General features: G+C 44.8%; 1 protein-coding gene across 1 annotated transcript; it reads right to left on the bottom strand.

Annotated features, from left to right (window-relative positions):
* Positions 1-30,344: 30,344 nt before the first annotated feature.
* On the bottom strand, positions 30,345-56,010 carry LY86 (lymphocyte antigen 86). The gene is made up of 5 exons (XM_074146755.1): positions 55,441-56,010; positions 41,482-41,568; positions 39,893-40,021; positions 33,019-33,071; positions 30,345-31,098 (listed from the first exon to the last, which is right to left on the bottom strand). The coding sequence occupies exons 1-5, from the start codon at positions 55,559-55,561 to the stop codon at positions 31,003-31,005; spliced, it is 486 nt and encodes a 161-aa protein (XP_074002856.1). The 5' UTR covers positions 55,562-56,010; the 3' UTR covers positions 30,345-31,002.
* Positions 56,011-71,280: the final 15,270 nt, after the last annotated feature.

Below are 71,280 nucleotides of genomic sequence, written 5' to 3'. Positions count from 1 at the left end.
ACTGGAAAACAATACCCTGGGTCTTCTGTTGCAGCCCACAGCACAGAACAGACATTTTCTTCATGCGCCTTGGTGTTCAATATCCTTCTCCATGAACACTTTTGGTTCCTGTTCCTCAGAGACCTTCCTTGGAGGCCAATTTCGTTATTTGGGTGTCCCACTATTAAAATTTATTTCTAATGCTTAACATACGGTCTTCATCACCATGCACCCCTGGGACCTCATCCCTGCAAAGCACCCTCACATGTCATGGCCTCCATAGCAGCTGGTGGTACTCAACAGCACATCCTCAGGGCCAGCACTCAGCAGCTGTCCCTCTTTTCTGAGTTGTGCCCGAATAGTCTTTCTGACTTCCTCTGGGGGGTTTGAAGATGGGAGATGCTGAAATGGGAGACTGAGAGGAAGGTTATTTCTGGAGGTTTTCCAAAGCTGCTACACTGCCTGTTGAACAGATGCCTTCCTCTCCTATAGATAAGGTAGAAATGCGTTCAGATTCCTTGAAATAATTTACTTGTGTCTTTCCTCAGATAAATAAGATAACCTGAGGGAACCAGTTATGCCATGTTTCTTGGTGTCTAGCTGTGGAAACAGGCACTCGGCCACCTTTGCCCCTTTTACACTACTTCTGACAGGCAATGTGGATCCTGCCTGGACCCAGGATTGGTGCAGGTAGCTCCTGCACGTCGGGGGCCTCCACCTTGATTTTTCATCCAGTCTCTGCTTTCTGGTGCAGACTAAGCCCTGAGCACAGAGGCAAGTACAAGCCTTCCTCAGCACACCATCATTCAGAAATAAATTGAGCCCCTTTTGCTGCCCTGCAGAACTCCCCTGAGGACTCCGAGGGGAAGTAGGACTTCTCCTCCTCGCAGCTTGCTTTCCCTGCCTGCAGCAGCGGTTGCCTCCTCTCGTGGCATTCCCCACAGTGGCCTATGTTTCCCTCTGGAGATGCAGATCAAGAGATCTGTAATGAGATCAAGATGGAGGGGCAGCCCTTTAGCAACCCTTCAGCTTGCTCGAGCAATGGAGGAGGGCTGCCAGTGCACCAGTCAGTGGGATGAGGTCTGGGTAGCCTTGCCTTCTAGCGACGATGGAGCCGATCCTTCCAGGGCAGTGTACTCTCCCTGCAATGACACCAAAAAAGCCTTGGCTCCTTGTAGGCTGCTGGCACACACGGCTTGCTAGAGCACTGGCAAATTTTTAAGGTTTTGTCAGATGGGAACAGTGGAGGAGAAAAGAAAAGTGAAACCAGATGTTTTTCCTTACGGTTGCTTCATATTCATATGGGGGGAGAGAAGAGAGGCCATAAAAATGTCATAACCCTTGATCCCTGAGGCTCAGCGTTATACTCTGCAAAAGCCAGTGCTGTAAATCCGCACCTCTGCCTCGGCAGCCACAGATCCTGATGGGGCGAGACTGTTGCGATAGCTGGGGGGTGGAAGAGCCTTTGCGTTTGTCAGCATAAACTGGAGGAAAAATGCCTTCTGGAAGTTAACACCGATAGGCTACTTTTATGGAATCAGTTATTTTTTCAGATTTCTCTGGGGACGCATCAGTGCCGAGTCCTGATGGCTGACCGGCAGGCTTAGAAATTTGGGATGTGTCTACACTGCAATCAATCTACCCGCAGGCTGTGCCGATGGAGCAGAGTTAACTTTATCCTCCCCAGCCTGGGCTTGCCTGTCAGCACAGCCAGGGCAGCGCAGCGCTGGGGTGAGGACTCACCCCCGAAACTTTCACCAAAGTTTCCTGGTGGGGTTTTTCCAGCTCTCTCTGCACCTCAGGCACCCAGCCTGGGTACTGCCACACTGCAACCGAGTGCCGGCAGCCGTGTAGAAGCAGTTCTGGTCAGAAGGTTCATCTGGCACCAGAGGAGAACTGCTATGAAAAGTCTGATTCCAGTAATTTATTTTTTTTTTCTTTTTTTCTTTTTTTTTTTTTTTTGGTATCGGAAAGGCTGCTTGTTGTAGTCAGAAAACAACCGTGAGGAGTGCCAGGCAGCCCCCTTCCAGGGAAATGTGTGCTTGGGTGAACACAGGGATGGAGGAGAGGAAATAGAAGTTGTGTACACGTGTCTCAAGCCAAACAAGGATTTAGACAGAAAGCAGCTAGGCCTTTTCTGCCCTGTACAACAAGGACTGTGATAACCAGATATTTTTTTCTCAGTATTTCTTGATATTTCCATGCTCGGTTTCTGCCTACATGTCAGCAGCGAGGAAAGGCTTTCCCTAATCTGATGCAGACTGCATGGGTGTGCATCTGCCTTGCAGGGGCTGGAGTGGGAGGTGGCGTCAGCTGCCAGCCCAGATTCTGAATCTGAATTACCCTGCAAAGGTCCAAAGTGACTAGGATTAGCCCTGTTTTGGGGGGATAAGCTGTGTTACTTCCCATAGGATTCAGGTAGTTTGCTGTGCTGGGCAATGTATAGTTACAGTGCTAATAAGTGAACAGGAACAAGAACAGGATGAAAGGTGGGGAGTGCATGGAGAGGGCAGTGGGCTTCAACTCAGAAGATTTCATTTTGGATCTCAATTCAGCCAAAGACTCCTGTGGTTTCTGTGGTCAAATCATGTAAACTGACTTTTGGAGTCTTCTGCCCTTTTGCAAAAGAAGTGAGATGCCCTCGGTAGAATCTACTGGGCCCTGAGATTGCACATTGCTCAGGTATTACAACAGCATGGCCCAATTGGTTAGAATAATTCTTAAAAGTATTTTCATAAGGGGGTTAGTCATCCTGTAAAAGAATTTAATTGAATGACTGCAGTTTTCTTTGACTTTGCAACATGTTTTACTCACAAAGTAACTAAAAGTTTAATCTCTTTGTGAAAGGAATTGCAGACATTTTATCTCACTGCTTGATTTCACTTCTCCATCGTGACGCCAAGTGACGGAAGGTCGGAGACATTTGCAAGCTGCCTGGCATTGTTGTCGCACTACTTGTGTGAATGGTGGCACCTTGGGCATCCTGGTGCACAGCAGCTACCAAAAATAGATTATTCTGTGGGTGACTCTGCTTCCATCAACTTTGTGTTGACTGGGATGTTCTCAGACAGATGCAGTTCTTCTCGTCCTTCATCACTGATCATGTTTTCTAGATCTCTGGTCTATCTCATGCCTCTCCTCTGGACCCTTTCCAGTTGGTTGGTGTTGTGTCCAAAACCGGAGAGCAGTCCAGCTCCAGCCTGGCTAGTTCTGGGTGGAAGGATTATACTTCATCTGTCCTGAGGGCTTTTCTGTTTATACATCCAGCATGTTGTTTGCCTTTTTCTTAATGGCGTTGCACTGTTGACTGACATTCGGCGTATGACCTGATCCTCCCCTGCAGAACCTGTACCGAGACGGTGGCGTCTCCATCCTGGATCTGGGAACTGATGTATTTCTCCTGGAGTATAGTTCCTTGTGCTTGGGCTACTTGAAATGCACTGTCTTTCTCTATGACCATTTCTTCAGTTTTCCTGTGGTTAATGGAAAGAAACTTTTATGATTGATTCAGGCAATCAATGTTCATTTGGGGGAGGCCGGCTTGGGTGATGGTGTTGTGGCAGGTCAGAGCACCGGGAGACAAGAGGCAGATGTTATGGGCAAGACTGAAAGGTAATGGCTGATGTTACAATGCTCAGTTGTGAAAATACTAGTTAGCTCTGTCAAGGGATGGGTGTTGCTGACTGGCTTTAGAAGTAATTACAAAAGATTGCCTGGTTGTGGAAATAAACATAAGAATAGTTTTGCATCTCTCTCTGAGTTAGGGAGTTAGTAATAGCCAGGGGGTGACCATTTCATGCGCATACCTATTATCTCCTGGCATTTTACAAAATGACTGAAAACTTCAGCCAGTTTGTGAAATGGCTGGTTTCACAATGTGAGAACATAACGTGTGTGCCTTAAAAGGCTACTGTAACTGAAACTGAGCAGTAACTCAACAACACTGCTTGGGTGTTCAGTGAGAGATGAAATTTGTCAGAGGAGAGAGGAGCCTCTTGTCAGACATTCTCCTTGTCCCTGTTGCAGCTGAGCACTTTGAAGCCATTAAAAAGGACAGAATGGCCTTTAGACTTCTATTAACCTGGAAACACCCCTAGTACTGTAGGGTTTTTGCTGCTGTCAAAAAACTCTTCCACTTGCACCCAGCTGCTTCTCCCTGCTCCTTTTGCTTTAGTTCAGCACAGCAGAATGTCTCTGGGATTAAAAACTGCTCCTTCTGCCATGCAAGTGCTGGGAGAGGAGAGTGATTGCTGGGCAACTGATGAGCTGGGGTGAAACAGTGTTGGGAAAGAGAGCACAATGTTCTTTTCTTTTTATGGAAAGTGATATATTGCTATAGACCACAGTAATCCAAGGTCTGCTCTTAGCTACTTCACGATTAGCGAACAGGCCCCACTTGTGCTGTACCAACCATTTGTGCAGCTGTGGTAGGCACGAGGATGTCAATTAATCTTGATTTGTGCTATAGGATTACTTCATACAAGAGGAAATTTATCATGGGGTTTGGTTTCAGTGTATGTAGATGGACATCACGCTATCTTTGCAGGGAAGGCACAGGCTTTCCTCTACTGTGCCAGGCGAGTCATTGGTCCTTACCGGAACTTCCCTGGCAAATTCCCTCTCCTCTCAGGAGCCCTAACTCAGTCTAAAAGATGGAGCAATCAGCACACAGTACAAAATGTTTCACAAACTTTGCCAATCTGTCCCTGTGTCACACCCATTTTAGGGAAAAGAAAAATAAGGCTTTTGCTCAGCCATATAAATGGTTGTCATTATTTGCATGGCAGCTCAAACTTGGTGAGATGCAGCATACACACAGAAACAGGTGAAGCCTTGGTTCTGCATCAGAGAGCACAAAGTCTGCATAGATAAAAAACCTCCAAAAGACAGAAAAGATGTAAGCGAGCACACCCTCCAAGAACAGACATGTGTTGTCTTTATTATTCCTTCTACTACCATCCTGAATCAGAAAAAAATGAATTTACCTTCAAAACTGCAAGGCTCAGAGAAATAAATAAACAGCAAACCACAAATGTGGTATTCTTCTCAGTGGCTTCTGTTGCAGGGTGATGTTTGTGCAGAAGAATGAAGCTCTTGTCTCTGAGGTGTGATGAAAAAATACGGAATAACGTGACTTGTGACAAAATCATGAGGCCTGCCAAAGTGTTTCTCGGTCCAGTGCCCAAGTGTACCTCCTTCTCTACCCAACATACCAGCCCCTGCTGCATGAAGCCATCTTCCCCAGGGACCAGGCAGCTCTGAAATGGGTGCAAGGCAGCACGTGCTGGCTGATCGAGTCAGTACAGGTCAAAGCAGGGAAGAGGGAGCAGCACGGCCTTCAGCACTTTAAAAAAAAAAATAAAAAAAAAAAAGCAGTTCAGGGACCTGGAGAACTGGCTGCCTCTGTGAGCCAGGGCTGAAGTCCTTGCTGCTGTGCCTCTGCTGCTATTGCTCCCTGCCTGACCTCGCTCGGCTGCAGCTAGCTCAAGTATGCCAGCCATGCTGATTGTAATGTGGAGATCACTGTGCGTGATCCAGAGGAGAAAATAGCTGGGCAGATGGTGCTATATTAAGGAGAGCGTCTCAGAATCGTCTGCTGGGATTCTCTGGGGGCAAGGGCCCGTCTTGGCCTCGCTTGCTCTCTGCCTTCCCCAGTGCCTCCTCCTCTTCAGCCCCTTTTCTCCCTTATAGACCCTCCTTCGCTGAGGAAGCCATGGGGTGATGCACAGTCCATGGGGTGCCACCTCCAGCTGGAATTTGGGGAAAGATGAAACCTGGGTGTGTGAGGCCTGTGCCCCATCTGTGTTCAAGCAAGCTGGAGGCCCCTTTGTTCCCACGTCCCGGTCCAGCTCTCTGCTCTGCCACAGGTCCCAGGGCAGGACCCAAGCGGCAGTCTTCTGCAGGGATGGGCTGGCACGGGTGAGGGAGGGCCTCCTAATCTTCCTTGTCAGCAATCAGCTTTCTTCTCTTCAGACTCCATGGGGGAAGGACTTGCAGCAGCATGTTTTTCTTCTTCCTCTCCCAGCCTCAGCTCCCTCTCCTTTCCCCCCTCCCACCGCTCCCAGCCAGTACCAGCCCTGCTCCTCATCCCTGCCAGTTGTCTCTGCCTCCCTCCCAGCTCTCCCCTCTGGTTCCCAGCTAAGCTCCAGCAAGCAGGGCAGCGGGCAGGGGCAGGAGGGGAGGACAGTGATAAGACACAGCTGCTGGCTGCTCTTAGCAGCTCTGAGAGTGGCCCCTAGTGACCAGCAGCAGAGCAGGCTGGGCATGGACGGCCACCTGGCAGGATGGAAGACACTGGTGTCCCCTCGGGAGGTCAGCGTGCACTCCCCCAGGGTCACCTTTTGTAAACAAACAGGACCTATCTAGTACGGAAAACAAATGGGAGAAGAAAAACGCTTGGGCTGATGATGCAATTGAGGGGCCTGAAGATTTGTGGCTTTGCACTGTTACCCTTAAACCTTTTTGGCAGCACTAAGACCATTTCGTCGGGCAGGGAGGTCTCAAGGAGGCTGGGCAGAAGTCCCCTTGCCCCATCTCCTCCCCAGCTTTGCTGGAAAACAGAGGCCACGTGTTGCATGAGTTTTCCAGCCCTTTGAAACATCCTAATGGATAGTATAAAGACGGTAGCTGAAAGCACATGGAACGGTCATCCTCCTTTATCAGTGCAGGCATCTGGTGTTTGGGGGGCTCCGAAAAGAACAGAGCTGTCTGGTCAGATGTGATATGAGCTCCAGTGCAGTATGTCTGGGCTGTGTCTGGGATGCCTAGCTGGTCACTACAGAAAACTGGAGTGCAGAGAAGCCCTGGAATTGCTTTGAGTAATGATGTCCAGGATCTTGCACATACAGAGAGCAAACTAGCTCCTTTCACCGATCAGAGTGTGGAATGATCAAAGATGGAAATACTGGGGTTGACCGTGGTGGGTGTTGAAAGGGATGCTGGAAGATAAAGAAGCACAGCAGCCACACGGCAACAGTAATGTGGTCACTCAGAGATGCTGCAAAAAGCATGTGGGACAGTGGCCATCACTTGCTCTTTATAGCACACATCTTCCTTGGTTAGCTCTTCTGTTGTAAGAGTAATTTTACCGTCTGTGAACAGTTTTCATGACACTCCTTTTCCACATAGCCCTTTCACAATGTTTTTTCCATATTAAACTTGACAGGTTTTTAAGTTTAAGATTGCCACAGAAAAATAATTTTGATTTTTTTCTGGCTCTTGAACATTTAAAAAATCTTGTCTGCATCATTATTCCCAAATAATTTTTTCAGTTGTTAAAATATGATGCCTCTGGGTTTAGATTGTGTGCTTCTTGATATCACTGTTACTGAGTGGTATTTTGCTCCAGCATATTGTGGTCCTCTCAGGACCTAAGTTTGCTTCTGAGTCCATGAGGAAAGAGGCAGGCGAGGTCCCTGGCTGCCTGATGTGAAGCGCCGGTGTTTGAGAGAGGGAAATACTAATTCTGTTGTAGAAAGCGGTGTGACATGCCATCTGCACAATGCAGGGCAGTTCTGGTCATTCACGTTCAAAAAAGATTGATTCACGCTGGAACAGGTGCAAAGAAAGGCAGCAGGAGGATTAGGGCATTGGAGAGCTGAGGTTATAAAAGTAGACTAAAAGAGCTTGGCTTATTTAGTCCAGCTCCACAAAGGCTGAGAGAGGGATACGATCGCTCTCTATAAATACATCCTGGAGGTTAATGCTAAGGAGGAAGAGGAGCTATTTCAGTCAAAGGACAATGCTGACACAAAAGTGGGCATCATAAACCCGGCAAGCAGAAACTGAGGTGGCAAGTTAGGTAGATGTTGGGCATTGCTGGCTGGGGGCTTGGGCAGCTTGCCAGAAGGCTGTATTGTTGTAGCTACCTGGGCCACGGGCTGGGCATAGCGGCCATGGGCTCATGGGACCCTGGCAGGAGACATCTGCCTGAGCCTGTTCAGTGGAGTGCTGGGGAGGTGGCACAGCAGACCTGCAGCTCCCACCCTGACTGGACCCTGAGGGCACCGGCAGCCCCGATACCCCTGCCTGGTCCCCTGAGGCTCCCCCATGGCCCAGGACCCCATGTCAGTTCCCGGGGCCATCAGACCCTGCCCCAGTGATGCTGCAGCAGGGCCAGTCTCCAGCTCCCCATAGCCCTGCCCTGCTGTGGACAGGCACCCACTGGCCATGTTAGCTCCTCTGCCAGGGACGAGCAGCACAGGGCCATGCTGATCTTCACGCAGGGCTTTCACCCGCTCTTCAGTTACAATGGCCATAGTAGTCCCAGTTTGCCAGCCTGGAGAGGGAGGAAACACCAATGAGAAGGGGCACGCTGGCGCCTCTTTATTTCATGGCCGGGGGAGGAGATGTTCCCCTGTAATGGCTTTGATGGAGGATTCTGGGGTATGGAAGGAGGTGTCTGCCCCGGCCTGCAGCTGGCTGTGGGGCTGGGGCTCAGGAGCGCAGCCGGCTCTCCGGGGCTGGTACTGCAGCAGTGTGGGGCGTCCCCAGGAGGCCATGGACATTTTGTTCCTGGCGCAGAGTGGGGTTGGCGACTGGAGTTAGCCCATGGCCAAGAAACTCTCTCTGGGTGTGTCTGTCACTTGAATTCACTTGCATCGTGTTGTGCTTTGATTCTCTGACTTGGGCTTCAGATCTCGCTGCCTAAAAACATGGGCAATGCGAACCGATGAGTGAGTTGCTCTCGGTGATGGGAGCAGAGTGGCTGCTGGCTGCCAGTCTGGTTTTATTTCCACCCTGTGCCTCACACCCGCTGAGAGACTTCACCTTCGGATCAGCGGGATGGTGAGGAGCTGCCAGTGAAACTGTGCCTCCTGCCGAAGGGCATTTGGCCAGGGCAGGAGCTCTGCCTTCCTTCCCCAGGGCGATGCTGCTGCTTGCTCTCGGGATGCTCTGCCGGTACAGTGCTCTGAACACACCCCACTTGCAGCATCCAGGCCACCTGCCTGAGGACAGGGTGACAAAAAGCAATGGAGACTGTACCTGCAGGGCTTGCTTTTATTGCTCTTTGCAAAACAAATAACATCGCAGTCACAAATAACCCAGCTCATGTGTTTTGGGGCTTTCCCTCCCCTCTTTCCTATTTTCATTGCTTGAGGCTGAGCGCAGCCCATGGGATGGATATTTCACTCCGGACTTCCATTCAGCTGTTAAGTCAGGACGTTTGCCAGAAATGTAATTCTTTCTTATATCTCCAGGATAATAGCTGGGCACGATGGCGGGTGGCTCATTCAGGAGGAGACATTACAATACTTTTATTCCTGGCATAGGATGGCATGTGGCTGCACCGCCTCTGGGTAGGTGCTCAGCTGCTTGGCTGACACTGCTTCTTTAAGGGGAGATTTTTTTAAATTTATTTATTTATAAATACCTCTTCTCCTGCTTTGCCCAGTGAGTTCTACCGGTTGGGACATCCTGTGTCAGAAAGGGACCCGTCAATGCATGCGTTAGATACCTGCTGCCCTCTAATGGCTGCCTGTCCCTGCGAGCCTTGGGACAGCACGGGTTTTGTGCACTCAGTGAAAGAAATCTGCTTAGCTCAGAGCTTTCCCCGGCGATTTCATAGCATGGGACAAATTTCTGGAGAGAGAGTGTGGAGAGATCTCTTCATTACTCTTCATGCTATAACGTGCCTCTTCCTTTCCCCCACACTCAGTGCAAACCCCATCTTCTGCTCCTTGCTTCTGCCACATCCCATCCCGCTTTGAAACCTATTAGGGAAGTACTTGCCTTTCCTAACGGCTTTAGATGTGGCTTAGAGAGTGGACAAAGAAGAAAAACAACAGCGCAGCCCTTGAACTCCATCAGCTTTCTGCAGACCACAGGAGACCTGCAGAACATGGTCGGAGAGACAGTGCTGTGGACTTGCCAAACGCTTGGAGAGAGTTCAGACAGCTCTATTTGTGAAACCCTTTACTGTGGTAACGGAGACACGTAGTGTCAGCTTCTGCTAGTTCACTACCAGACGTGTAATAATGTCTTCTCTGTTCTGAGAAAGCTATCGGTGCCCTGCCTGCCTTGTTGACTTAGAGGGATTACCTTTCTTACCAAGCAGGGACCATGCAGTTCCCTGCTGAATGACTTGCTGCTGCTTATCTGTGGGCAAGGTACAGCCCTGTTGCTCCTTCAGGAGCATTTCCTGAACCGGCATGGGCTCCCTGGAAAGCCTGGTGTTCATCAAGTGTTGTGGAGTTCTGGTTTTCTCCCCCAAATCCCAAAACCAAATCTTTAAGACTGTCTGGAGGTACACTGCTGTATTGGAGCAGTACAAGGGAAGCAGTAAGATATCTGGAAGGAATTTTGCAGATGAGTTAATGATCAGTGGAGTATGAAGAATGGTACCGACGCAGCCTGCATCTCTTTGCCAAGGAATCTAGCATCCTACTGAGGACTGGAGGCTGTAAGCGACAGGGGAAAACGAAAGATGAATTGCAGTTAAGCAGACAAACAAGCACTCCGAGAGCTCTTGCAGGAAAGTTCCAGGGGCTGGAGCTTAACCTCATTCACAGTTTTCTCTCTCTTTGACTTAACTACTTTTGCTAATTTTGATAACAATCTCAATGAGAACACGGGATCTCGACTTTCATCACAGTTAGCCAGCCTCGGTGAAAGTTTAATGAAAACAGCAAGGCTGCAATCTTTGATGTTCCCTCTTCTATCCAGCCTGGAAAGAACAGTTTTAGTGCTCTATTTATAAAATGTATTTTAAATCTGGGTTTGTACATTTTGGAAGGGGGGGGGAGGGGATGGGGGGTGAAAGCCTGGCTTCATTCAGATCAGTGGGAGTTTTGCCATGATTTGCACGGGCCAGGTTTTCATCCTTGTTTATGTAGTTTTGCAGCCAGGCTGAAGAACTATTAGGATGCCTGGGCCAAAAAAAGAAATCTTGAATCTCAACATTTCTTTTTCAGTGCTGCAAACAGTTGGGGTAAAAATACTGGGAAAGTCCCAAGGAGATTGAACTGGCATAGAAGTCCTGTGTTTAGCTGGCTGTGTTTTAGATGCTTTTTTTGTGCTTCCCATCTCCTCTCTCGCTGCCTGAACTGAGAATGACATGCTGCAGACCAACCTGATCTGCAGAGAGCTGCAATTCTGACACGCAGCCATCTGCAATGCCTTCACCAGCAGGGGAATGCTGGGTAGCTTTTTAAGATCAGATAATAGGTGGGTGCAAGACAACCAGAAGTCTGAACATACTTAGTAAGCAATGTTCCCGACTAATGTAGGCAGCAGTTGGTTTAATAGCAATCCGCATTCGGTAGCCAAGGTGCTATGGGATGTGCTTGGATCAGGTTTGGGCATGCATCAGGTGAAAAAACTGCTCTGTTAGATGGGTTGCTTTTTCTAAGCAACACACTGAACTAGGAGCCATGTGTGAAAAGGATTTCTAGGTCACATCCCTGTGACTGTGAATTTGCACCCGTGGGGTTTTCAGGTGGTCTTTCTATATCTAGTAGCACTCATCAGCTTCTAAATTCCCCAGTCTGTGTCTGTGCAGCAAAGAGCATGTGCAGCTGTTCATTTCATTTGACAACTCCTGCACCTCATATTCCAGAATAACAGTCAACATACTTAAAATTTCTATTTTGGGTAGAACAGTGAAACCAATAAGTTGCAGTGTAGTTTTTAACCCAGAAGCTGCACTGATTGTAAAAATGGCTACATCTGTGCAGCTTCCTAAAACACTGGGATGCAAGGTGCCAGGAAAACTAATCTGAACATTTACATGTCTGCAAGATTTTAAACCAGATGCATGATTTTAAACTCATTTAGTTTAATATTTTACCACCCAAGCATAAAACCTTGTGTAAGGGAAGTTTCATGGGTACCACCAGGGTCTGTGCTGGATTGTTAGAACAGGCAACTCTTTAGGTAGAGCTTTGAGCTAAAAATAAGTCACTCAGTCTAAGTGCCCACATAAGGTTGTGCTATGCTCCGTAGCTTATCTGGTAGCAGTGACTTCAGAGGAACTCCATTGAAGAAGGTAAAAAGAAAATTTGGTTCCAGGCTCTGATCTCAGAACCTCCTGTAGGCCTCAGAAGCTTGTAAAGCAAATGCTGATGCTTGTTTGGTGCAGCCCTGTCCCTTCTTTCCACAGAATTTGCCTCAGAAGAATGAGGATCTGGTCAAGCACAGACTAATCCTGGACCCAAACATGATGGCTGAAGAGTTGCTGGACTGGATCCTACAGGCCTTGTTGAAAACAAAGCAAAAGAAAACAAAAAAGACAAACCCAACAGTTCTGCTGACACAGGTTGGATTTTTGCCTGAGGGAGATCTACCAGGTTTGACACTTGGTGAATGAAAAGTGAAATCGTTGGGGTGACTTTCCCGTTTTCTTCAAATAAACACACCAGCACTCCTATCAAAAGCAACACTCCGAACAGAACCAGTTTGGCTTCCTCTCCCAGGCAGGCCCCACCAGAGAGAATTTTGTCAAATCTTGCCAAGATGCTGGTGGCTGTAACAAGCTGGATATAAACAGGGCAAAGGGACAGCCCGCCGGCCTTCCGGTGCCCCTACCAGTGGCAAGGGGATAGGTGAGGGTTCCCTGCTGTTGTTCAGCTGCTGGTGAACAGAAGAAGCTGTTTTCTATTTGGGCTTGCGCTGGTTGAGCAGCCCCGTCTGCAGCTGTATCGTGTTACCCGCTGTTATGCAACCCCATCCTCTCTTGCAAACAATGACAGAAGCAACCTAAATCATGAAACATAAAGACTATAATTAAAGAGGGGAAAGTGCTTATTTTGCATTCGGATACCCACAGCCAATTCAGATTAGCTGAACTAGCAAATCTCTTGGCACAGGCTTAATGAGGATAACATTTGCGCTGGACTAGATGATGGTCATTTTACCCCACTGTTGGCCAAGACAGTAGGGTAACCTGACTAATGCTGCCACTGAACTGCTCGGGCAGTTCTCTCGCTTCTTAACAGACAGTGAGATTGACGCCGCGAACAGGAGGAGCCTTGCAGTCAAAGGCTCTGCCTTCAGGTTTCAAAAGTATTAGCACTGGTCCAGGATGATGCTTCAGGTCTGTTTCTTGTAATTGGAAGTTTGCAGGACTATATCCGCTGAGACTATGCCCTGTATTTCCCTGCTGGGCTTACCCCCATGATCCTGGTTGGGGGTTTTATGCATCCATGCAGCTTGCTGCTGCAGTTGGCCATGAAAAGCGGAAGCCCCCAGCCAGGAACTCTAAATTTCAAGAGAGTGTATGACTTTGCAAAGCCCCTAAAAGCTTTGGAAAAGAAAGTGTTTCTAAGCCCCCTGCTCCCTCCCTCCCACCTCTTAAAGAAAAAAGAGCCACGGTTTTTAAGATCTGATATTTCTTTCAGATTTTTCTTGCTGGAGGTCTTCCATGGGGAACCCAGATTAGTAGCTTACGCAGGCATTAATGGAACAGCAGCTGTTTAATGTTAAACAAAGAGACATTTTCATCCAACTGATTGCTAGATATTTGAGTTAAATAAGAATTAATTGAGAATAAAGGCCTTGCTTCATTTTTAGCTTGCAACTTTTAATCTGGTGAACATCTCCATGGGACTCAGTTGAGTTTTCTGATTTGTGCCACGGTCATCAGGACTCCAAAAGTTCCAAGTAAGCTGAAAAAAAAAGGTGAATATTTTTATGTTGCGGCTTTGGGGACTATGAAACTATATACCTGCTGGATCTTCAGTTGACCCTAGGGGTACCTAGTGGGGGGAGGAAAAGAGCTTAACTTTAAAATGTAAAATATAGGGAAGATGAGTCAGCACAATTCTGATGCTGGTGGCTCCGCCCACCTGTTTTAATTGTGCATCTTCCCCTTTTTCCTACCGTAATCATTCACTGCATGTAGTTAGAATGATTTTACAGACCACCGAATGCCAGAAATGATGCAAGTTACACTGTCCCAGTATCAGTGACACCCACATCTTGCTAATTTATATTGGATATGAAGATAATTACCCACGACTGTGGGCAAGTAGGTCAACAGTTTACTTTATGGAGAGTCCTGCAAAATACTGATGACAAAACACTGCAGCATCTGTACTGCTGGTTGCATAGTGAACACTCTTCTGTCCCACTGTTGTCCAAAACGTTGCATTATCCCTTTCCACAGCCATCCCACCATAGCCAAAAGCCTATCTATCTGAACAGTCAGGCAGCTCTTCAAAGGGAAAGACATTGCATGATACTGAGTAACAGTTGTGTTTCTCCATATGCATGTATTTTTCACAGTTAATCTCTTATTCCTTTGCCTCAGTCTCAAAGAGGAAAAGTTTAGACATCTTAGCCTTGAAAATAGTCAGACTGTTAGCTGAATTTGAGATGCAACAGGTTATTCCACATTTGCTTCGTTAAGTTTGGGGGCTGTGTTTACCAGGAGGGTGCAGTATCCCATTTATATGCAGTATTGGTCAGATATGAGACACCACTTCTACTGACACAGTGGGCCATTTCTCCAACCCAGATGTACCTATAACCCAGCTTCCTCTCAGAGCTTCACATCCAGAGACATTTTTTAACCTCCTCCAGGTTTTAGCTCTCTCATTTTTGTGTACGTCCTGGGATAAGAACCTCAGCAGCCCTGGGCCAATCTAGCTCTGCTTCTGCTTAGCTTTGCTATAGGCTTTGGGTGGGAACCATGATGATTTTGCATGCTAACGAGTCCTTAATTGCACCTGCATTTAGATGCCTCCTCCCCTTAGCTAAGTTTAGCTGAGCTCACAGCGTGTGGTTCATCATGTGCCTGAATGTACAGCAGGTGACCAGTCTTACATGTTGATAGAGAGGCACTTATTTACAGCTGGGACCATTTCCAAGCTATAAGGCCCAACAGAGCCTGGGCAGGAGGTTTGTCTGTGGAGGCAGGGGGGAGATTTGCAAAGTGGAGCTAATGGAGTTAATTCAGCACTCCCTTGCCTTTAGGGCTGTCCCAAGTTGCTCACCTGCTTTTAGTCAAGTGATGAAGCAGCAGCTGGTGCAATCCACCATTTTCATGGCCTTTATATTTGGCCCTCCAGCAATCAGGAAAGAGAGTTTGGATTTGGCCTTGCTAGTAGCTCTTATTTTCCCCTTAGGAAAGATGGAGGTGGAAAGTGAGGTGTCTGGGAACAGTGCTCCTAGTGCAGGTTCCTGCTCACTCCTTCATGGAGATACAAGCTGACCTGATATTCTCTCTATCTACAGGAGCTCCTCTGACTCTGAAGGTACTGTTGCCAGGCAATTTTTTTTGATAAGTGTGTTGTTTAGTTTTAATTCTCTAAACGTGGGCTTAAGCTCATAGACAACTGGTTTTTGTTTTTGTTTGTTTGTTTTTTTTTTTTTAAAGGTACTTTAGGAATGCTTAGATCTAGGTTGATGCTCAGTATCAGAACTTGGCTCTATGATGCTGTAAGGAGCACAGGGAGAAACAGCTGCCTACGGATTGCAGAAGAAAGGCTCTTTGACAGCCAATGGTGTCACTACTGCAAAGATCCTGGGAAAACTGTTTCCATGGGTCACAGTGCCTTGTTGGATGGAGGAGTGGTTGGGTATTTGATACTTCTTCAGAAGTCACATATTTACAAAGTCAGATCCTGATATCAAACACTTGGTAACTTAAGAAGGGGGAATTGTATGTTACACTGGTGTACTCATTTTTTTCATCCACATATCCCTTCTTCTAGACTACCAGTCTGTTTTCTGCCTTAACTCTGTAATGCCAAAAGCTATTTGTAATAGGCTGTTCTTTTTTTCAGTTTTCAGTGACACTAGTGAAATTCAAAGAGTTAATTTCTTCTACATATGTTAAATACAAAGGTTCTCTTCTGGCTCAAGTGCTGCTTTGCTGAAGTCTGTCTTTTCTTTTCTCTATTTTTTTTGGGATCAAATTTATGGTTGCCTCTCCACAGAGTATGAAAGTTTCTTTTTTATTATTATTTTAAGTAAAAAAAATAACTGCCATGGTGTCCCACTTCCTGGATGACATTGGCAACTTTACGTGTGGCTACTGACATTTCAAGAGAACCATCTTATACAGGCAGTCTGTGTTTGGCTAAATTTAGCAAGCCATGGATCAAGTGGCAAGTATGTTCCACCCTGAAACCTATTTTAGGGAGGAACTCAGCATAGGCACCAAGAGGTTAAAAAGCTGTGTGGGGGAGAAGAGGGGGGAAAAAAAAAGACAAGAAGCAAAATATTTTGCAAGAATCGTTGCTATGTTCTGAGCTTCAGCTCTTGAACACTGCAGCTCTGAATCACGTTCACTGGGGAAACAGCTGCAGCTGTTTAAGATGCTACTGCTCCTCAGCTGTTTGTTACCTTCCCTTTGCAGGCTGGGGTCTGAGCACAAACCTTCCTCAACAGCTTAGGCTTAATATACCGGCTTCTAACCTGAAGCAAATAAGACCCAGGCATGTACCCCTTTCCCCCAACATCGTGGGGAAAGTGCAGCAGTCCCTGTAAGAGGGCTGGCATGGGAATGGGTACTGTAAGCAGCCCCAGCAAGTTTCTGTAATGGGTTTGGAAGGGCTGCATTTTATGTGCACTGTGTGCCTGAGAGTCCTGACTGTACTCTGCTGTCCCAGATCATGAAATATGTTTCTACATATTCGGTTGTGACTGGGTTAGTTAAAATTGTTTTGGAAAATTGACTTGGCTAAATCACAGAGAAACCATGGTGTGGACATGCTGGTCTGTAATTAATTGATGAGCGCTAACCAGATAAAAACCGGTTGTCAGCTCGCGTAAGTGCATTCATATGGGTTTGTGTGTGTTTAGCCAAACAGTTCAAAGCCTTTTTTGATTCTGCTGCTTCTAGACCCTGTTTATTCCCTCCTGTAAAATTTTATGTTAGCAAAAAGGAGGTGTAACACAGTCCCAGAAGAGAGGTGTACCACTGCGTGCCCATCCTCTCCCTACTGCCAGGGCTGCCCTGTGCTGGAAGATGCAAAACAGGCTGCCTCCCTGGGAGCCCTGCCAGCGGCTGACTCAAGGCAAAGTATCTCAGGGACTGGCTGGAATGGATAAGAGCCACACCCGGGCTGGTTAAGCAGCACACCTGGTGCTGTCTGCTCCGGCAGCGATTGGGAAAGACACTGGTGTTTGCTGGCATATCCCCCTGACGGCGTGCCCGTGGCTCGCCTGGGCTTCAGCCGCAAGCAGGCCTGCGAGCTCCCGCAGCTTTGAGGTCTGGCGTTGCCCCAACCTGCACCGGTGGGGAGATGGCACAGTCCCTCTCTGTCCCTGCTGCAGGAGGGAGATGGATGAAACCATCTGGGGTTTCACCAGGCTGGGGGCAGCTGAGTCACAGGCTGGCTCCTCGCTCGCTCTTGGGGCAACTTCTTGATTGAGGATCTGGAGTTATGTCGGGAACAGGAAAGGGAGAGCTAGTTTCTAGTGGGGATGCTGGGCTGGTGATCTGGAAGTACAGGAGATTCCCACCTGTGCTCCTGGCCTCAGCTTCCCCTAGAAACAAAATGGGGACAATTACGCTATCACAAAGTTCAAGCTCTGGCATATTGAACACTTTTTAAGGGAGTATTCATGAGACTAACACTTGTTTTGTGTTTTTATTAGCAACACTGGCACTTATTAAAATGGGAGTAATCTGGGCATCTAACAGGCTCTTCTTTGTGTAGCCTGCTTGCCTATATTCTTTTACTGAGCTCAAGTCAATTGACAAAATAGTTCAGGGTCTTCTGTGTCAGCTGTTAGTGCAATGTGAGGATAAGCATGATTAAGATTTTTTTTAAAGTTTTCATACTGTAGTTGCAGGAAAAAAGAAGGGGGTGTTCCCTTTTTTGTTAGGATGTGTTAAACATCCTTGAAGGTCCTTATTAAATCTTAACACTGACTTTTTTGACCAGCCTGAGAGACATCCTGGAAATGAGGAAACTAATGCAGCTTTCGATGTCCAAAGGAGCTGCTTCTGGTTTAGGAGAGATGCTTTCCTAAGCATCCAGTACTCTTCTTTTTCACAAAAGTCACAAGAGCACTCTGTACTTAGCCCTGAAAACATCTTGATGTCTGCAAAACCAGATTAGGCCATGTTTGTCTTTCTTGGTATTCCTAAAGCTGGAGGAGAAGGGGAAAGAAATCCCACTCCAGACCTGAAAGGAAGCATGCTTAATTCCACCCCCCCACAATAATCAAGTATTTCTCAAGCCCCAAGAAACTCCCCTGAAAAAGAGTGGAACTCCAATTTGATAATGATGTTTTTGCAAGAAAAAAAAACACAACTCAACAAAAGAAGACAGAATTAAACCTCTTGAAAACATCACCTTGACCTTATTTGGGGCAAAACAGGCTGGAGTAGAGGTTTTCGAATCAGACTTGTCCTCCCCAATTTTCAATTCTGCTCACTTTCACAGAAGTAGAATGGGTCATTTCAGCCCCCGCTTGCAGGGTGTAGTGGTGTTGAAGAGCAGAAAAGAATACTTCAAGGCTGCTTGGAAAGAGAAGGAATCTAATTCCCACTTTAATCAGTGAAATGGGGCTCTTTCCTATCGATTTCAGCGGGGGTTGCTGCAGACACTAATAGACTGAGGTGAAATTGCAAATGGACTAAACCTCGCTGAAACTGGTGGTGGAGGAAGAATCTGTGCCCCTGTTTATGGTAGGAGTAGGAAACAGATAAGGTCCCTAATGGAACTTGAGAGGTGGAAATACTGGAGCCTCTGCCCCAAAAGCACGCTCATGATAAGCAGTAGAGGCTTCAGCTGGCTGTTGACTTGTAAAATACAAAAGGATTGAGAAGAGCAGGGGAAAAATAATGATGTCCTTTTACTGGCAGAGGAAGGCTGTCCTAATGTCTAACTGCTGCTGAACACACTATCTAGCTCTCCGCTTTCCTCTGACTCTGAAGCAAGCTACGTGGGGGAGACACAAGCAAGCCCAGCACCCCTCACCCTCCCAACAGTGATTTTTTTTTTTTTTTTTTTTAATCCTTTTTTCAGTAGGATCAGCTTGCTGTGGGATGGCAGGGATGGTCATGCTGGCCTGAAGGATCAGCACAGCTGCAGATGGGGGTTGTAAGGAGGTAATAGCCAGTGATCTAAGGATGATTCTCAGGAAAAAAAAAAATAAAATCTGCTGAGTCTTGTGCTGGCAGCTGAAGCTGTTAATGAGTTGGCTGTGGATATGCTTGCAGAGGATGGGTAGCTATATTAATGCCTGGTATGGACAGGTTTGCCAGTGCACCAGCCTGTTACTGGAGGCTGCTTTGGAGCAGGTACAAACCATGCTGGTCTGTCCCCTCTGCAGGGCAGTAATCTCTGGCAGAGAAGGGGTTGGTGGCCCATGACTGGCACTGCCCTCGAGTTCTGCAGCTGGAATAGACAGAGCTTCTGTCAAGGTTTGAAGAGGCTTTTAAACAGAGTATGAATTTCAAAATGTGGCATGAAAACGTTAGCAAATACATCACTTTGCATTGTTTGATTTCCACTGTGTTCACGGGGTGGGAGAAAAAAAGGAATTTGTGCATTCTTTGCAAGAGATGGAGGTAACACCTCATTCGGTTACCAAATCCGCTTGTAACGGAAACTTGCCGCTCCCTGCATTTTTGGCTGGCTGCTGAGGTCAGATGGGATAACAGGAGCACCGTGCTGGGGTTAGTGTTGCTCCTAGTTATAAGGAGGGAGCTCTGTCTTGTCAACAGAGGCTGAAATCGTCTCTTACTGGGGACACAGATGATACTTATCACTGAAGTGTTAATGACTTAAATATCTCCTCACATGCTGAAGTCCTAGGAAAGTGGCTTTGATAAAAATCAAGATGATTGCGTAACTGGGAACTTTCTATTTTCAAGGCACTTGCACTGTGTTGGTGCATGACATTAGACTTGCTCCAACAAGTAAGGACCCAGTGGGGCAATTCATAAGGCTTATGGCCTGGTCCTTGTCGCCTGTTTGGAGGGCCCTTCATAGCAGGCAGTGGGCCATTCTTAAGCTGCTGGTGATGGCAGAGGTAGCAGCTGAGGCACTGCAGCCTCATCTGTGTTTCATGATGGTCTTTCCTGTATCAGGAGGCCAGGTGTGAGCACTCTCTGTGGGAGAGGAGGGGCTGCCAGCTCCTCAGGGAAGCTGGTAATTGGGTTGGTTTCCAGGCAAATTGGTGCTTGTGGGTAGCTCCTCTAATGAGTCCCAGGAGCTCTTGGAAAATGGTTTGTTCTGGTACCATCAGCCCAGGACTGTCCTCCTGGTGGGAAGCAGGGTGAGTACAAGCTTATGTAAATGCCTGCAGAAAAGGCAGTGTTTCTGAGAGATGTTGAGCTGAGTGCATGTACATAGGCCAGCTCTTCCACCTGTGTGTGGTATGTGATGTTCAGGAAAGATCAGGTGTGTAGTAGTCACATGGTGAGAAGAACTTGTGGCCCGTCTCTAGCTAGAAAGTTGAGCATCGCTGTCCCAGAGCACGTAGCTTGCAAAGCCTCATTTGCTGGTAGTTTCTGCAGTTGTGGTAGAGAACGGCTAAGTTTCAAGGAGGAAAGAAGAGGCCATGAGAACTTTTAAATCACTAAAAAAAGACACAGACACTGCAATCTTTGCTATGACTCATCGGGGCTGTTGTTTGAAAAAGACAGGCTGAGCAGTTGTGGACCTCTTTGCTCAAGGGAGCAGCACTCATTTGTGAACTTGCTGAAGCCCTGAAAGCAGAATTGGTGTAGGTGAGCAGTTCCCATGCTGAGCCTCCGACCACTGGTTTCCCTCCAGCCATGGCCAGATGCAGCTCAGGGAGAGCTAGCAGGTCATGGCTGGCTAGTTTCTTCCCAACCTGTTATTTCCACTGCTGCTAAACGAGTTTGAGAAATAAAAATCCAGCAAATACGTTCTTGTCACCATCTTTCTCCTGAAAACAAACAATGAAATAGTTCCAGAAATATCAGTAATTCCTGGATGATGGGGCTCTGAGTGTTGCAAATGGAAGGTGGGGAGTGTCTGTGAGGAAAGCTGGTGTACACCATTATCAAAGTGTGAGCGGCGATAACTTCAGGACGTTTTGGCAGTGTTTTTCCCACTTTGAATTTTGTTCCAGATTCACAGAGAGTCAAAGTACTATGTGCTATGAACTGCAGCAGCTTGTTCAGCCACCTCCCTTCAGTGAACAAGCCATGCTCCTGTGGGGCCTTGCTGGGACATGAAAGTGCCGACAGATGAGTCCTGGCAAACCTCGCAGCATCGCTGCCTCCTCCCTGGGGATTAGGGACCTGTCGAGTCCCAGCAGGAAGGAGTATGTCCCCTCAGCTCAGCAAATCTTGGTGCAAACTGCTGTGGAGGGTAGGTCTGTGCCGTTTCGATGTCCGGCAGCCTGGGACACTGGGCAGAGGAGTGCTGCTGTCCCTGGCCACCGCTGCTGTTTGCTCAGGGAGCGGGAGTTGGTGCGATAACGTGTCCCTCGTGATAAAGTGCTTTTGTTGTTTGCCTGCTGGGTCAGAGCTAGGTAGGTGTTCTGCATTGCTGTGCGTTAAGGGTGTAGGCTGTTTAAAAGAAATTAAAAAAGGGACTTTGAATGGGCTGGGTCCAGGTGTCAGAGGGTTAAAAGGGAACAGTTCCGGCAATCGCTGGAGGAAGAAAGTTGTATAACATCACCTTACACCGAGTAAACATCTCCATCTTAGCTAGCCAGCCATTTAAAACCTTGATGCGAGAGAGAAATACTCGTGCAATTATAAAGCCATCGTCTTTTTAAGGAGCTTTTTTTTTAGCCAAGTTTTTTTCAATGGTGTACTGCCATCCTCAAGGCAGGAAAAAAGACTACTGGGGCGAGATAGGAGAGGAAAAAGACTAGTGGCAGGGCTCCGTAGTTTAACAGTGCCACCTCCTGGATGGCCGTGCGAGCGAGGCAGGGATGTCCCGGCTTTGCACTGACGTGTCCCGCAGTCATTAGCCGCCGGCAGCAGCCGTGGGGTCCCACACACGGACTTCTCGCCAAGCGCCGGGCGGTGTGGGGCTGCAATGGGGAAAATCAGCTGCAGCTGATATACCTAGTGACTGCAGCAGCCAGGAACGGCCTTTGGTGTGCAAAGGCTGGTCCCAGCGGGAGTTTTCCACTTCATGCAAAACCCAAAAGTCTTCAGTATTTTTATTTTTATTTTCCATCTGCACGGGATGAAAAGAAGTCCTGATCTTGCCTCCTCTCCCAGGGCTCAGAAAATAAAAATTTTGATTCATAGGGGAACAGAACAGATCCTCTTTGGTAAGGTCAGATCAGTTGTCCAAATGCTGCTATTTAAATTTCATAACATGTTAATTAAAGGCAACAGTTAAAAAGGTGTTTTGAAATGGAAAGCCCCTTCCAATAGCACTGGTGTAAAGCTTTCCCCTTAGGAACAGGCTGGGATTTCTTGGTGTGAGGTGGGGTATCCATTGCCCCATCCTCCAGGCCCCTGATCTATTAACACCAATTAGCATGGGACACAGGCTGCTGCACAAGGCAGTGTGGATGCAGCCAGGCAGCCCTTCTGGGGCTGCAGTGGGTGCTGCTGCAAACACCTCCTGAGCCAGTATGATGTGAGGGTGGCATGGCTGGGCTTCTCATCATGGTGTGTTAGCCAGAGAGCAAGAATTTGCCTGAGACTGAGGAGCTGGAGCTTAGAGTACTGCGGAAAAGGCTGTCCCTAGGGAAGCCAGTGGAACAGAATCACTGAATGGTTAGATTTGGAAGGGACCTTAAAGATCATCTAGTTCCAACGCCCCTGCCATGGGCAAGGACACCTTCCACTAGACTAGGTTGCTCAAAGCCCTATCCAACCTGGCCATGAACACTTAGGGTTTCAGCTTTGGAGGAAACCTTGATTTCCCCAAGGACTGGCTTTACAGCCTTATTTTTACTGCTGCATTTGAGTTTCCATGAAGCTGAGCAGGATCTAGGACTGTCTGGCATGTGGGTGGCAGTCCCACAGCAATTTAGGCAGCTCTTAACCTCCTGCTTTGTTTCCCTGATCCTGGCTACTCCTATGAGCTCTGCAGAGATGGTTCAAGAAGTTAAACCAGCAGAAAGCACAAGGCAGAGGTAAGCGGCTTTCTGCTGCTGTGGTTCTGTGAACAGGCATGCAGCAAGGCAAGGTGAACCTAATGTAGGTATGAGGAAGGGGATGGGAATGCTTAGCTGAGGTGGCATGGGCATGAATACAGCTCCAGTGGCCTCTGTGCTCTGCCCTGGATGCTTTGTTTGTGATGGCCCCTAGTGCAGCTGGAGCAGGCCTTCAGCAGCAGGGTGCACTTCCTGAGGGACATCAATCAGCTGCTTCGGTGTACTCTCAAGAGCACTTATTGATGCTCAGGATCTTATAGGCAGCATTTTCCTTCTCTAAGAAAATAATTTATCTGTGCAGAGGTTCCAGTAACAGCATGGTTTTATATTTTGTACCATCTAGAGAGGGGGGGAAAAAAAATAAATCACTTACGTAATACAGTAGACCAGTTTTCTAATCCTCCCTCTGTTGTACCAATTTGGCAAGTTCTTTGGATTTATATCTGTATTTCATGGTGTTCCCCATCCTCCTCGCTTTCATCTCATCCTACGGTGTTTCCTGTGGGTGTAGTTACTATTAAGGAAGCAGGAGTGGCAGGAATGTCTTGAAACAACTGTGATGGAAAAACCTGGTGGTGTGGTAGTGCCTTCTGAGCAGCACTTCAGCCTGTGGTGGGGCAATGCAGAAACATCAGCAATGCTTTTGGTGTGAGGAATGCTGCATCCTGGGACCTCGACCCTTCAGCTGTGCTGAAGGATTTGTGGTATGAGCCAGGACAGAGAATTGGCTAAACCTAAAATAAGTAAATAAAGCTACAGTGCAAGTCCAGTGTGTTGACACAACAGGAATTTCTTCAGCCAATTTTGTTGCTGAAGCCCCCGTATCATCAAGATACAGCTTACTAGGTTTGGACTTTCTTCCAAATAGCTCTTGATGAGTTTTCTTCCTTCCAGTCCTTTCTGCTGTGTCACCCCAGTCTGTGTCTGGAAGGTTCCTTCATTTAATCCATCCTTTAGCCACCACCCTTTCCAGATAAAGTTCTTGCTTGTTCTGCCTGCATCCCCTGACATCGAGCACAAGATCTTCAAATTTGAATATTTCTGTTAGCTCTGTCTCACCTGTGTTTGGGGCTTCATTCTAAGTGGAAGGTAAAACACAGAAAATTTGCATAGAAAATGCCTCTCAATCCTGATGACTATATCAGTAGTGTGAAGGTCTGCACAGAGACATTATTTCAGTCAACCCAACACAGTAAAATTTCCCTCAAGCATTGTCACAGGTCGACTAGGATTATTTATTTTTTTTTGCTACAGAATACTCTGGTGTGCTTAAACCCACAAATACCCAAGAGTCTACTTGAGTCTAACTTTCTTGCCTTGGCTGTACTTAGGCTTTGTGTTCACATACCTCTTTTTGGCTGGCCAGTGGGAGCAGTTTGCTATTGTAAACAGTACTGTATGAGAGAACTGTGCGAGGGAGCAGCAGTGACTGGAAGGTGAAAAAAATCCTGCAGCGTTCTTTGCTTGCCACCTTCTGCAATTGCAGTACCGAAGCTTATTGTAGTAGTGGCTCTAGGCCTGTTTGTTTATTTGTACTCATCTACAAAGTACTGATGTATTTTTGAACTCTCATATCTCGTTGTGTGTTTACCCTTGGAGATGTTGATGCAAGAATTAGTAATAGAAAAGTATTGTGTATTCCTGACCTGGATCTGCAGTTCCATAACACCCAGGGAGACCTTGAATTTGATGCTACGTTCCTGTTTCTTAGGGAACAAACCAAGCTATGAATAATAAATGCAAGCTCTGGGGCAAAACTATTTTCCATTCATAAAATTAAACAGTAAAGGCTGAGTAGTAATTTCTCATCCTGCTGCAAAGCAATAGGAACTCAATGTTGGGACTAGAAAGCTACAGACAGCTTCTTCAGCTTTTGCTGTGCCATAGTTAATAAACTGGTTCAGCTTTGTTTTTTTTCTAGATACAACAAAGGTGTCTCCAGCTAAGTGATGCAATTAGTGTAGTTTCCAATCTGAGTAGTTCGAACTTGAAAAAATAAAGCTAAAATGAAACCCCTTCCTTCTGTTGGCTTCTCTCTTGGCTTTCAGAATAGGAAATAGCTGGGGCATAACTTTAATAAATCAAGTAGAAAGAATGGAGGAGAGCTATGGCATTGTGTTTTGGGCTGAATGAAAACCTATTGTGCAGACGCTGAAGTTTCTGCGTCAGTGTTGATGGGGTGAGAAATCAAATCATAGGATGCCAGTAATTTTCTGTGGTCCTGATCCTGTAGTTATTCATGTTTCATCACCTGAGGGGTCCTGTGGGAGCCCAGGCAGAGCACTGCTGGGAGGGAGGCAGGGAGGAGGGAGTAAATCACTGTCAGCACAGTGGTGCAAAGGTTGAGGAGGATCTTTGATGTAGGTGCTCTAGTAAAGAGCCTATCGAGCATTCAGTAGGGAAACCTGATTATGACTTGCTCTCCTCTGTGCCCTGGAGCAGCCTGCTGTTTTCCGAACTGATGTTTGTCAGGTAGTAGAAGCAGGTAAAGTTTTGCAAGGGGCAAGAGAGCATCCTGGATCAAAGTATTTGGTTTTTCAAGGTAAAGCTGAATTAAATTGGGGAGAAGCAAATCAGCAACAGTGAAGAATAATCTGTGCATTTTATCACTCTGCTAACCCCAGCTGTAAAATTTACCATAGGAAAGCTAATAAAATGGGAGCCACACAAGCAAACAGAGGGCATGGGATTATCAGCAAACATTTATTTTGGCTCTGGTGGAGCCACTCTCCTGATCAAAGCGGTTGGAGTTTGAACCTCTTTTAAGTTGCTCCCTGCTTGGTCTGGGAGTGCCCTGCTCTTGCATTGATGGCATCGGTATCCTCCGTGCAGCTGAGCAGAAGGAGGAAAGTATCAGTAGGGAGAAGGAAAGTATGTGTGAGGCTGCTTTACTGCAGTGTGAGACAACAGTAACTTATTTTAGCTTTGCCAGCCGCTGCCTCGTTTAGGAAAACAACCTAAGGCTTATTGTATAACTAGATAGTACAGGCATTATCACAGCCAACAGGGAATGCTTCACCATCTTGGAGGCTCATGCCTGGCAGACCGAGTAGCTCTGCAACCCTTATCAACAAAAGTGCCCTGCTGGCAAATAACCCCTCAAGCCTCAGGCTGGGCCCTTTGGGAGCCTCTTCTCTGTCTGACCTCTTTGTTCATGGTTCCCCCTTTCTCCCTCAACTAGAGATGCTTGAATCCCCCTTGGCAATTAGTCTCCTGGCTGAATCGAATTGCTCCTCTCCGATCCTTTCAGGCTCCATGGCTGGTGTCTGGTGGGGGGGCTCACTCGATGAATGTGGTGTTCTCTCACAGTCTCACTTGTGGGGGAAATACTTAAAGAGTTTCTGGGAGCAAGTAACATAAGTAAGGACACACACAGTAGTGTCCTGGAAAGGCAGTGGGAGGAGAAAGTTTCAAGACATCATGAGCAGGATCTTTCTGTGCAAACATCTTTCTTTCCAAGATTTCTTCTCTCACCATTTTTATCCCTTCTGTATTTTCCTTTTTTTTTTTTTTTTTTTTTGTACTCTGGTGAAATAGTTGTAGATGCCAGCGTGCTTGAGTTCAGATCTAGTTTAAGGCCAGTTCCTAATGTATTTACACTGGAGAGCTCTGAGAGACAAGCCGTGAGCTGGGCTTGAATGTACTTGCTAATTACAATGGCTCTCCTTGCTGGGCCAGGGCAGTGCTGAAGAACCACTGAGCACCCCTCCCTCAAGGGAGAGGCCAGGCTGAGCAGCGAGAGAAGAGAGCAGACAGCAGGGAGGGAAGTTCACTCTGTCGATGTTAGTCTGCAGAGGATTGCTCCGTAATAATTTCTTTTTTTATAATTCTTATTTTTAAATGACTCCACATTATCTAGCCAGAGCTAGGCTCTAGTACTTGTTTTTTGGGGCCTCCCTGGGGGTGTGGGTATTGAGGGGAAACTGGAGCAATCTGGAAGCCCAGCAGAGCAATCCAAGGAAGTCTTTCCTCTCCCTGTCCCATGGGACCATATGTGACTTTCTGTCCTCATACCTGACACAACCAGCTCTCTTGCGCTGTGTGAGGAAGGTATTACATCTGTCGTGTGAGGTGCAGGAAGGTTTTCCTGTTCTAGGCTGGTTGAACACTATGGCATGTGCTACATGAGCCTGAGAGCTTCCCTCCAGGGCAGCCTGATCCTACTGCTGCACAGAAAAAAGTGTCTCTGCAGCGAACAGTCATGTAATGAGTATGGGTGGGCAAGAGCTGGATTTGTGGGTGGACCTTCATGCTGATCCAGGGATGTGCTGGTGTAAAGGAGGGGTGGGAGCTCCGGCTCAGGGTTTGTCTGGCAATCTTGGGCTTTGCCTGCTGAGATACAGAAGTCTATGCCTAGGCTGTGCATGACTTGGTAGAAACATTGTAGTAGCCGGTTTATCTCAGCTTTAACTGATTGAGTGTACTTGTAGCATTGTGTTTGCTTGAGCCATGTGGAAGCTTCTAGGGACCAGACTTCCATCCCATCTGTCTCACTGAGGCATTTGTCAGTCCTGGGAAAGTTAGTTCAGAATAATCCTTTAAAGAGACTGGGGTCTGTATTCTAGGTAGATCCTTCATCCATTGCATGAGAGCTGAGGGTAAAGATAACTTCATGCTTTACCTTCCCAGTGTCATCTGGAACAAAATGATGATTTTTGGAGTAACACTCTTTAGATGTCCTGTTCCCTTCACTCCCCTTTCACATGCTGCAGCGCACTGTCAGAAGAATAAAAAACGGAGCTGCCCTGGGATTATTTTAGGGCTACACTGGAGAGTATAGAATCACAGAATATTTGGAGCTGGAAGGGACTTTCTAGAGATCATCAAGTCCAACTCCCCTGCCAAAGCAGGATTGCCTAGAGCACATTACTCAGGACTGCATCAAGGTGGGTCTTGAAAATCTCCAGAGACGGGGACTCCACAACCTTCCTGGGCAGCCTGTTCCAGTACTCTGTCACCCTCACCGTAAAGTAGTTCTTCCTCATATTTGAGTGGAAGATAATGTGTGAGAAATTTAAACAATGGGTCTTTATGGAAAGAGTAGCATCTTTCAACATAACAGAGGTAACAGCATAAAGACACTTCCAATCCAGGCAGTCTTACCAGGAAGAACCGAGAGCCCAGAATCTGGCTGTGGGGTTCACTTTTGCCTCATCCCCCTGACTTCAAGGACAGCTGGCTGGAAACTGCAGACCCTTTTTTCTACAAAACCCAACTGCCTCCTTGCTCAGGCTGCAAATCCCTGGAGAATATTGCTCTCACCATTGTGTAGCTGAGCTATCCTCAGCTGGGTGTTGCTACAGTTGCCCTTACTAAGTTTTTGAGGCTATTTCAGAAAGACAACTGCAGTAGCTGCCAAATGTGTTTGATTTCTGATGCGATAGTGTGAATACACCACAGACCTTGTGGGAGAGCAAAGGATTCATTAGCTGTGCTGGGATCAGTGAAGATGAGCCCTGTTTTTATTGCTTGACCATGCACAATGGTGTCTGATTAGAAATAGGAATTCAGGGAAGAAACGGGTATTTCTTAGGCTGAAGGGGCAGATATCTTTTTAATTTAGAGACCAGATGAGACCTTGAGCTGCTAAGCGCTGAATGATTTTCAGACAAGGAAGCTCCATGGCTCTGTGGTACAGCAAACATACCTTTCTCCTGCTATGGAGAAAATTCCAGTTTAGGCCTTCATTGGAGCATGGGTTTAAGATTCAGTCTTGGTTCTTCAGCTTAATTCTAAGAGAAAAAGGGCAAGAAATTTTTGTGATAAGAAGCCAAATGTTGTTCAGCTGGTGCGTGCTGGGAGCAAGGCTCTGCAATATCTGTGTGTGAGCTGGGCAGTGACATGTCAGTGATGGAAGACCTTGAGGGCCAGAAGTCTGATGCTTTAGAGATTAAATTCCCACTTTTTTAGGTAGCTGAGACCTGCAGCAGCAGCTTCTGCTACAGATGCTCTAAGGGAACCCCCAAACCATGCAGAGGCAAAGGCTGGCTCAGGTGTGGCCCAGGGTGTAAGGAGCCTGCCAAATTTAGCTAAGAGGATCTCTGCTATTATGGGATTGATTTCAAGCAGAAGTGCTTATACTAGTACTGGCTTTGTTTTTCAGCTGATAACAGACCAAGAAGCTTGGTGGAAGGAATTTGGGTTTTAGTCGTTCTTTTGTTGTGTGGTTGTGGTGGAACAGAGCTGAGCAAGTGGACTCTTGTACTAGTGCTGCCACTGAATGCAGATTTTTAGCTTCTCCTCAAGGTCTGGCCCTTCCGATGTCTTACAGGAATCATGGGGAGAGAGGTGAATCTAAAGACCTACTGATGTGAGAAGAAAACACTGAGCTTGTGTCTGTATTGTGATACTTTTTTATTAGGAAGACCTAAAACACAGCAATGGTGGTGGATTGGATGAACTGCTTCCAAGACAGTATCAGTACTTTAGAGCTGTACCCTGACCTGGAGAGTGGTGGCCAGAGCTGTGATGAACCCCTATGACCTTTTCTTTTTTTTTCCAAATCGGAGTGTAGTAGAAATGAGCTGAAACTGCAGTGTGTTAAACGTGCTCTATCCCATTTTGAGGTGCTTGCTGGTTCATGTTCAACAGTAGTAAGCCTCCCTACTGTGAGTCAGGCCTTAAAGACTTGCTCAGCTTTGCTGGGATGGCAGGTGAGAATTTCACTGCATGGGAGGGAAGCAAGAGACTACCCCTTGCCGCTCTGTGGCATCGGTCGTCTGTGCAACAGGGATGTTCTTGCTGCTCAGGAATTTGTTTGAGCCGCAGTATGTGGGTGTGTAGGATGAAGGCCATGTGTCAGAGCTTCTGTGTGGCCAGCTGTGAGCCACAGCTGCCCTAGCCATACATGCTGAACCTCCCCAAGATGAGGCATGCAGCCCAATGCTCACCACCATCCTTCGTAAGCCTGAACTCAGCTCCAGGACCCTCCTGTGACTCTGATTCCTGCCCATACCTTTCCAAATTGGAACTCAGGCCTATGCTGATCCTTCCAATCCCCCAAACAGGTCTCTGCACTCTCCAACCCAACAGCCTAATCCAATGTGCTGCCCTGTGCTTGGTTATCTACCTACCCATCAGCTATGCCAGCTGGTGCAAAGGCTCCTGGAATGAGAGGGTTTGGGGATGTGCCACACCTGGAAGTGTAATTTATGTTTACTTCTCCTGGGGCTTCATGCTCAAAGCAAGGAACAGTTCGTCCTCTGCTAACATAAAATGTGTGTCAACATGACTGATATTTCATATTAAACAAAAGTGCTCATTTAACTTGCTTCCCTCAGTCTTCTTTCCCCTCCCTTCCCCCTCCCCCTCCACTTTAAGCTTTGGAATGATTCTAGAATCATTAAGAAAAATGATGAAAAAAAATTTCCTTTCATTATGAATTTATTGAGAAACAAGAAGAGCACATAGCTTAGCTACAGAATGATTCACATATCACTTCAAAGACATTAAAGAACAGAAAATTCCAGGTAGACTCCAGAAGATTTGAGTGATCTGAATCCAGTGACAGGGCATGGATCACTAAAAAAAAAGGCACTTTCATTCTATTTGGTCTTTGTTCTGTGGTTATAACAAAATCTATACTAGTAGAGGCTGCAGATATACCCCAGGGAAGACTGAAAATTTTGAGTGCTGTAACTGCAAAATATATGATACATATGAATGTCTTCTTTAGCCTGTGTTAGAAATGGATACCTTCATAACTTACTGCAAAGAAATGTTTAGGCTCTCGCCTGTTCTGCCTCATGCTATTTTCATCCTAAGATGAGAATGTTGGTATCAGATGCTTTCTACTTGCAGCTGTATATATTAGAAGCAAAAAAAAAAAAGGGCTACAGTGTGCATTTAGAGATAAAATTACCACTAGAGGGTCTAGTGACTTCTTGAAATAGTGAATTATAAAGAGGAATAACATCAGAACCACCATGTGGGGATTATTTCCTTCAGAATCGTTGTAGCATGCATGCAGCTTACTTGGCTTGAATAGCTTTGGTAGTATGTAGCTTTCATGAAACTGGATTGTTGCTAATAATAGTCTAAATAATTTTTCACAGTAAAATCAGCACAAGCGACAGTGACATGATCCTCATTAGTCAACTTCGCTGAAACAGTGTAATCTCCCTGTATGAGAAAAACACAAAGCAAGAAATTAGCCCATCAGTAGTATATAACTGCTTCTGTTTCTATGAAAGAGTCCTCCTCCTAGAAACAGAATAACGCTTTTCCCATCAAGTTCCTCAAAAACCTTTCCTGTCCAAATGCGATTCAGAACTGGTAAAGGACTTGCCTATATCTTCTGCCAAAGTACCCTCATCAGGGATATCAATGCTGACAGCACAAGTTCAAAATTAAAACAGTGCAAGGGGAACAAAATGTTTTGATGCATAAAAATTCCTTTCAAATATATATAACTTCTCATGTTTCTTATGAACAAGCACAGTAAGGCCTGTGCTGTTTAGTAACTGGAAGGGGAAGAGGTGCTCAGTTGTCTGGCACTTCTCTTCCTTGGATCTTGTTGTACAGTGTATAGACTGTTATTGGTATAAATTTTTGTAAGAGCACCTTGGGAGATGTGTGTGACTCAATCTGTGATGAATTCCTATATAATAAAACAAGAGGTACTTTAATTTCAAAATGTGTAGTTAAAACTACTAATAATTCAGGATTTGGGGAGAACTTGTATCGTTGCACTGCACAAAATCTCAACCTTAAAGAAGTCATGGCTTTTTTTCTGTTGGTCAAAACTGCTCTCTCCAGACACTTGGAGGAGAAACACCAGGCAGGAGAGGTGACAAGGCTCGTTTAATACATTTGGAGGAAGAGGTGAACTAGATGTCATTCACTCTAGGTTGCAGGCACTGCAGTATTTGGGCTTTTCTGGAGTGTGGAGGGGAGCAAACCCTGGGGCAGGAGAGCTTGGCAGCAGTGGCCCTCCTGGCTTTGACCCATAGAAAGCTCTTGCCTGGCTCAGAACTCTTCTGAAAGTGGAGTAGAAGGAGGCACAGCTAGAATGAGTCAGGCTTCTTGGCATTTGCGTTTTACCATGGGATTTCTAAAGCAATAACTGGCCTGTGTCCTCACAGAGAGGTTCAAGTTAAGTGTAACATCCAAATTTAGAGAGGCCCAATGGCAACACACTCATACAGCCTTGTTGTAATTGCAATGCAGACTGCACAAGTGTCCTTCGGGCTGCTCAGATGAGGTTGTTCTTTGTGATGAGAAGGTGATGATTGCTGCATGGAATAACACCATCTTTCCATGCTGGCAACAAGGATTTATTTGCCTGATTGATTAATTAACAAAGAAGGCTTCCTATTCCCTTTCTCACAACCATATTAATTCTCCAAAAGCTTATAGTTTCATTCATAGAAGGGAGTTTATAATAACTTATTTCCATTGCTCATTGGTGATTAGATTTTTTTTCCTCCTCTAGAATAATTTTTTTGCTCATGGGTAAAAATTCTTATTAAAAGAGGATTGTGAACAGTCTTAGAATTTCTGGCTCCAAATTCAGCTAATTTTCCCAGAACTGGAGTTTTACTGCTCTGTGTGGATGTTTCTAGGGCTTCCTCTTTGTCTAAAGACCTGTTACTCAGTTTGTCTAGAGCCTTTATTACAGAAGTGTACTCAGTATGTTAGTAAAGCTGCTGCTGGAGCAGGATGCTGACTGATACGAGCTTGGGCACGCCAGTGCAAGAGAATAAATGGTGTTACTCAATACAGCATCTCTAGGCATAGCCTTTAGGGAAGCAGGCTAGTAAGGGCAGGAGAACAGCCTGCATAAGGTGGCCTAGCACCCTGTGTGAAAACCTGTCTGCTATCCTCAGAAAACTTGTCTGTCTCTCGATAATAGTGGCTTTCAAATGCTTTAAGCAAAGCCGCTTAATTCCATATTGAAAAGGATTAGTCATGTAAACACTATCAGATCCAATGTGCTGGCTGGGGGAGCTTGGAATATGCTGATGTGATTGCTGGTAGTCCTCTGGCCATACCTCACCCAGAAAGCCTTTCTGCTTGGGAGCACAGCTGTGACCAACTTACCTGTGGGATTTCTTTGATTCCCAGTGTGACTGGTCCCTCATAGTAGAGGTGTTCTGAAAAGCAAAAAAGGTGATGGGTGGTTAGACATGCAGCACATGAAGGAAACAAGAAGCCGATCATAGATGCTTTTTTGTAATAACACTTTAAAGTGCTCCAGTGACAAGTGTTATGAAACTGCAAAGTGCTCTATACACAGTCTTGCAACAGCCCTCCTGAGAGAAATGTCAGGATGTGTACTGCCTTACAGGGAAAGCAGGGCAGAGCCTGGGCTCAAGAAGGACCTGCAGTCCCTGTCTGAGGGGAGGATGGGGGCATTGAAGTTACATGATGTGCTAAAGCCATCACAAGTTGTGTTGGTGACTAGAATAGAGCCCAGGAGTTCCACCTTCCAATCCTGATTTCCCTAATCACAAGGCACGCTTGCTTTTTGCTGTTGAAGAAAGGGCAACTTTGGCATTAATGGACAGAATTAGCAAGCTGTTCTGCAGTTCCTCCTACTTTTTCATAGCTTACTGGGCCAAACTGTGCAGACTTGACTGAAAATAAAACTTGTAGATGTTTTGGTATCTCAGAATTTCTTGCAGAACTTGCCTTCCACAAGTCATGGAAAAGTCTAAGAACTGTTTAAAAATTCTCTTTTGTAGGTGTCATGAAACATTCTTTACTTTGACAGTGACAGAGGAGTGTTTCATCATATTTATGAGTATGTGCTGGTATCTTGATGCTTGTCACTTCTAAAGAGTTGTTTTAGTCCAGTCTCACTGTGCTGTTTTAAACTGTTTCTTGTGAAAGGTTGGACAAAAGGTTTGTAACGTGTTTATGCTGTATGGTCCATCCTACCATGTAGTAGGTATCTGACTTGGAAAAGAGTCCACAGAAGGTCTTGCCCACGCATGCTATGAAATGTTAGTCAATGCCTTGTAATAAACTTATATGAAAGAATCATGACTATAAGATAAACTAGGAAAAGAGTAGGAGAAACCTGAGACATCACTGGTGTTCAAAACCTTTGCATCAACAAGGAGTTTGTTAAACATAATGCCCTGATGATCCTGGGAGGTGAAGATGCACAACTTCTCAATTCTGCAAAAAAACCGAATACCAAACTGAATACCTGACAAACCTAATACCAAAACGGAGAATAGAATAAACATGATTTGGCTTGTAACTTAAACTGATCAACTATACTGCAGCACTCATACTGCACTCATACTGTACTCATTCTCCTCTGCATCCCTGGATACTTCACCTGGACACCAAGAAGTCTTCCCCTTTTCAAAGAGCAGTCACCATTGCTGCTTGCTTCTGTGCATGAAGCAAGAGCCCTGAAGTCTGACACATCTCTGCTGCAGAGAGTGGTGACTCAAGAATTTTAAAAATACAGTACAGCCCACTTCTCGGTTCACAACTTTACTAGAGTCTAAAAGGGAGTTAAAGGCATTGCAGACTGCATGACTTGGGACTCGAGATGTGTGTGTTGATGTAGGCTAACCCATATTGTGAGCTGCCCCCTCAGGGTGGTGTGGACCATGCAATAGTGTGGCTCACGGTTTGTGTGTGTCCTTTCGTTCAGTAGAAAGCCTTGTTTGGCTGTCTTTCCTTCAGTCAGCTCTGAGTCTAGCAAATCTTGTATGGCAGCAGAGGAGAGTGGAGAGGAAACTGGGCTGTGAACAATCACCCTTCCCCAAAGTCCTTCTCCCACAGAGACATGGAATCTCCTTTTGGAACACGTGGCTCATTAGGGTCTCACCTAGGCTGTCAGAAAGCCATCCAGAATCTAAACATACAGATGCAGCATTCAAGCTCTGCAAAGCCTGTATTTTAAAATGAAGTAGGAGTTATCAGGCCATAAATTTGTTTCTGAAATGATGGCAATGCTAATCTCTCATTCAGTGTAGGTAGAAGCTATTTTTTCGCCCAGACTCTGCTGTGACAAAGTAATGATTACAGCAGAGCTAGATGAATGCAGTCTTAGGGCCCTGCCTCGGTCCTCTGAGAAGTTTTCCATGATCGCTCTGATGTGTGGTAGCTATGCCTTTGCTTGGTGATCAATGGAGCCACTCTCATGGGCTGTACTATCTTTTAGGGAGCCTCCAACTGTGGAGCTAGGTGCTGTGTTTCCAGTTTGAGGTTCATGTTTACTTCTCTGTGCTTCAGCACTGCCCTTAATTAGCTCTTTCTAACCAGGGGTCCTGTAGTGGTTCACAATTACTAATTATATGGAGCTACAGGAGCGAGTCCAGTGAAGGGCAATTCATATGACTGATATGACTGAAACATCTCTCCAATGAGGAGAGGCTGAGGGAGCTGGGACTGTTCAGCCTAGAGAACAGAAAGATTTGATAAGAGTACATCAACAGGCACAAACACTGGAAAGGAAGGTGCAAAGAAGAGGGAGCTAGGCTCTTTCCAGTGGTGCCTGGTGACAGGACAAGAGGCAGTGGGCACAAACTGAAATACAGGAGATTCTTCTGAACATCAGGAATGATGTTTTTTTTTTTTTTCAGGTCACCCAGAGAGGTTGTGTAGCCTCCATCCTTGGATATATTCAAAAACCTGTCCTGGGCAACCAGCTGTAGGTGGCCCTGATTAAGTAGAAGGACTAACTGACCTTCAGAGGTCCTTTCCAACCTCAATAGTTCTGTGGTTCTGTAACCAGGCCCCTAGAATACTCTTGTGACCTTCCTTGCTTCAACAATAGAGCGGAGGGGAAGGACTATGCTGCTTTGAAAGTACGTTCTGACAGGAAAGCAAGGGCAGCTTTCATTTTTAGCTAGTTGAGACCTGCCAGGAAATAAAATGGATACGTAGATCTGCTGAATTTTACCATTCATATTCTGTTTGGATCATGGCAACCTTCTCTGTGCCTGTGCTGGCTGGATCAGGCATTTCAAAGCCCATTCAGTGTTCCTCTCACATGAAGATCTCTGCTATAATTCCAGAAGTGTAAACATCCTCCAAGGCTTTAAGAGCTGTAGTTTATCACAGCATCCTTCATATACCCATACATTTTCCTCCATATATTCATACATTTTTACATTCCTCCATTGAAAGAGGGTGAACACATCTGCTGCAGTATGTGTAACTGTCACAAACATTGAGCCTAGCTCATTGAAAGAATTCTGTGGTCTTTTTAGAGCAAGCCCAGATGTAGTTGCAAAAAATGTATGAGCTTTGGGAACAGCATAAATCACAAGTGTATTTTTCCAATTAAAACTTCACCTATGTTTTTATTGGTCTGCTGGTAAGTTATGGTATATGTCAAGCATGCTGTCATCAGTGATGTGCTTTCACTTCACCTTCTGTTTTCAACCCTTTTCCTTAAAGACTTAACTGAAGGTGATTTTTGTAGAGCATCCTGGAAAACATTCCTAATATATCACTGATTCAAGGTAATATTATTGTATTTGTTGTAGCAGCTTTTCCTTGTTGTTTCTACCAAAAGTAACTTAGTCCTTTTCCCTGCAAATGAGCAGGCCTCTAGTAGCTTCCAGTCTGAAGCACAGCTTTCAAATGTGTAAGTAAGAACTTCCTGAGGATTACTTCAAGTTACTAGTTATCATTTATCGTGAAGATGCCTCTCATTTCTGACAAAACACCTATAATGAAATTCTCACTCCTCTTTCTCAAATCTTCCTTGCACTGAAAATCTTTAAATGTTCTCGCACTCTTATACTATATAAAGGCCCTGTACATCTGCACCCACCTCTTCCTTTTTCTGTTTTAAATCTTTTTAGAACTGAAATGCTCCATGTTTGAGTTCTTCTAGGACACGATCTTGTACCCATGCAACTGACACACAACTTCTGTGAGTTTTAGGGATGCAGGAATGATCCGAATAACTGCCAGCTATGGATGTGTAGTTGAGTGAGAAAAATGTATATAAATACATAGCTGGGTGAGAAACATCTACTCTCTTTACTGGGGAGGAAAAAGTGAGATGAAGGGGCTAAGCAAGATGACATTGTATATCAGCCCAAAGACCTAGCTTTGTGGTGTAGCTGCTTTCTCAGAAACACATACCTAAACTCTCAATGTGATACCCAGTTCTGCAATTCATGTTATGTTCTCTACTTTTATTCGCAAATACTATTTTAGAAACGTGTTCACTGTAACACCTACTGAAAGAGGCAATGATGTAAAGAATGGAGGTCTGAAGCAAGATGGGGTGTTCCACTATGGTTTGGGACTGTGCGCAAGGAATGGTGCAAGTGCTCTGGTGGTGCCTTTATCAGTTGGGCCTGAAAGAGGAGTTGCAGAGGATGCAACTATCTTTTGTGAGTAAGCTTTGTTTAAGCCTGCAAGTTGTGGTCGGCACATTGCTAGATATTACCCTGGTAGGTCTTTTTCTCTGATTTTAGTGATTGCATTGGGAAATCTGTTAATCTTATGTAACTGGTTTTTTTGTTTGTTTGTTTTGGTTTTGGTTTTTGGTTTTTTTTGAGGAAATGGGGAATAACCAGCACTTTTTACCAAAAAAGAGGAAGAGCTGAGTTCACGTTATGCCACAAAGAACTTAGCGGTTTTGCTGCCATGGCTCTTAAATGGACAATGGCCCTTGGAACCTTTGAGCTAACAACTTTACAACAGGCATATAGCTCAAAGAAAAATATCTTGGAATTCTATTTAGGAGTCCCAGCAAGCAGTGCCAGATGTCACCTTTGCCTGACACAAATAGTAAATACTATATGATTATGATGAACATGAGAGCTGCAGCTATATTAAGTCTCCTAAAGTATTTTCAGTCATGGCAAAACTGTAGTATTGTAGGAGAGCGTAGAAAAATAAAATAACACCAAACACCCAAGTCTTTGCTACATCTGGCTCTTATAAGTCTCTTTTCCTTGTAGCTTCTGCTCTGTTTGCTCACACGAGTGAGTGGACCAACAAAACCTGTTGCAGAACTATGTTTCGTCTCATTTTGAGAGAAGGAAGAACAGGAAATTTTTGTCCTCCTTGTGGAAGGTAAGCAAATTCTGTGTGGAACTATATTTAAACTCAGGTCAGGTCTGGCCAGATGCTGGAAATATTGCCCGTAAAACAGGGAAAAAAGGGGCTCTTCATGGAAAGTTTCAGTTGAAAGAGCTACCTGCTCCTCTGTACCTTTGCTAGGCTGCATACTTGGCCATTCACAACGTTGTCCTTTCTGTGTATGTATTAGGTTAGATTTACAACTGTGCTAATGTGGTAAACTATGGCTGTGCTGAACTGCCTCAAATTGGGCTTCGGCTCAATTCTGTGTCTGAAAACAAGGGTTAGAACCAAATGTCAACTAATTAAGAAATACCACGTTTTCAGTTTGAACCTTAGTCTGAGAAAGTTCACTTCTTTCCCACTGTGATTTAATTACTAAATAAAAACAGCTACTGAACAAGAGAGCGTGTATTAAAAAGTGTGTGGTAGAGGTCCTTGCACTAACTTAGGGATGATTCTAAATGAAGATATATAGTATTATTTAAACAACCAACTATGTTTTTATATCGTAAAGTACTTCAATTAGTAGAAACAATCACCTGTCAGTTTAAGGGACTTGTAAACCCCAGGAGGCTTTGGCTTTGTGGCTTAGTGTGTGAATAGCAGTTTGTGCTCACCTCAGGACTGACTCTACTTCTCCTCAATGTGTTCTCTAAAGGATGTTATTTAGTACTTCATCAGAGTAAGATAGTTTTTCGGTAGGTCTGTGGGTGGTTTTTTTCCCCTTGTAATTCAATACACAATTGAAGAAACCTCTGAATTTAATTTTTTTGTCTCTCTGGCTTACAGGATTTACATAATTGGTTGCTCATGCAGCATTTCTCTATTACTCTTTGTGATATTTCTATGCTGTGTGAAATGTCTTAGTAATTTTCCAGGACCCATCTTAGCAGTAGTGCTTGCTGTGCATGGTCTTTAAACTCATAGCCCTTGCACATGAATTATTGCAGTGTTATCAGGATGGAGATGCAAGCGAATGGAAGGAAAACAGAGCTTCTGAAACTAACTGGTGCTCTGACAACTCTGAAACTTCCCGGCAGCTCTACCTGCTTATTTTAAAATCAGCCTAAAGAGATAATCCTGATGTAAGAGAGACTTTAAAATAACCACTTAAGATACATGGATATTACAGTCCAGAGGCATGACTACTGCTCTTCCAGACATACCATGGCTAGCTTTGCATTACCTGGTCTGTGTTGTGGCAGAAGGGACCTTGAGGTGCCAGGCTCACCTGGGACCAAAGATGCCTACTTTCTGGGGGCAACTAATGTCACTGTAAACCAACTAGTGCAAATCTGCACCAGTGGGCAGTTTGACTGGCATGAACCAAAATCATCTGACAGCTGTGTAGGCATGTGTTGAGTAGAAACAAGATACAAACCACAGATGGTATCAAATAGTACCTTGGTTCCAATATCCTTATTCAATTCCTCTTAAAGTGAATTGGGAACTGCTTTTAAGGACAGGAAGTGTTACTTGCTTAATAGTGAAGAACATGTTCAGAACGACTTGTTTGTTTGCTCAGCCATTTCTTTTACAGAACTGGCCTTTATTTTTGTCATACTTCTTGCTCACATGACAGCCATGTGGCTATAAATAGGGTTTATGAACCTTTCTGTTGTTGCATGGGGTCACATTACCACAGTTATTTTTTTATGGACTTGAAATCCCATGTGCATGCAATATTCTGTGATTAAAAACAAAGCAAGCAAACAGGTTAGGGGAAAAAGCAGGCTCTGAAATTAAAATGTCTCTGTCCTACTGTGTTTCTGTCATCCATTAACATGCTGTTGAAGTAAACAGAACATTACGATGTATTGGTGCGTTCAACAGCACAGCGGGTGCATCCTGCTTGGAGTATTCAGTAGCCATCAAACACTTAGAGTGCTACCTAAATTACCTCCTTTCTTCTTTCCACAGAAAATAAGTTTAGAATGACCCGGCTCGCAAAGCGCCTCTGAGTAGCTTAAGACGGTCTTTCCATTTATGATCAGGTCAACCTTGACGTATAGTTCCTTGATGCTGTGTCCTACACACAAAGCAGAAGGAGAGCTCAGAGAAAGTGCAAGGGTAAACAAGTTTATTACTTTATTTTTAACAAGATTCCATTTTTTCCCCTGCTGCTAAAGCTATTGAATGTTTTCTCTTCACTGAGAACTCCCAATACATAGAAATCCATGCTTCAGGAACAAGTCTCTAAGTCCTGGGAAGGTATATAGCAGAGAACACAATGCCATATATCTTTATTGTTAAATAAACTATGCCCGTTACCATTCTCAGACTCCGAGGCCAACTGGCATAGTAAATCTTGTGTCCATATGTTTAAACTTTCTTCTCCACTGTGTCTAGCAGAGGGGCTATATCCAATGGGCCCCACGGAGCAGCCTGTGGCCGCTGCCTGGGAAAATGGTAGCTGGCCTGAGCCAAACCTGTGCCAGGGACCAGCATAGCAGCATGGCAGTGCTGGGAGGTTGTCTGCCTGTGCCTGGCTTGCTGACATAGGTACAGCCAGTGAGGCTACTGGATTCAGAGGGATTCCCAACAACTCTGAGTTGTTGGGAAAGTATTTGCAAATGTCTGTAATGTGATTTTGCAGGCTTGTTTAACTTTATAGCCACCTGATGCTCCCCAGGCAAAAGGGCAGCGTGTCTCACAAGAGGGAGAACTTTCGCATGCAAGGAAGCATTCCCAAGTGCTAAAAGACATTTGGCACACAAAGTTATTTTCAGCACTAGGAGCATACAGCAGCATAATCATATCTATGCTCTGGTAACAGAGGTTCTAGGTGAACTTGAGGCTAACAGGGTTGCAAGAAGGTGGCTTTCCGTGCAAGGATCACAAAACAAGCTATGGCTAATATTAACTAGTTCGCCCAGTCTGTTAGCTCAAATGCGGTTCTGCTTTTAACCTTATATTGCTGATCAGTCAATTGCTGAAGGGTATAATTTCAGCTAGCACAGGTGGTGAGCTGATGGCATGACTCTTGCCTCAGGCCAGCCCTTCCCCAGAATTTCCTTAGCACTCCCCCAGCATGCTTCTCTGCATGCCCGGGAGGGAGCAGAGAGGTGTCCCCCACCTTGATCTCTGGGAGCCCCTTCAGTTTCCTCTCTGCAAGGGTCAGCCTTGGCAATTTGCTGAGCACTGCTGGTGCTGACACAGAGTGTGGGTGCTGTAGCTGTCTCACTCAACAAGATTCTCCCTAGAAGGCTTAGCTGTGAAGACAAGCTCTAGAACAGCCCCCAGCTTGGCTATCGATATGTACAGATGAAGGGTAGGAAAGGAATAGGGGCTGAGGGCTGATATGACCTGCATAGTCTGAGGCTGAGCTGATAACAGAACTGATATTTCTGTAGCCCCATGCAGGTTTTGAAATTTCTCAGAAACGAAGTCCATTTGTATTTTATAGGAGGTTGTCACCCTTACTCCTTAATACCAGCACTCACACATGAATTACCTGTTTATGGCATGAGAAAACAGTAATTCACTTACTTAGGACCATAGCAGCTCTAATGTTAAAGGTGTGGGTTGCGACATCAGAACAACGGTCAATGCTGAAAGCAAAGTCTTGCTGGGGATCTGTTTGGAGACAGAAAGCAGTAGGTAACAAGTTGTATTTTTAATGAGACACTGCAGAGAAGAAAACAATAAAATATGGAAGTGTTATAAAAAACAGATTACATACTCCTTAAAAGTTCTCCAAGATGTGCTCAAAGCTCCCATACCTTTTGATTAATAGTTACTTCTGTCCATTCTGCCACTTCAATATGGAACACATTCAGATGATGCCCATATGTGGCTAAAACCTATTGTGTGGGAAAATGAGCCAAGTTCAGGGAAAGCAAGTTCCCTGTGGTGGTGGGTAGTCAATACTCTTTCAACAGTGAAGTCTTAGCACAGCTGCTCTTCCCAGGCTCTACACATCACCATTCCTTCCTCAGCACTCTTTGGTTATGATGACGTTTTTAATTCGCTTGTGTCACAAGATGGCTTGGCAAGGCTAATTGGGAAACAGAATCCTGAAGTGGGATGAAAAGTCCAAAAATGAAAATAAAGTTCTGTAACTGAGATCCTGCAGTATTTCATGCTGGGTCCACCATCATGTGATCTTTCTAATCCAGGAAATATTCAATGTTTCTCTCTTTCTGGGAGACTTTAGCAGAGCTGAGGTCAAAGGGAGCCCTACAGCTGATGACTAACGTGTGGCTCTTACCAGTTCCTACAGTACCACTTTCTCTGCATCAAGCTCCAAAGGTCTTGTACAAGCGCAATTGCTTCCCCCTCCTCACTTCCACCTTCCTCCTTGCTAGCCTCCATGAGACTCTGTGCTATGCCTGCAGGCTTGCCGACATGTCACTCTGGTGACAGCCAGCAGCAACAACTGACAGCTCATCTGCCACAACCAACAGCATGTGCAAGAGTTTCCCAGAGCTGTGGCTGGAGGTGAAAGACTTGGCCAGTTTGGAAGCGTATCATCTTGAGCCTCAAGGCTTGTTTTTGGCATACGTTTGTCCCTCATGGTGGCTTTCCACCTAGCCTGTGCATCCACCTTCCTTCTCTGTAGAAACAAGGGAAGCGACTGTAGCATGTGCAGAAGCAGCTGTAGGCTCCTTGGTTTATATAGAGCTGGTGGTGACAAACTATAGACTTGGGAATTGAATTCTGTTTCTAAGTTATTGTTGCTTGAGGCGATCTTCTCACTGAATTGAAAATAATGGGTTGAGGGAATTTTCCTTTGATGCTGTGGTGAAACTTGAGTCACGAGTGTCCTCTGTGAGGCTGAGGTGGCATCTCCATAGTCTGACCCCATTTTTGCAGCAGTGCCCCACAGCTGTAGCAGCTGGCAGGGGGCAAGAATGGGTGATCAAAGCCTGATTGCTTAGAGGCATGCATGAAATGAATGAAAGTGCTGTGAGGAGCTTGGGGCTCTAAGACAGGCTCTGCAAGCACACGGATTCAGTGTTGTCCAAAAGGAGCTCCCAAGTTCTGGTAAATTAAAACAACTGTTTAAAGGAGGGACATAAGTCACTGGTATTTTCCACAGCTCTGTGTCCCTGTTCTGGGTTTTGTCCTCCACACCACTAAAGAAGTCTCTGCAGTTGCATGATCTGCTTGGGACATAAAGTGTTAGTACCTGGGGTTGTTTATCAGCTCAAGTGTGACAGGAGTCAGAGGGCGTTTTTCCTCCCTTTCCATATTCCTGTCAGTTCTCACTTTGTTATTGCAACTTCAGAAGCTGTTGCAATCTGGTAGGAGGGCAGTTTCCTGCTCCAGCTGGAAAGTGTGTCAAACTTCTCTTTTCTCCAGGACCGTTATGCCTGCTTCCCCTCTGGGCTCTGCCACCTCTCAGGGCTTGGTTTCCGCTTTCCTCTGGACTTCTGCAAGAGCCCCCCTCATTTCTGTTTTCTGTGCTGTGTGATGATAAGGTTCAGGAAGCAGATGCTCAGATCAGAGTAACTTGGGCATTGATGCCTACAAACAGTACTGGACTAAAATTGTCGGCTCTGTAATTTCCAGAGGGAGCTATAGTTAAAAATGGCACTGGAATATATATGATGCTCGTCTCTTTTCAAAGAGACCAGACTGTGCTTTAGTCAACAAATTAAATCATGGCATTAGGGCTAGAAGTTGAATTTTTAGTTCAAAACTTCTCATCAATAACTGTTTGGATGGAAAGGGAGTGTTCATAAAACCAAGTTTATCTGGAAAGCATCGGCTTCTTACAATGAACCTGACTTTTGGGTTGTTTTAGTTTGGACTTTTCATGCCTGTTTGGGTTTTTTTCTATGCTCTTTTGCTAGATGACATATTTCATGGTGCTTTATAGTCATGGTGTCTTCTACCGCACTGCTAGGGATGCAGCATAGGGCTCTGGGCTATACAGAGAAGCGTTGTCTGGTCCCCAGAGGAAGAGAGCACGGAAGCAGTCACATGAGAAATTCCAGCAAAATTTGTGAATTAGAGAGCTTGGATTTTGTGTTGTTACTGTCTTGCTGAGAAATGTACACTTTTCCACTGGCAAAAGAACCCCAATTAATTTTCTGACTGTCTCCCTGTGGAAATTCAGGCTATGACTTTGCAATCCAACATCTTAGATATTGTGGTGTATGTGGGGGCCTCCTGCTGGAATCAATTGAAAGGATGGCTGTATTGCTAAAGCTATGGTGCCAGGGAGTGTGGATTCCAAAACATGTAGGCAGAAAGGTTGCTGCTAAAAGGAAATTAAAGAAAACAGTGTTTTTAACCATTTGATAAGTGAAGATGTCTGTAAATTCAGCTGTGCACTGTGAACTAAGGTAGTGTGCCATACCCCTCTTTCTTTAAACGTTGAGGAGTCCCTCGTGTGGCAAAGGCAACTCGAGGCAATTGCCATTTTTGTGTTTCATCTGAGATGCACAACTGTGAGTCACTGTGTGTCTCTTATGGAGGTTTAATACTTATTCTTCCTTGTTTGCCTCAATCTGAAGTGAGCTGGTTAGACTGAAAAAAATACATGTTATGTCTTTCACATGTGCAGAGCAATAACATTTACCGTTAAAACTCTAAAATACGTGGGGCTGCCCTTCAGCCTTCCACTTCCCTGCAACATTTCATAGTGCAGTACTGTATGTTCCCAGACTTCCCTCCACCCACTCCCTTCAATCTGCTCCTTCTTCCATAATTAAAGCTAGAAACTCTTCAACTGGTTGCAGAGTTCTGCTTTACCAGTTCAGCCTTGATATATTACCAACAGTTAGAATGCTGCTGGAAATTTTGTAAGCGTGTTGAGGTTTATCAGTGAAAATCTGCTTATTGGGGGGAAAATGGGCATTTTTTTGTGTGTGTCTATCTAGTGAGAAGGGCTTGGGCTGCAATGTATTTACAGCTAGCATCAAGGTGCCTGGGAGCAGGATTTTGACTGAAGTTTCTCTAGAGACAGTTCTGAAGCTTTCAGGCAACTGCTCTGAGAAAGACAGGTCTTTGGGTTTTGTAAACAATCAATGCACTGTAAGATCTCTTAGACCTGTTACTTGGACTTGGTGCTGTGGCTAATGCTGAGCTCTCAACTGTGTCTAGTACTGAATGTACAGCTCTCACTGAAGACTGGCTTCTGTAGTACAATCCTGCTTTGTGAGAGGTAAATTTGGGGCGTACCTGGTATCTTGCCACTGCTCGCCCCTTACATGGCACAGTGCCAGCTGACCCTCTGTATCCCACCTCCTATTTCACCCTTACCCAAGTTGCCCTAGTGGAGGTTTATTGCTATATTGGCTTGGTATATGGTTTTCCTTGCACAGCACCTGTAGTGGCACCATGGTGCAAGATTTCAGCCTGGCTTAGTATAGCAAGGTGTTCACAGCAATGAATTTGGCTGGCTTTTTCCAGAAGACTGTGCAGACGTGTAGTACAGCCTAGAAGCTCAGGTGAGTTATTGAACTTCTCAGAGTTTCTTTTCCTGCTCTTGTTCTTGGCAGAAGGTTCATAGGTAAATTAGCTCAGCTGTATTTACAGTGGTGTTTCTAAGTGACCCTCCTGGCTGCAAGCCTTGTACTTTTGATGGAGATTATTACCTCAGTAACAGGGGCAATGGATGGGAACACACCTTCATGCCTTGGTTACTACAGTTGTGGGGCCACCAGCTCACACTCTTGCTGAACATGGGTGTGCACCAAGCCACAGGGCTGTGATCTGGGGCTGCACTTGCACCCCACAGCCTCCTGTTCTCTGGGAGGTGATCTCCAGCAGGAAGATGAAGCAGACAGCTGGGAATGATAATATGCTAGCTCACTATGGCTATGTCCTTCAAAGCCTGAGCTGCTAGATGACTAACTGGCCATTACAGAAACTGCATGGCCAGATGGGAAGCACCTGTTACAGGAATTTTGCTGGACTGGTATGCAACAGCCTCTGTCTTTTATTCTTCTCTCTCCCTCCCGTCCGTCTTGTTAACTATCCACTCTCAACTGGATCTGGTCTAAAATCACATTGTTTCCATATAAGCATAAAAAACAGTGGTATGAGTGAATGGGAGCAGCGAGCAGGCAAGGTTTGCTTGTAAGACTCCGCATCTGTGAGTCTTGCAGTGGTGAGAAGACTCTCCAAATTGGTAAGCTTTGGGTGTTTCAAAATAACACTTTTAGGAGCAGATAAGCCACAGAATTGAATGGAATGACATAGCTGCACTTGGCTAGGGTCATACAAGGACAGCCTGGTGCCAGAGGAGCTGGAAATTAGCACAAGGAAGAAACATACTTAGTAATTACCCAACACTCCTCACCTTCAAAGCTCTTAATAAAATTAAATCATTAGTCCTTACAACGTTGAAAGTGATGAAAGGAGAGGGAAAGAATGAGGAACTGTTTGGGATCTCAGACTTTATGTATTCACTCAACATTTTCTTTTTAATATCTATTTAAATAAATTAACCTGAATGCTCGAGGTTATATTTGACACTAGAATCTACTTAAAAGGTACTGAGGAAGAAGCATCAGGTGAATTAGCAGCTCTCCAGTTGTGCATCTAGATTTCCCCGAGCACCTTCAGTTTAATGAACTTCCCTTTGGGCCTGCCTTTGCTACATGTCACTGTCGTGTCCAGACATGGCTGGGGGGAGCAGATCGACCCTCTGCTCAGAGGGGAGCAGACTAAATTGTGAGACTCATGTTGGCTGTGTCTAGTTTATCATGAGGATGCTTTATCCTGAAAAGCTCACTTCAGATGTGACCAGCTTTTGGCAGTTCTGACAGGCACTCTGGCCTCCTTTGCAGAAGTCATGGTATGTTTTTTCTCCTGTACTTCTCTGGGTTGCTTTGGCAGCATGGAGGTGAAGGAATAGGGAAGATTACAGTTCATGTATCCTTAATGTCCTGGGGGCTACAGCCCGTGGGAGTTCCCCTTTGCAAACAAAGATATCAACCTGTGGTCTTTGAGGTCTGCTTAAACCTGAAGCTATTGAAGATGCCTAATAGAGCTAATGATTCTGCTTCCTTTCTTATAAAACTTACATGGCTGTAGAGGGAAGGGTGAAGATTTGGTGTCAGGATAATCTATAGGCTAAAAAACCCCAGAACATTAGCAAGTTAAACTTAAAATATGGCTTAAAAAAAAGTGTTTATGCAATGTTTAAATCATTTCCACTCCTCACTCAAGAATACTGAACACTGGTAATGCAAAGAGCAATTATATACTGCTTGGTTAGATTAAGGCACAGGCATCACTGGCCAGCGTTTATGGCCCTAGTTTTAGAGCAAGGCAATTCGTGTCTTACAAAATCAGCTTAAATAAAGGATGAAGGCTTTTTCTCTTCCTATTTTAAATAAAACCCATTGTTGAATATAGCTCATGTCCAAATTTGCAAATATTCAGAAACAGTAACTCAGAAGGCCAGTAGCTTCTCCAAACCTGTTGGGCACTGACTTTAATAGTAGCAGCGTTTGGGGTGTGAGGAACAGATGTGGATGGAGGGCTCAGCCCACGAACAAAGGGCTTGAAGTGTGGCAGATGAAGAAGAGAGGAAGAGATTTGCCTGGTACCAAGCTGAGGTCACTCAGCTTCCACCTGTGGCCATGGAGCTGCTGGTGGCTTAATTGAAGAGCTGTGTGGAAGCCAGCAGGTGTGAGGGGCTCTCTGCAGCTGGAGGGCTGTGTTTGGGGATAAGGATGTCATCAATATGCATAAAGCAGCTTTGCCAAAAACTTGACCTGAGTCTCCCTGCCTTTTCCTGCCTGAACCACCTTTCTTGACAGCAGGCTTGTTAGAGCTGTTTGCCAGGGCTTGAGGGGAGGTCCAGTGCCTGAAGGTTCATGGAGACTTTCCTTTCTTTTGCCAGCAGTGGTATTTGGAAAGGGGTGGCGTTTCTGTGCTTTGTGTGGTATGACAAAGCTTTGTCTAAACCTCTTTGAGAAGACAAAACTGAAAGATGCTAGCTTTGAGAGATGGCACATACAGATCTGTATTTGTACTTGATAATCCTGATTTGTCCTAGTTACCTTGAGAGAGAAAGGGAGGCAGGGCAGGCTTCAGCTACAGCAGTGTAACAAGAAAATACTGCATTAATTTGGGCCCAGCAGGGAATGTATTAGAGAGAGAAAGTCTTTGTTCTTCTGATCTGTTGGTAAGAAAACACCATGCACTGCGTGAGTGAGATGCATACAGTAACTGCCTGTGTTTCCTAATAGGATCTGTCTCTTCTCTCTTCATGTGTTTTTTTTTTTTTTTTTTTTTCCTTCATTCTTTATACTGCTTTACTTGAGACAGATCTCTGGACATCAGTGCTTGCCAGTATGACTGGGGATTCACAACAGACTTGCAGACTTGTGTCTGAAATAGAACCAAAAATTACTAGAAACTGCCCTGCTGCTAGACACATGCCATGCTCTGGGATAGCAGGCTTTACCGCTGATTATACAGAATAGTAATCAGCAGCATATAAATGGGCTAAATGTTCCCATTTTCCCAGGATGGGTTGAAATCCACTGCAGGAGTGTGACAGTAGGCTATAATTGGAATGGCATGCTCCCTCCACTGAGGAAACTAGCTGGGTTCCTGCCTGTCTGATCACTGCTGGATCATTTGACAGGAGCCATCCATCTTCAGGTGAAGAGGAAACTGGTGCATTGAATTAATTTGTGGTAGCTTTCAAAAATCCCAGCTTTTGGCAACTGGAAGCTCTCCCAAGTCATCCAGGAGCTCCAGGCAGCATCTGGGACAGATCAAAGGCTTTGGATTCAGTATGTGGTGGTTCGTTCTATACAGGGTATTTGGACATCTTATCTCTGATGGCCACTGTTCCTCCCTAGTTTTAGGTTGCCATAAGCCTCCTTGAAGTTGGTGCAGTGACACCAATATACAATAATGCTTAAGTCCTCTTTTGCATTTTTCTGAGGTGTTAATTTTTCTTAGATTATTTTGGACACATTTGCTGAGAGATGTTAATTTGCTGCAAGAACCTGATCTCTTGCCTCTCTTTTCTTTGGTAAACTGTAGGCATTGTAGGGTCCAGACCTGTTTTGAGGCGTTGATGACGGCTCAATATGAGATGATTTGGCAATGTAAAGAAAGCCTAGCAATGCTTCATATGCTTACATAGAAAGACTTACACTGGAGCACTTATGAGAAACTGTGGTTTGTTCTTGCTCCTGACTTTATGCTGTGAATGTACCTTTTGATAATTTCTACTTTATGTAATAGGGGAGATAATCTCTAATTTTTATCAAGCTGTTGATATAGCTGTGACTCACCTGTTTAGTATGTTAGCCTGCTCCCTTCCTAAAGACTCAAATTCAGCATGCAGCAGCAAATGACAGTTCTGCCTTGCACACAGTACTACTTGACTGTAATGCAACATACAGTTTTCTAGGTATGTTTGTCCTATTTGTTTCCAAAGGAGAGAACACATTTTCCCATGGCTTGCCTTGCAGGCTGTTACCCCTCCTGTTTGTGATACCTTAGTGACTCAGGGACTACAACAACTAAAGATATGGCAAAAGTCAATAGGTGGAAAACATGTCTACTAGTTTACTAGCCAAAGATAAGCAGGAGGGGCTGTCACACATAAACAACCCTCTTTTGCAGTCCATGATGCAGGACCTCCATTGATTTGATGAAGAAATGGGCTCTGTGAGGAAACCTCTGAGAAAAAATTAGATGTGAAAATTTAAAGCGTGGTGGGAAAAGTTCAGCTGAGGTTAATTCTCTCCACTACTAGTCTCAGTGAAAGTATTAATATTGATTTTGCTAAATGGTTCAAAGTCTAGATGCTGAACCTATTGTTTTTGCCAGCATACCTTGGAGGTATGAAATTGTCTCCTGTGCCTCCTTAGCATTTACATTTTAAAAGTTACTAAATGCTCTCCCCTCTATGAAAGAAGAGGTAAAATGAAATCAGAACCACCTTAAGAGGTCACATAGGAAAAGAAAGTTCTAATCCTCTCTAATGAAGCAGGGAATGAAATAGATGAGGTACTTTTTAATAATTCATGGAGGGACCAAAATTTTAAAAGAAGATTTGCATGTGCACTCATATCTATGCTGACTTGATACTGATGATAGCTTCAGTTTGTTAGGATCAGGTGCCAGAAATATGCATGTCAACATCTGGCCTTCCCCATGGAATAAGTAAGCTATACCAGATGAGTATAACAGCAAGGCTATGACACTAAGATGGCTTGGACGAAGCAAACAAACAAAAAGAATGTTTCAAGTGAAATTCTTAAGTTCTTTGATTGTTTGCCCATTAGCGATTCATGCAACAAAAGATCAGAGGGGAGTTGGTGTCATGTGGCTTTAAATAATTTAGAAGTAGAAGCAATTGCTGGAGACTGCTTGAGGGAAATAAATAAATAATTAAGTCCAAGAGAAGCATCTGGCTCAGTCTGTCTGCCAGAAACCCAAAGAATAATGGAAAAAGAACCGTCTTTTACCAAGTGTCTAGGAGAACATTTGCCCTGAAAATGCATGAGGTGAGAATTTTTTGCAGACTTTTCTCTGCCAGCTGAAGCTATCGGATTACCTATATACTTTAACTAAAGGATTTAAGTGTGTGGCCAGGGAGGAAAAAGGACCAGTAACATTGGTTGATGGAGAAAACAGAAAGTGATGTGGTGTAAAATTAGTGCTGCGGTGATGATTGTTTACAAGTTGGTATTACTGGTTGAGCAGGGATGGATGTTACAGCTCTATTTTTAAAAAAGAAAAAAGAGGATTTTAAGACAAATAGTATATTTGACCTCTCGGTACATAGGAGAAAGGGTATGATGGGCTGAGTGTGTAAGGGGACCATAGTAAGACTGAAACTAGTCAGCACAGACAGATAAGTCATCAGAAAATTGTAATCTAACTAGGCTCTCAGTCTCCACTTTTTCTTTTTTTTTTTTTTAAAGCACTGAAAAGTTCTCTCAAAGCAGAGTTTGACAGGAGGGCATCTGTATTGCACTATCTGACCAGAGCAGATTCTATACCAGAATAACCCTGTTGAATTCAAGGAGTCATTTTAAAAGAGATCCAAATCTGAGTTCACAAATCTTAAAGAAAAGCCATACAAATGAGAATTTCTCTGTCTGTAAATGAAATCCAGTGCAAGCTCATACTGAAGTGGGCAGTGCTGCTCTCTCCTACTGTACCAATGTAGGGCAGGAAAAAGCTTACTAGAAATGACCCTGGAAGAGTGACATAGAGCTATGCAAGAGTCATGGAGATCAGTGAACCTAAGTTCAGTCTGACTTTGCGCTGTTTAGGAAGAGGCATTGGGATGTAAAAATAGTTCTCTAGATGACCAGAGAGCCCTGTTTCTTTGTCTAGCAGAAGACATTAATTAAAGCAAATGGTAAAGATGTTTTATTATTTTTAAATCTGTAGATATGCAGATATAAAACTTGTAAAGGGTGAAACCAGTTTTATATTTAGGTTCTGGAGGTTGAAATGAATACTGACTGATTGCTCCTTCTCTTGAAACTTCATCTGATGGCTATTAACCTTGCTTCAGGTGAAAAAAAGAAAAAGCAAACGAAATCAGACATGAATTGGAAAATGTTTCTGTGACAGTAAAAAGAAAAAAAATTTCCATGTAGTCTGAACAGTGTTTTATAAAGCCTAGGGAATACTTTTCAAGAGGTCATCCTCAAATACTACTACTTTGACTCTCCTGAAGATCTCCCTGAAACTCCCTGTTATTTACTCCCCTGCACAGAAAACGAAGTCCTTAATGGTTGATGCTCTCCAGACCCTTTCTAAGAACCTTATACCTTATCTGTAACCTTTTCTGCTCTGTCAAGAAATCTACAGTTTCAAGCAGCAGGCAGCTTTGAAATCTCCCAGGTTCTAATCTAAACGTAGACCTTTATTAATCACCGAGCATACTGGTCTGGGTAATACAGGCATTCTGAAACACTGATTTGTTGATGTAGGCTCAACTAACATTCCAACTATATTTACAGCTCTTTCTTGAAAAATGTTTTTCATATGTCTGCAGTGGAAATCACCTGCTTTACCCTATGAACAGAGCTCCATTTGAACACTGCATTGTAAGAATGTTTTCATGGCTAATTAAGACAATTAGGCTTACATGAATGGTCTAGAAGCAGGTGCTGGTAGACGTGTTGAGGAGTTACATTTTGTAGTCTCCAACTCCATTGCACTTTCAGGTGGATACCTGACACTGGAATCTGCTCGGGGCACTTTGCTATTATTGCCTTCCTGCCTTTCCCTTCCCAGACAATTGCCTTTTAAAATGTAGCTGGAAAGATCAAAAGCGTTATTACTGTAAAAATCACTGTGAAATTAAAAGGGATAGGAATCAGCCATTTGTGTAGCCAGTTCTTTTCATGTCTCTGCATAGATTTGCCAATTAGGGTTCTTTTTTCTCAGTTGGAGAGGTTAACCTGGGCTGCTTTTATCTCAGGACCCCTGCCCAGGTTTCTAAAGTGATTTGTGGTCACTTGAGATCTTCCTTCGTTTTTGTCACTTCTTCCTGGGAGGAAGAGTGGCACTGATGGGAAATGTCTTGCTATAAATAGACTGTCTCGGAGTTATGTCTCCTGTGGTTATACAGGGGAGGCAGCATACTGTCTATTTACTTCACTTTTAGAGCACCCGTGTCTCAGCCTGAGTTTCTCACCATGGACTTGCTGCTGAGAATTTTTGTGCGATTACTTTTAGATGACTTTTTTTTTTTACAATTGCATTATATTGATCACTAAGGTCTTGTCTAGGCCTTTCTTTTGGTGCATGCCGTGGGGTCCTGGTTACTGAATGTTTAATCTGGCATGGGTGGGGATGGGGATCCTTTCTATAGAATCCAGAACACGGAGTGAGGCTGGGGGCTTGATGTGTGCCTTACCCATTATAGATATAGGATGCAGCTAGGGTAAGTGCCTGCAACAGGGAACTGGGACTTGCACTTTGGTACAGAAGACTGCTACACTTTGTCGGTCTTCACTTATCCACCTAGGCTTCTCTGCTACATTTTTCATGGTTATATTAGCTCATACTTTTTGGCTTTAGTCAAATTTTTACTACGTTATAGGAGAGGATCTGATAAACTGCAATGTAAAAATGAACACTTGGCTCCTTTTTAAACATTGAGGCTCAAGTCTATTAATCTGTTGATAGAGGACACTCAGCTCCAGAAATAAAGTTGTGAAGTTCTTGGCTAAAATTCTGTCAACTTCCTTAAATTTTTCTTGATTCAACCCTGATTCACTGATAACATCCTAGAGTTTATAGTAACAACAGTAGAGGTGATATCCTGACCTTCTTGAAGCCAACAAGGAATCCTTTATCCCATACCCCATACTGGGGTATGAAATCACTGTGGCCACTGTATCCCCCAAAATGTGTCATCCTTTGGCATTTTCAGTGGAGCAGGAAGTATCATGGGGATTTCTCAGATAAGAGGAAAATGTAGGGCAGTCATCCCCTGAAATAGCTAAAAAGTATGGGCAGTTGCCTATCATTGACTCTGTGCCTGCTGACTTCTCAAAGTCATCCTGAGAAGGTTTGTTGGGAAAGGGTCTTGTCAAACGTAGGCACTAGCATGTCTGTTTCCTCCTGGGTGGGAACAGTTGGCAGGACACAGCTAAAGAACGAACTGGATTTTGCCCATCTAGTTGTCATTTACAGTGAAGTGAAGTGGGGACAAAGCTTCCTCTTTCCTGAAAGGGTGGTCGGCACCTATGGCACTGTTGTGAGCTTGCCAGTGAGCTCAGTGAGGGCAGTGCCTTCTCTGAAGGGAATGTAAACTAGTGTGTGCAGATTTATCCTCCCCACCTGTAGATATTTGAGTTCAGCTCAAAACACCTTGTATTTTTCTGTTTTATGCAAGATACCAGACTATGAGCTGGGCAGCAGAGATGCAGATGGTGCATCCTGGTCTGATGCTACAGGTGTGGTAGCCTCTGGAAAAAGGCAGGGCAGAACACTGTGACAGCAGCTGTCAGCGTTGCCACAACTGAATCTGCCAGAGCTGTAAGGGAGTGAGGAATCGGGCTTCAAACAAGGAATCTGATTTAATTCTTGCATTGTTTCCATGTCTGTGTAACCTTCTCTCCCGTAGCTGTGCCTGGGAGAACAGAAAATGACTCTCAGTGGTGGGACTTTACCCGTGCTATCTTTTGCGGCTTGAGAAGCACAAGCCAATTTCTCCTACATTTCTCCTGTACCTCTTACCTTTCTGGGTGTGGCAAACCGAAATAAGTGACACGTAAACTCTAAACAAATGCATTTTTTTTTTTTTTTTTTTAGCTAGACCAGTGGTGTGCATAGTAAGAAGCAATACCTGACTGACACATGCCCAGCAGATAAATTTCATCATCATTTGAATTGACTCAAACTGTAGCCTGTGCCTCTGTGACAAGGCACCTCATGCTAACTGAAACCTGTTGAGGGAACAGAATTAACTTACACAATGATTTCTTACAAGCTTTGGTATTACCTTTATTTTAGTATTCAATATCTAATTAAATATTTTCCTAATGCAGTATACCCATTTATAATATGTGAAGCCTGACTTTAGTCTCCTAGGAGCAGGTCAGTAAAGAATAGTATTACAAATATTTATTTACTTCTCTTGTCCCTTTCTGGCTTTATTTTAATGGGTGTGCAAAACCACATGAAAGCTACAGGGGAGAAAAAGCCCCCTGGGAAACCCTTTGTATCAGGATGAATTGGAAAAACAAACTCTAGGGCGCTCATTTGCCGTGAATCGCTTTTCACATCACGTGCGGAAAATGAATGAGGCGTCTGTGAATCTAATTCCCTTTGTCCCAGTTGTAAAGCAGATCAGCACAATAGGAGAGGCACACGGCCAGCAAAGCAAGAGGTGGAAAGCAGGCACCATTCAGTGAATTCATTTTCAGTCATTCCAGTGCCACTTGCTCCTTTCCTTCTCTACAGATTTAAAGAATGAACAAACCCTGTGGTCCCTGGGAAAAGCCTCTGTTAAGTGCTGCTGCTGAAGTGTCACTGAGCACAGTGGCAACGGCGGAGAACACGAATCCTTCCCACTGTCACACTGGGTCCCTTGTCACTCCAAGTGGGAGGACAGAAAGCACTTCACCACAGCCTCACCACGAGTTAGGAAAAGAGCAGATCAGTGCATTGAAGAGTCTGTGTGATCCCAGGAGTAAAATAGATAAAGATCTAGGGTCTTCCCCCCTTTTTTTTTTTAACCTAACTTCATGATAAAAATCCTAGTAATTCCTTTCATGCTGAACTGGATTTTTGACAGCTGTTTGTTATTCTGAATTTTACATTATTTTCTCTTTACTATCTTCTATCTAAATACGGTTAATTTGTGTGTGTGTATCAACCAAACTAGCTGTATTTGAAAGACTAAAAATATTCTAGCTGCAAAACCCAGCGCTGGCTTGGGATTGTAACCCTTCCATTCATTGCCTGGTTTATAAACCTCTCTCACTGAGTAAGAACAACTTTGTTGCCCAGCTAAAAGGAAAATGGAAATTTTAAAAATCTCACCACAGCTTTTGTAATGTATTTCCAAGTTGTCCTCTTTGCAGACTGTGTGCGTAGGCCATTCTGTGCTGCCATCGATGTAAAGCAGGACTAAGATGAGAACAAAAACATTTGATGTCTTCATGGTGGGAGTTTGCGGGATTACTTTTCTGTCTCTTGCTAACCCTCTGTGGAGGGAAGCGTTCTCGCCTTTCTCCAAGGGAGACAGGAGTTACTACATTCGTGCCTGCAGAAGGGTTAAGTGAGCCAATGCAGCCTTAGCTTACCACAAGTGGTATAAACAAGAGGCTAATCAGAATTGGAGGGTGCTATTTCCGTGTGCCTAGACTTCTGCTTTCTGCTTCGGTTTAAACTAATAACAAATGAGCTAATCACACCTACTCACTGCACGGCGTAGCCCTGCCTCGGTGCTGGCTGGAACAATGCAGCAAACTGTCTAGTTTTCCTCTCACTGCCAGTTTCCTCTCTTGAAGTCAAAGCATTTGGTTTAAGACTTCAGGCAGGCTTATTTAGCCCTTCTGGCTGCAACACATTGCAATCCAAATCGCCCCATCTTAATCACGCAGTCAGATCAAATTTTGCAAGACGGACGGTTTGGTTTCTATGTTCTTCTTAGTAACAAATCTGTCTGCTCGAGTGAAGGGAGGAGCGTCTGATGAAGCTGACACCAAATAAGCAAGCCTTGAAACTTTTAGGAATGAATCCTTTGTGCTTGCCTATGTTAAATACAACATTTATGTTCATTTTCTTCAGTGGTTCTTAGGAATGTACTATTTAACAGTATACCAAATCAGGTAAACCTAGACTTAATTATTTTTCTTCCATCTTCCTGGTTATTGAACTACCCATCAGTGACACTGTGCACTTGTTATTCATGCTAGGTTTCTTTAAAGCTGTGCTTTATGCAAAAATTAGTGGCTGTTGCAGATGGCAGGGAATGATCAGTAAGGAAAGGAGGGAGGGTTGCTGCATCTCCAGTAAACTTCTCCACTTTAAGATCCAGGATTGGAATAGAATTTCAAACCGCAGTTGCCAAAAAGGTCTTTCCTGGACAGAGCACCAACTGGAAAAATGCTACAGGCTAAATTCAACCCTAAAACAAATGTCTGCAATAGTCTTTGAGATGGAGACAAGGAGAAATTGGCTCCGTAGCATGACAGAGTTGGATAAAAGGTCACTTTGGCCATTTCAGTCTTTCTTGCTCTGAGGGTTGCGGGTATCACTTGCTCTGCCGCTGAGCAAAGTTGAAGAGGGGAAAGACTATGTATTCTAGCAAACAGGAGAGCACCTAACAAGATAATTATGAAATAACACTAAACAGTAGAGCAGCTCCTCAGGCAAAACCCTGGCCTGAATGAAGGTAATAAAAGTAATCCCATAGATTAAAGAGAGGGCCAAGATTTCAACCTCGATGTATTAAATTTAAAGGCCAATCCAATGCAAGCCAAGAGACCTTGCTTTGAATAATGAGGCTCAGGCCTGCTTCATGTTTTTTGGATACCTTCATAATGGTAAATTATATGTCCAGGGCCAGGCTGAGAATCCAGGCAACTGTCCTTAGGCATGGAGCATGTATGAGTCATGTAAAGAGATATGGGTTACAGTCTATTTGACTGGACTTTGGTTGTACCCAGCTGATTGCAATTGTGCTTGCTTTCATCAGCTAAGGGAATAGTAAGGAGAGACAATGTCTAGGATTACTGTAATACATTTAAACTAGAATCACATAAAGTGAAAGTCCCTTCCCACTAAGGTCTACAAAGACAGTGAAAATTGGATATAGCAATTTATTACAAAACGCAAAGTACTTCAGATCAGGGCTGTGAGAATATAAACTCCAGATTTTTTTTTTTTTTTAGGAATGATATCATCATGGTCTTTCATTTAAAATGTCAGCTTAATGCTCAGTAGCAATGAGCAAAGCAAATCAAATGACAGGGCAAATGCTTCAAAGAGAGACCCACTGGAGATCACTAAATAAACCAAATCAGTCTCAGGACCTCTCCTGAGAGGGGAATCATTGAAAGCTGGGAAAATACGTGGGAGAAATACCATCATGCTTGCCCTGCTCTTACTCTTCTCTGCATGCCTGCTTGTCCACGCTGCTGGGAACAGGTTACTGGGTTAAATGGAGCCTTGGTCGAGACTGGAAGAGTTTACCTGGACACTGGGCTTGCTCTTTACCTCCCCTTCCCTCTGCCCCATCCCATCCTTTTGGAACAGTGTTTCTGGTGCTCCTAGTTTTTGAAGTGCTGACTCAAAGTAGACTTTTGCCTTTGCAGAAACCTTGTGGTAGCTGCTCTGCAGATATCCAGGAGTCTGGGCCTTGCCTTGTCGAGATTTCAGTCTAAGCACAAGCAGACAGCCCGGGAAAGGGGATCAACACTGGACTTCTGGGATACAAGTCGTCTTGCTTCTCTGAAAGCAGGATGGCTGGGGTAGATCTCCTAGCAGAAACCAAATACAACTGTGTAGATGAGCTCAGGACCTCTGCTATACACAGGCAAGTGCTTGCACCCTTTCCTTGTCTGATGCATAGGCTCTCTTTTGCTCTTTTGAGACAGCTACTTCATCCTTTTTTTTGGCGGTGCTCCTGACACTGACTCAAAATGACAAGTCACAAGATGTTTTTTTTGTGGGTGTGAGGTTGGAACGTGTATCTCAAGTAGTTTTTGGGTAGGCAATGTTCTGAGGGGAAACATCCATGAGAGCTAATGTTTTGGAAAGCTGTGCTGTCACTTCCACTTTGCCCCACTATGTTGTTCTCAGTGGGAAGGGAATTTTACTTTGAGTGGTTCAAGTTTACAATGTGTACTCCAGACACTGTTTCGCCATTTCATTCCCTGTGTAATCCTTGTGTCTCCTAGAAAGAGCTTTATTACCAACTCCATCTGTTCTGAGAACTGCTTTCCCTTCAAACAGCTGAAGCCTGTGGGATGAGAAACTACATCTAAACGAAGTGGTATCAGTGCTGGCAGTGGGAATTCTGTTTTGGCAGGTTGCTTAGCTGGCCAACAAGTGTGTTTCTTTATCTGTCTGATTGAAGGCTTTGACCATGGAGATAAGCAGCTTAAACATTACTATAAAGAAAGCTAGTTACTTAAAGAGGGGCAGTGATTTGTATATCTAGAACACTCTTCACCTTGTTTGGATGCTTCTGCAGTATTAAAGAGTGGAAAAGCCTCTTGTTCCTTATCAAGAAGATTATTATATCTGTAATATAATTGGGAAGAGTAGAAGATACAAAGATAGCAGACTAGTAAGCAGTTAAATCTTACCTCAATGTCTGTAACTTCTTGGGTTGTCTGATACAAGACTGCTGATACAGCTGTATCAGCAAATCACACACATACACATCCCCCAAGTAGCTTATACATCTCATACCTATAACCAACAGCCAGTACCAGCTTCTTGGAGAAAGTATAGCAATAAAGATGTTTTTTGGGTTGATTGGTCGAGGGCTTTTTTGTTGTTGTTCCTTGTTACTTAAGGGTCCAATTTTCCCCTATTAGGTTGCATTCAATATTGAGTCATAACTGACTTAATAGACAGCAACACCTACTGATTAAAGCCTAATTATAGCTATACTATTAATACATACACCGTTACCATTAATTTACAATTGTATCATTTTGCACAGTTACAACCAAATATAAAACTAATTCTCATTCTCAGATCTTCTAAATCACACTCAACTCTTTTCTTATGATTCTGTCACCCTTCCCACAACTTGGTGCCAGAGTTACAAGCCTGCCCCTCTTTACTCACCCCCACTGAGTCTTTCAGGCATGGACCTGATGGAGGGTTGTGTGGGTTGTCCACAGGGGTTCCCTTCAGTGTCCTGGTGGGCTTGGGTGCACAGGTAGCCTGAGTGCAAGCCTGGTAGCTTGGATGCGATGCTGTTTGTAGGTGCCTGCATGCCTGTTGTCAGAAGATTCCACCCTCTGTTTACCTAATTTTATGTCTTGGGTCCTCCAACAGAAAAATAAAGGGGAAACATCCTTTTTCTCCTCCCTTTACCATCTCCCTTTTTTTACCCCAACTCTATGCAAACAAGCAATTCACACATTCCCTTCCCCCTTAATGCTCTCAATACTGCTACCTCTGTACTCAAATGTGATGTTTCCAACATCTTTACTCAGGCAATGTTGGCCTTATGGGGTATTACTGATACAGATTCTGAGGCACAGGCAGCCTCCTAAGACTACATCCCCAAACCACCCTACAATTATCTGGTTCATACTGGCATTGGGTTTTTTTATTATTATTATTATTATTATTATTATTTTTATTTCATGTGCTCTAAAGCAAATTATTCTACTTTAGCCTTGATTCCTCTACCTGCCTTCAATTAATGCAAGTAGTTTCATATCTGAGGTGCAGCTTGCATACCAGAGCAACAAAGCTACGTGTTTTTCATGCTCTGTTTTGTGCTCACACAGCATCCTTGCCCTTGAATTGTTTTAATTACTCTCTGGGTTCCCTGCAGAGGTTTAGCTAGTCATGAGGTCCAGTGCTTTAGTGGGCCTTTTGTTCACATTCATAGGACTGCACCTACACTATGACTTTTGCCAAAATAGCCATCAGTATGTTGTTTTTCCTATGCTGCTAGCCAAGTAGTTGTGTTTGCAAAAGTTTTTCAAACAAAGACCTGGATAATGCTTCACCTGATCTCAGCAATGGGGTTTCCTCTTAGGAGTTTCTTTTATTTAAAGATATTCTTTTTCGCCCCTCTATTTTGCAAGTCCAGTATAAGGTGAGTCCTAACAAAAGTTTAAGTTCATTCTTTCAAGCCAAAATCTCTTTTCTTGCCTTTGGCATCTTTGTGTATGCCTATATCATAAAATGAACATTTACACAGGGACAGCTTCACATTAAAAGCTTCACTGATTTATCTTCTTTCTTGCAATTCTCTCTGAACAAAAGCTTTCTGCTTCATGTTTCTCAGCGTGGGTCTCCTGCTAGTGAAAGACAGTGAGTGAAAATTTCTCAGCAAATGGATAAGACTTTTATGGAGACTGAAGGTACCTACTCTGAAAAGTCAACTTTTCCTATTGTGCTTGTAAGTGTATTTAATATTTTAGCTAAAAACCAACAAGGCCTAGAAATGCAATACAAGCTAATGTGCCACACACCACCACCACCTCCACCCCCCACCCTTTCCAACTGCACCTGAGAGAAGGTGAGTTTTATTTTCTGAGATTTCTGCGGTGCTGGGGGTGTTTGAAGTGCTGCGCTGTCAGCAGTGTGCCTTGCAGAGCTGGTGCACAGTACAAGCCCTGCAGGAGCAGAGACCAGCAGGCCCTGGAGTTCCTGAGGCTTCTCCCTTCCATGGGGTGGGGAAGTTTCTGGGACCCACCAGCCCAGTTGGCTGCCAATGCAGCACCTGCTTGGTGGGCACCCAATTCCTGGGCTCCTGCAATCTGTCCTTTGTCCCTGCCAGTGCTCCAGGACCAAACTAAGCACTGGGGCTGAGACTGCTGCAAAGTGACAAAATCTGACGCAAACAGGACTTGCAGATGGGGCTGCTGTTTCGTGCTTTCTCTGAGCACCACAAAGCTGAGCTTTGCTGAGCCCTGCCCCAAAGAAATAACTAGGTTATCTCCTGTATGGCTGCTTCTGTTTGGCACCTTCTTTCCATAGGGGAAAAAAGTATCAGAGACACAGAAAACATTTGATCATGGTAGATTTGGAGCAGGAAGGTGATTTTTATAGACTATCTCTCTGCCATTTGTTTGCATGCAGGAAGAAAATGTAGGATGAGTTTGTTCTGGTGCTCTCTGAAAAGGATAGCCATACTTGTGATGTGGCTAAGGTGTGACGTATGTCCATGTACGGAGTGAATGACTGAGAGTTTAGGATGTTATTCTCGGACAAATGTTGCTGCATTTCTCAACTCGTCCACAGTGTGCACTTTTGAGTAAGGGAACGGGAAGGAGGAAAGCAGATTTTGCACGACTCAGAGCAGAGGCAATGATACATGCATACATTTATTTGTGGTTTGTGTTGCAAGTTTATGTACGTGAGCATAAGGCTGAAAAGAATTTCTGGCCTTGGAGTCACGTGGCCTTTCAAGCAGTAGTAGGGGTGGAAGCGACAAAACCAGCTTTAATGCAAAGAGGAAAAACATTCATCTGCTTCTGCATCTCTCCTCCTCAGTTCCACCAACCAATCTCAATAGCTGTGAGGAGTTATTACTGTGTGTTGTGGTTTAGGTCAAATTGGCCAGTGACAGGTGACAGATGCTCTCCCTGCACTGTGGCAGTCGGGTTTTGAGGTGGGTGGGAATTTTCCAGTGAATACTGTTCTTCTCAGAAAATACCATTTTATTGATTCCAAAGCTTCTTACGGAAATGCTGATAATACACGGTGGGAACATGTGCACCATCAGGGGAGTTTTCTCAGCACCAGGAGCAAGCACTGCAGGTAGCAGAGAGCTCCCCTTCCAGAATAGCCTGTATAGTTTGAGGAATGTTTTTACTTTTTGTGAGGCTGGAGTTTCAAGCAGGGACTTGTATGGGAACTTCTCCTGGGCTAAAAGACCCTGAGCTGCCATGGGGGTGGCCTCTTTTTGTTCAGATGGAGCTCAGAATGGCAGAAGCTTTGAAACTTCAGGCTTCAAAGGGGTGAGAAAGGGTGTTTGACACCACTGTGCTGTCCCTTCAGTGGACTGCCTCTCAGTGCATGGCAGTGACAGCAATATGGTGAGGAACTGCTCTGGTGAGCAACTTTTCCTTATTTAAGGAGATAGTCTCTGGCTTAACATGAACTTGGCAGGTCTCATTATGTCAGGAGTCAATCCCTCCTGCATTACTTCATTGCTACACTGGTGAGCAGCTCTTCGGCCAGGCAATATGTTTAAATTGGTGTTGAATCGGGAACACAGTGGATCAATGACATCTATTAAAACCCTGTGGCCCCCCCTGCCCCCGGGATGGACTGAAATGTTTTGCCACCATTGCGGTGTTGGTGTGCAACTTCGGATCAATGCAGATTGGTGCTGGTTAGGCAGCAAGGAACTACACACCAGGACTGTTGAACTGAGGCGTGGTGTTGGCTTTTGTAACTCTGCTGGAAACGGGTGTTTCTCCATCCTGGCTAATGGAGTTTTCTCTGTTCATGGGGAAGTGACTCTCTCTGCAGAATAAGCTCAGTTCACTGCCTGGGAAACACTCAGGGGTGTCCAGGCGCTCCTTTCATAATACATCCTGGGACCTTGTGACTGAGCAGACTCAGCCAAGGACTAGTTAATGTTTGATGTAAGGAACAGAGTTTCTGGCCCTACAGACAAATTCTGTTTACAGGTGACTCAACAGGACAGGAAGTGATATCTATAGATATTAAGTATCTATAGGCAAATGCACTCAGTGTAATGGTGTGAAATTTCATAGTTGCGCAAGCATTGTGTTGGGGAACTTGGCAACTCAGCAGGGTTTTGGATTGAATAATCATCCAGAAGCAGGGACAAATGGCAGAAATAGCTGCCTTTGTGCTTCTGGATCAGCTAGCACTGAGAGTCTTTCTCCCCTAAAATGATCCAGTTGACTTCCACACAGGCATGACACAAAATCTTTTAAAAAGTTCTTGTAATTGCGTGCTGGCAGTTATGTAAAGAAGTGTCTGTTCACTGAGATCACTGTAAAAGGGAGAGCAATTGAAAGTGGAGGTCTCTTACCAGCAACAGACATTGTGAATGAACAGCTCAACCCTTCCAGGCAGGAAAGCAGGGCTTAAATTAGGCAAGAACTTTGCATTTCATCAATCTACTTTGCCATTTGCTCCCTTTTCCTACCTGAGTGTTCCCTAACCTGTATTTCTTCTCTCCTTTCTGACTGATGAGTGGTGAGGTTAGATTTGTTTTGATGCATGGAAAAAAGGAGGTGAAAGAACTACAGCTGAAGGAAGACTAAGTTTCAACTGGATTCTGATGGATTTTTAGGAATGAATTTCAGACTGGTCAGGCTACTGCCAAAAAGTTCTGAGTCTGATGCAAATGAATTTCATAGCTGCTGCTGACGTTCTCCCAGCTATGCTCTTCCAGCAGAAGCGAGTCTGCTAAGGGGGTTTGCAGTTGCTCCTGGTGAAGTTATTCCTGACTTTATCCTGCTGTTCTTAGACTGTAGAAACACAGAGTTTTTGAGTGTCCCCTTGTAATCAGCACAATGCCAACGACAAAAATGCAGGGAGGTCACTTTCTCAGTGGCTTGTGCTATTGTTTCAAATACCGCTTTGATGGAAAATACCGTTCCCTCTGCGTCGAGCATTAGTATAATTGTGCAGGTAGAGCTCGGCTGCTGCAACCGAAACTAAGGAGGGAGGCAGAGCCTGGTACAGGCTTCTCCTTCCTCGGTGAGAGGGCAAGGATGTGCTACCTCTATTCCTTCCTCAGGGGACAGAGCTGCTACAGGGATGGCTTCAGCTGGGGCGGGGGTTTCAGGCTTGCCAAAATCTGAGTTTTCTGCTCAGTCTCCCAAGAGTGCCAGTGCAGTGAGCTCTTCTCCACCATGCTACCTCAGCCAGGCGCTCCAGCAGGCACAGGTTGGTGTGGATTGCATCTGATGTGAGGGTGGGATAGAGCTGAGTACAATCTGTGATGGGGATTTGCCAACAAGGCAGCAATTATAGATATGGGATTATATGTGTGAAGGACCATTGCCACTTCTCTAATGTTTCTAGAGAGAATGACAGGAGCCATTTTAGGATGAGACTGCTACTCCCTGCTCTGTGTCAGGAGTGGGACAGCAGGGATCCTTCCTTAGTGGTATAATAACATTAAGACATTCAGAAGCAGACAACTGTAATCTGTGCATTATGCCTGCTTGCTTCTGAGACAAAACAGTGAGAAAAGCATCATCTTTAGTCCAGGTCCTGGCCTAATATCACATTACAATGCTATTGTGCCTCTTCAGGAAGCCAAGCTTGCTTTCTTTGAGAGATTTGTAGGGAGGGGGCAAGTCATATATTAGGGTAGGCTGCTTTTTCTCAATGGATATTCAGAGAGCATATCTGGGAGAGCTTCCAGCTCATTCTAACTTCTGTTTCCTTAATAGAAGTCAGTATGGATCAGAGCCACAAGGTATTTCTAGTATGCAGACTGTCATAGATCTAAAATTAATGTACGGACTTTCTTGTCCCAAGAGACCAGTGTGGCTATGGATGGCTTTTTTTCAAAAAGCCTATCTGCCTTTGTGTGATAGCTTTCCCTCCCAGGTAGGCAAATATAGGCTTTCCGACTTAGCAAGGACATGACAGTTTGGACTAGCTAAGCCCAATTTGGATATTGCTGAGATGAAAAAGTGGGATTTTTTTTAGAGTTTCCTCTGGCAGAGAAAAGTTTCACTGGCAGTCTTGGTCAAAGCCTGCCTGAATCTGTTTCCTAGCAGAAACGTGCTCATCTTTCCTCCCACTTCTGTCACAATCTCTTCCAGAGGATTGGTGATGGTAGGAGAGAGCAATTGCATTGGTTTTGAGGAACTCAGTTTGCTGTGAGCACCCCAGCCCGAGCTCTGTGCCGGCTGGAAAGAATGATGTGAGGAAATAGGATTGCAGAGCCTGGGGAGAAGCTTTGCAGGCCACCTGGCCTTTGAATTCCTGGCACTGCTCAAACTTGTCTCTGTAGGAAACCCATGTTCCAAGTCAAGCTCAGGTCACATGAGAAAATGAATTTGGCAGGAATATTATGAGTCCCTACTGATCTGCCAACAAATCCACCCCAAGCATCTTGCTCCATGGCTCTACACTTAGAATAGAGCAGCACAACTGACAGCCCAGCGTAGAAAAAATGTACTTACAGAAGTGCCTGGAGGTGGCTTCTGCAGGCTTTCCCGTGAACCAACGCTGCTGCAAGCTGACTTTCCTTACATTTTCCTTTTACAGAAAAATAAAAGGCAACGGCTGAGGAGAGGCTCAAAAGCAAAGAGAATTAAGGTGGCAGGAAAAAAGACATTCCTCCTTCTTAGTTTTCTGTGTTCCTACTGTCCTAGGAAGACTTCAGTTCTTCTGGGTGCTGTTTAGTCACTCAAAAAATGTACAAATGTAGGGACAATTCATACTTCTGTGCCCACCTGACCTCCTCTGACATCATTAGTAGCAACTGGTGAGACGTTGCCGCGTGCATTTAAGTACCCTTTTGTGCATTGTTTTCCCCAAAATATCTCAGCTTCAGAGCAAGGTGCATAAAGAAGATGAAATTCAAAATGACTCTGGCACAATTGTAGTAGAAATAAGCAGCTATCAAGCTTAATGCAGATGCCATGATGGGAAATAAATCTCATTTCCGCTTCTTTTTTTTTCATCTTTTGTGTTAGGTGCTCCGTTATCATCTTTATGTGGGATGTTCAGAAATTTTATTGCATTGAGCGTACCTGGGAATTGGGAGGTCTCTTTATTACAGAAGGCAGAGATTTTTGAGATGGGCTGTCAACAACTTGCAGTGCTTTAACATCCCTTCAAGGTGACTGGAAGACGTGCTTTGTACAGAAGTGCCTCTTGGGGCAGTATAACTGGAAACACAGGACTTCCTGTTCAGGCCACAAATTTGAAAATTAGAGGACTGAAATTAAATATGTAAATCAACCCTTCTATATGCATAAGCACAAAAATAACTATGGAAGGTCCTGATTTTCAGGGTTGCTGCTGTAAGATCTAAATATGGGCAGTCAAGGCTGAAACTCTGAGCTGTGGTGTTTCCTAAAGGAACTGAGTAACCACAAGTTTCAATAGCTATCCTTTAGATTTGTGAACATGACCGTATGTGTGTTTATTTGCATATTTATTCCTATATCTTATATAATGTAAGACATTTATTTTATATAAATAAATATGTAGAAACAAGTAAATATACAAACAAGTAAATACATAAAAATACTTATTTATATGCATTTCTAGTTAAATGACCTAAGTTCTGCTAGGAGACTATTAGAAATACTTAATTATTCACTGGAGTGGAGACCATGAAGAAAAATCTTTAAAAATATAGGTACAAGAAAAGCAACTGAGACTTATGTGATAGGTTCCTCCCTTGGTAGTCATGCAAATGGTGTGGGTTTGGCTGTAGTCACTGCAGCGCTGTGGGTGAAATGCTGTTTTGTTTTCCTTCAGGTTTCCTCATCCAATGCTTTCCTGTCTTTAAGAGATGGATGGTAAGGATGACAGGCATGAAACTAAAGGTAGAGGTTGTGACATGCCTGAGGTCTGGAGTCCAGGAGCTGAATTCCCATCTGTTATCTTTACGCTCGTCCCACTTATAAACACTGCATGTGTTGGGACTGTATCTACTCTGTGGTTCTTGGGGAATGGAGGAGGCTCTGGCTTATCAGTGGGAAATGCTTCTGCCCCCAGTTTGCACTAACCAAGTATGTGAACAGCAAGAGAAGGCAGCAAAGATGCTGAAGGAGCCAAGCTATTTCAGAGGCAGTCTTTGGTGAAAGAGCATGTGCTTGAGGCTGAACAAGGCATCCTCCTTCTTCCCTCTGCAGCCAGGGGAGGTGGATGCCAGCAGTGGCTCAAAGCAAGTTTGTATACTGGGGATAGTTTTCAAGGTGAAAACGTCGATTTGCCAGTGCCCCCAAAATTTGAAGAGACTGAGGGAGGAACCAAGTCTTGTACATGGCTCAGACCAGCACTCTGGATGCCAGAGAAGGTAACCTGTTAATGAGTCAGTTAAACTATGTAGTTAAAGCTGAGATACATATAGCTGTCAGCAGTGGGAAGGACGAGACATCAGACTTGCTTAGCAGGGGAAAGGTGCACATTGGAAGCTTTCCTTAAGGCTCTGCCTGGCTGTGCCTTGCTGCCACTGAAACTTTTCCTTACAATTTTGGACTTGGATTTTCCCAGGAGAGGCTGTGAGCTCTTCTTTTTTGGAGGGGTGGAAGAAGAGAGCAGAGGGATGGCCAGGTCCCGCTGGAGGTGGCCTGGGTGACTCTGCACATCTATTTCCAGGCGAGCCACCTGATGGTGCTGTTTGTTCAAGTTCCTGGCTGCGGTGGATGCTCCTCGCCTGCAGAGCTGTGGACCTGCATCTAGATCTGCCTTATCACAGGGCGTTTAATTAATAAATAAATGACAAAAAAAGATTTGCATCGCCCACCTGGCTCTGGCAGTGGGAGCTCACCTTTGTGAGGCCCCGGGGCAAAAACAGATGGGTTTTTTTTAAGCTGGATTTCAAGAAAGCGCCTTGGAAAAGGTCTGGGGGAGGCCAGGCCTGGGTACCTCTGCATTTTGTGGAGGCTGACGATGCCTTGCTAGGTTTTCCTAATTTATTTTGCATTCACCTCACAATTTCCATTGTGGAGCTTTCCTGTACGAGGATTAACCATCACAAGCGGTGCAGTGCAGCACTGGCAACCTCCCTGGAAATCACGCATCCTGAATAATGATGAGAGCTGAAAGCAGGACAGAAAATCCACCCTTCTGCTGCCTAAATCAGCATCAAGTAACACCACCCCAGACAAAAAGCAACATTTGGCAACACCCCGCATTCCCACAGCCTGCCCCCCTCGCAAACCTGGCTCCCTCTCTGCAAGGGCTCACAACAAAATGTGCAGGCAAGGCAAGAAATGCAAACTGTGGGGATGCTCCTGCACAGCACTGGGTGTCTGTTGGGAGGGCCAGGCTCCCCATCTGCTCTGGAGGGTGCAGGCTTGTGTTTGCCATCTTAGGGACCAAGCCTCTCAGTCAAGGACTAGTGGTGCAGTGCTTTGCAGTGTAGGTGCAGGGGGATGGGGGTGACTGGCGCGAACAACCAGAGCCAACATGTGGGGAAAGCAAACCAGCTCACCCTCCTGCCTTGCCTGGTTCATTTTCTGATTGTGACAGAGGTCAGGAAGTATAATTTAGCCCAGGTTGCCCCACTCGCTCCTGCCATGGGCAGCCCTGCCAGTGGGTCCCTCTGAAGTGAACAGGCTGGCTCCTCATTTGTTTCTCACTGTCAGGATGATGAGTCCAACTAGATTTCTTTCTGTTTGTGTTTGCTGCTTGTCTGTGCTGACAAAACATGCGTAGTTTGTAGCTCCCTCGCTTCAGCTGGCTGCTGTTCCATTTTAATGCGAGGCGCTTCGTCGGAGGTCATTTACTCGGTTTGTTGCTGGGCCATTTACAAATATGAGCTGATGAATATTTCATCGTTGTTCACCAGGAATTCTGTTGAAGTGTAGAACTTCATGGCAGTGAGTCACTACGTGAGGCACTCAACCTGAAATTGTTTCCTTGCTGTATCTCTCGTCAGATGTGCTAATTGCTGACATTAAGGATGTAAAGTTAGTGGAAGGAGGAATACACATATGTATTAATATAATAATTCTCTTTATCTCACCTTGATTCTATTTAAATATCCCTGGAATCAGCGCTGCTCAGGGAAGGCACTCTTTCGATGAAATAGCAAGAGCAGCCATCTCTTCCTGTTCTCTCTAAGAGCAATACCCAGGCTGGCTTTCCTTCCCGCAGTGCCACACCTCCAGGAGGGTGTCTCTGCTGGACTCAGAGACTCCCTCTTCAGTGCCAAGAAGAGTGAGTACTTGCAGCGGAGTAGGTGGTGAGACTAATCTATCTTGCTGCAAAACATCCCTGTGGAAGCAAGGGCACAGTGTGCAGGGGCTGCATGCCGGTGTTAATGCCTGCTTGAGACTGCAAAGAGCCTGGAGCACTAGCTCTGCAGAGGGAGACCCAAGCCATTTGTTTCAGAGTCAAATGATGATTCAGGCACCGGCATCATTAGGTATTTTATTGCTGAGCCAATTAAAGAAAATGGAGGCTGGGATAGAGTACCAAGGCAGGGGGTCTATAAAGGTAGTTTACCCATCAGCTGTCAGCTGAGAGGGAGGAGGTTGCTGTACCACAGCAGTGGAGTGGCAGCAGGAAGTCCCAGCTGGATGATGCAGATGTGCTGGTGGCAGTGTCCCCCACCTCACCCTCTGACTGGGGAAAAGCCAGTGGGAAGGTGTTCTCCTGTTATGGTGGTGTTTATGCCACTGTAAAACAGTTTGTGTTGCTCTGCTGGATTTTCTGGACAATGCAGCTTTCATGGTGAATGATGTTGCCCTCTGATAACTAGTGCTATGGAGACTGTAAGGGCACACTGTGCTTCACTAGTGAGAAAATGATCCAACCGAAGAGATCCTATAACCACGCAAGCTTCTTCAGCCCTTGGTGGTGCTGAAGTTGAGCTATGGGAAGGAGTCTGCCAGTAACAAAGGTAATTGTAACCATGTCAAATGCAGGAGAGAGAAAGGAGACTACATGTACCAGCAAGTCATCTGTTTCTCTGCATGCTCAGAAGCTTCTCTCTGCTGCGCAGACCACAGGGATGGGCTGCAAAATGTGCCTGCTTTTCATTTACTGCTGGCTGGTCATCCAGTGCTTCAGAGCTAGAGCAATGGAGAGAAGCTGTGAATATATCAAATTTGATAGCTGTGTGGGAAGTAGGGGGTAATCAGTTGCAGAGGAGAAAGGTTGGTGGTTACAACTCTTCTGAGGGTAGAAGATGAGACCGGCTCTTTTTCACTTTTCCATCTCAGCTTGGTCAGGTTACACAGTTCACACAGCTCTCAGTATTGCAATTTTTCTGATATGACATGTCCTTGTGCAACAGGCTGTCCTATGCTGCACTGTAGGTAAGGCCCTGCAAACCCAGTTGGGTGCCCTGCTTTGTGGGAAGTGCTTGCCATGCAGAGCAGAAGCTGGATCTGGAAACTGGGCAGATGTTCCCCAGTCTGCTGGCTTCATTGGAACAGAGCAGCAGTTTTGTGCTGGAAGTTTGGTCTATGGGAATTTGGTGCCAATATTCATGAAATGTAATAAAAGTAGGCAATGTGGGGAAAAAAACATGTGAGGGTGTCCTAGACTCCATCATAGTCTTTATTGGGCTTCTTGGTAGATTTTTTTTTTTAAATGGATTTTTAATTTGACCAATTGTAATGACAGAATGAAACTGATTCTGTAGCCGTTTCTTCCAAAACAGTTCAATTAACCTGTAGATCTTTAAAATATAATTATTAACTTTTTGTAGAGTGAGACCTCTTTTCTGTGGGGGTACAGGCATATGTGGGTGGTTACTGAGAATACATGGTACTCTAATCACTTCTCACTGTCTCTCTTCCACTCTCTCTTTCTGATGCACACAGATATTATGGGCTCAAATTTGCCACTTCTGTCATCCCAGAAATAAACAGGACTAGTCATAGGGCAAAACATGACTTACTACAAATACAAGTGACACAAACTGTACCTGAAGAAGGAACAAAAATGGTCATTTTTAATAACATTTGGTTACTTTCCAATGTGGAGAGCAAAGAATGAACATATATTATGCTCTAGGAGAAGAAAGAAGTGTTATCATTCTAGAGAAACTTGGTGAAGGGAGGGCGATTACACTGGAAATTGCTATTTCAGGAAGAGTGTCTAAATTTTGATTCAGGGTAGGTTTTCTCAGCAACATAGCTGACATTTTGCAATCTTTCACAGTATGATTTTACTTCAGCCATGAGTTAAGTAAGTTCAGATAATGCACAAAAGAGTAAATATAGCCGATTTTACTTTTTTACTTAAAAAGTAGATGATGCTCCTGTCCACGTCCTCCATTAGTCACTATTCTCACCAGACGTGGATGCTCAGTGCTTTGTCAGTCTATCTGCCAGCTGATGTCTTTGCTTGTCCACCTCTTAAGGAAGCCTGGGCTGTGAGAACCACCAAATGTGTTTCAGACCTCAGCGTAAACTCATCTGAGCCCTCCCACTGTTCTCGGCTGTTTCCAGGGCAGTGGTTGAGCGGGCAGAGGTGATGGTAAGAACCCCAAAGAAACGTGGAGGGGAAAAAAAAATAATTCCTTTTTTCTCTTCCTGTTGT

Source organism: Numenius arquata, chromosome 4 (assembly GCF_964106895.1).
Source record: "Numenius arquata chromosome 4, bNumArq3.hap1.1, whole genome shotgun sequence".
In the NCBI taxonomy this organism is placed as follows: domain Eukaryota; kingdom Metazoa; phylum Chordata; class Aves; order Charadriiformes; family Scolopacidae; genus Numenius; species Numenius arquata.
Note: the sequence above shows the minus strand (reverse complement) of the source record. Positions and strands in the feature narration are given on the sequence as shown.

Bases quoted from the DNA above. Each gene is read 5' to 3' on its own strand.
- LY86 (XM_074146755.1), bottom strand. From the start codon at position 55,561: ATGAAGACATCAAATGTTTTTGTTCTCATCTTAGTCCTGCTTTACATC. The intron at 40,022-41,481 runs GTAAGTGAATTA...CTTTGTGTGTAG, and splicing joins TAGAGCTGCTATGGTCCTAA to GACACAGCATCAAGGAACTA. The intron at 33,072-39,892 runs GTAATTTAGGTA...TTTGCTTTTCAG, and splicing joins CTGTGGAAAGAAGAAAGGAG to AACACCTCTACTATGAGGGA.